The sequence below is a fragment of the Ammospiza nelsoni genome, chromosome 2 (assembly GCF_027579445.1).
Source record: "Ammospiza nelsoni isolate bAmmNel1 chromosome 2, bAmmNel1.pri, whole genome shotgun sequence".
Taxonomy (NCBI): Eukaryota; Metazoa; Chordata; class Aves; order Passeriformes; family Passerellidae; genus Ammospiza; species Ammospiza nelsoni.
In genome coordinates, this window is record NC_080634.1 from 112,210,187 (window position 1) to 112,282,275 (window position 72,089).

Here is a 72,089-nt window from a genome sequence, read left to right on the forward strand (position 1 = left end):
ACAGTACAGGACTCTGGCAGTCAAATTTAGTGTTGTTGTTGATGTCACCCAACATAAACAAAAATACATAGCTAAGTTCTTGGCATGGATACACAACATAAAGTGTTTAAAATGTTTCATACAGGGAACAAAATTGCTGGTTGCACAAAATCACAAAGGCAGTCAAATTCCACTTAATTATGCTCCAGTGCATGAATCTGTGATGACAAATTTACATGTCCTTAATCTAGTGAGCATATGCTTTTCACTAGCCAGGGACACAGAAGCAGTGACTAAGGTAAATAAATTCACAATATTTTAGCTGCTAGCTGATGGGAAGCACTGTAAAGTCACAGAGTTGAACAATTTCAGTGCTGCCAATCTGCTCACCTGATCAACCCCTCTATTTAAATACTTCTCTCCAATGGCATGGTCCAAGTACCCAGGCAATTGATATTAAAAAAAGTCTGCTGCAAGACCTGAGTGATCAGTCAGAGCATTTGGAACACTGGAGAACTAAATGGGAGCTCCAGCCATACCCTACAGCAGGTGATCAATAAAAATCTTGACTGTGGTACAGCATCAGCTTGGAAAGAAAAAAAAAATCAGCTCTTAACTATTTCTGTCACTTTTAGACTCTGCTGTAGAAAAAAAAAAAAAAAAAAGTAGGGAAAAATTAATAAAAACAGCTGTACCAATTATTTCACATGAGCCCATCCCAGCTTTTCTGCAGTCTGCAGAGCCAAGAGGCAGCCACACCCTGCTGCCAGTGCTACCCATGGCAGAGCTGCCAGCTCCAGAGCACCTCTGACTCCTTGGGGACAGATGAGCTGAACCACCTCTGCCCCACGGTGAATGTGCTGCTCTCCCCTCTGGAAATCTCCAGGGAGCTGTGTCCAAGCTGTGGTGGATTCCTTGGGAGCAGAGAGGCTCAGCTCCATGGCTGAACGGGGTCATGTTCCCCAGGGAAAGCTGGTGGCACCCAAATGGCAGCAGCTCTGGATAACCTGACAGGAAAACAGGCTAGAAATAGGAAGTGCAATCAGCTGTCAGTCATGCAGGGAAGCAGATGGGGTGAGGAGGCTTAACTGGAAAAAGCACAAACTAAGATAAGCTTTCTCTATATATGAAATGGTTTTGATCTCCTTCCTGCATGTTTGCATGCACACACATGGTGTTATATGGGTCTTTACAAATGAAACCTTGGGAGAAGCTTCCTCCCCCCCATTAAAAACAGCATTTTTAATAAAAAGTGAAAATATTGTTAAGCTATTTCCATATTTTAACGGAAATTGAAAAGGAAAAAAAGTATGCTCAATATTTTCTAAAAATGAGGATTTATAAACTCAGAAGATGAACAGGAATACATCCATCTAAAAAAAGATGTCCAGGAAAAAAAATCCGCAGGAAAACTGTGCCTATATCACTATCATCCCACAGGTGATGCTGACCAGAAGATGTCTTTGAAAAACAAAATAATCCATCAAAAATAAGCACAAGAAAAACAAAATAATCAATCAAAAATAAGCACAAGTGAATTAGGAAAATAAGCAGGACACAAATAGTGCTGTTGGACTGTAACAGCCCCAGTGCCAACCTGCAGCACAAGGGTCACTTTGATTTCACCTCTGTCCCTGAAGTGCTGCATTTTATCCAAGGGAATGGAGGAGTCAGCACTAAAGGGGAGACACAGAGAGTCAGAGGGGCTGACTCCTCACTCCCCCAGGCCCCAAACAGCAGTGAGAAACCTGAAATTTTAGAAAGCGATTTCAGGGCAGTGCTCCCTCCAGCTCTGCCTCCCCAGCCATCCCAGGGCAGAGCTGGAGTCTCCTGTGCTCCTGGTGAGGGGACAGCTGCCAGACAAGCCACTCCATCCCAGGAACATCCCTCTGGAAAGCAGCCCCTGACATGTCACAGCTGCAGTCATGATCTTGTCATGAGACCAGCTTCCTGTCTGGGACAGACCGTCCAGACTGGAGCAGCACAAACAACCACTCTGCAGTTTGCTTCCTCCTCTGCTCCCTTTCCCCCCCTTTTTTTGTTTTGTTTTGATTTTATTTTTCTTGTTCTTTTTTGTTTTGCTTTGTTTCTTTGTTTGATTTTTTTCCCATTAATCCATAGGTCCCCAGGAATTCACTAGCATAGGAATCACCTTTATTTCTACTTTCCACCCTGTGTCCAGCCACTTCCACGCCGCAAACCTGATTCTTTAAAAATTCCACAGCTGCTGAAATATTCAGATTGTTGGAAGTAGTGAAACCAGTCCCACTTGCCATCATTTCCAGCGCTTTGTGGGAGTAATTGGTTACTGTAGCCTAAATTAACTATTTGGCAGAGGGGAAAATAATCTAAAAAGCGGAAGTCTTTAAATACTGACAAATTCCTTTACGAATTTCCCTGTAATGTGCAGCTTAATCTTAGCTGGAAAATAAACACATATGCATTCTCAACACCTTTTTTTTTTTTTTCTCCTTAAGCTCTTCTTCTCTGGTGTCTGATAAAATTTGGCTTTGGCCATGTTTCTGTTATTTGAAGCATTGTAGGCTCTGCACTCCAGTCCTTCAAAAAGTCCTTTATAATCTGCACCTCTTGCCAGCGTTGGAGTAGCACAAATGGACAAGACTATTCTGATGGAATTAACTATTCCTACACAGGACATTATTGCTATTCTGATGGAATTAACTATTCCTACACAGGACATTATTCCTCAGGACATCCCTCACTCAGGAGGACACATGAATGAATTCTCCAGGGCTGACCTGTTCCTGCACAGCTCAGGTGAACTTCATTCACCTGAGCTGTGAATTCATTTCATCAGCTGTAAGCCGCCCTCTGCCACTCCCTGAACTAGGCTGAGCCTGCACCGGCAACATGGGACACCCTGGCAAAGATTTGGGATGGGATGGGATGGAGGAGTATAAAATAGAAATACTTTTATTTATTTATTTGAATGCCCATGCAATGCAGATGGGGAGGAAAATTAGGAAAAGCAAAGAGAATCAGAGTAAGACTTTGATCTCTTTAGTTAAAAATGAAGGTATGGAAAGCACTGAAGGAAAACAGTGATGCAGGAAGGATATTCTGGCTCCCTCTGAGTTGCAGGGAGGATGTGCCAGCACCAGGGCTGGGAGAGAGGCCACAGGGCAGGAGGGAAGAAGCAGCCAGGGAGGTGCTGTCCCTCTCTCCAGCCCTCTGCAGGACACTGGGCACCTCTGGGCCAGTCCCTGCTGCTCTCCTCCCTCTGCTCCCTCCACTCCTTAACTTTAACATCAGTCTTTGAAACAGCTGAGGCTGTGAGGATTTTGTTGTTGTTCTTTGTGCCAAAGAAAGAAGCAAGATGCCTCTAAAATCACAACTTTAGAGCAGCTGCCTGACTCTGCTCCTAACTCTGCCCAAAGAGACTGAAACAAGATGGGAAAAGGGCAGGTTTTTCTTGGATTCTTACAAATATCACCTCATGCTCGCAGCTTTCTCTGGCTGACTTCATCTCTGTAGTGCACCACAAAGCTCAGAGCAGTGAGGATCTCCATGAGCCTCCCTCCCTGGGGATTCAGGGAGGCCTTGGGAGTTTAGGCAAAAGCCTGTAATTAAGACACAGCCTGCCAAGTTTATAAACAGCATTTTACAGCACATTTGCCTGTAATGGATCTGGGTTTGGAGACACAGGAGGGCACTGCCAGTCCTACATTTCTTATGGAATCCAAAGCAGAACCCCTTGTTTTATTTTTCTTTTTACAGCTGTATGAGCCATGGCACCTTCTGCACTGCACACAGTGAATCTTGTGTCCCTCCCAAATCCCTTTGGCCATGAGGAAGAAGAAAATCCCTTTTCTGAGTAACACTGCAGCTCACTGAGGTCTCCAGTCCCCTGGGGAGAAGGGAAGAGCTGCAGCAGTGCCCCTGCAGGGCCATGACTGTGCTGAGCTCAGGCTCTGGCACTGCTGCCCCCAAACACCCTGCACAGTGTGGGGCTGTGTGCTGTGAAAGCAAAGAGCACTCTTGGGAAATCCTCTGGTCAGGGTCACCTCTGTGACTTTCTTGCTGATGTCTGTAGTCCCAAAAGTTCAAAGGATGGAGGACAGCTGCTGTGCTCCACCAAACTGGCCCAAAACCTTTCATCTGCCCACAAGCCAAGGAAATCTGCCCAGCAAAACCCACCAGGCTGATGGGTCACCTTGGGCCTCAGCAAGCTCTGTCTGCAGGCACTACCCACCATGAATGCCACTGGAGTTTGAAATTAAATTAAACAACCTGGAATAATCCTCTTCCAGGATGCCCAGGATGTGCTATTTGCGTGCTGCAAACAACAGTGTGTTTGAATAAAACGTTCATTCCTTCAACATTATCCCTGAAAATCTTCAGAAATCTTTCCCTGTTTGAGCAGCTGACTCTTGGGTAAGAGCTGCACACGGATGGTACCACGCTGTGCCAAGCTGTGCAGCGAGCAAGAGGCAGGAGGTGTGTGGGCAAACTCTGGGTTTTTTAAGGCACCCATCTGCAACAAAACAAAGCAGAAAAACAAATGCAAAAGTGTGTCAAGAAAAGCAACTCACAAACCTTGTTCCACAGCTACCAAGTGTGTTTTCAAATCTAAAATGAATCGAAGTTGACTATGACCAGCTATGGATGGATCTGGGCACCTAGAGCATAGAAAAGAAATAATTTATTTCTAAAGCTTGCCCCGGTCCCTGTACCATGAAAGGAAAGGCACTACCTAGTTCAACAGTTGCTCCCAAGGTAAATTCCAGCCCACAGAAATCATAAGGAATTTATTGTTTCCAAGCATCCAGAGCTACCCTGAATGTGCATCTTAGGCCTGTACATTCACCCTGGAGCTTTGTGACAGGGAGGGACTGTGCCTACACTGCAGAGTGAGAGGGACAGAGCCCAATGTGGGCCCTTGGGACAAACATCCCTGACTGACTCACACCCAAACGCTTCCACGCCCACCCTGAGCCAATTCAGCTTGCAGAGATCTCCGTGGAGCAGTCCCACACAGGGCCAGGGATCTTGCTGTCCTGCAGCTTCTGCACAGCAAATCAAACCTGATACACTTTATCCACTTTAGGAAAACACACCCAAACAGAGACCACCCTTTGGAGACTCCTGCCAAGCAGAAAACTTAACAGTGGGACCACTGCAGGGGACAAGGGTCGCCTGGCAAAAGCCAAGGTCTGAGTTTGGGTTCCCAGCCGACCCCTGCCTGGCTGCTGGAGCTCTGTGATGCTGGAGAACACAAGGGCTGTTTCTCCACGGCAGCTGTGATTTTAGAAGCATCTTGCTTCTTTCTTTAGCACAAAGAACAATAACAATAAGAGCCTCAGCTGTTTCAAAGACTGATGTTAAAGTTAAGGAGTGGAGGGAGCAGAGGGAGGAGAGCAGCAGGCAGTGGCCCAGAGGTGCCCAGTGTCCTGCAGAGGGCTGGAGAGGGGGACAGCCCCTGGCTGCTTCTTCCCTCCTGCCCTGTGGCCTCTCTCCCAGCCCTGGTGCTGGCACATCCTCCAGCTGCTGGGCTGGTGCTGCTGGGAGAGCCACTGAGCAGCTGCTGGTGTGGTGTCCTGACACCTTAATAGAGAGCTGAACTGGAAAACTTGAACTCTGAGTGCAAAGCAGGTGGAGAGGGTAGAGCTGGGTTCAAACATGGGTTAGGTTTCAGCTTGGAGTTGGCAGCTCTCCTCTGGGCACTGAGGTGACAGCCAAGCAGGACTGAGCTAGGCTTAAGCAGCTGCTTCAGTGTGGGGGGAGGATGTCTCAGTAGTATTTGGAGTTACACTTCAGTTCTCACACAGTACTGTTGTCAAAACAGCTATTTTCACATAGCTAAATCCCTAGGTATCAGTCAGCTTTACAGGCTGTCCAAGGAATTAAAGCATACATCCATTTTTCCTTCTTTTTTTTCTTCAAGATCATTGATGGCACATGTGCACAAACACCTCTTTTCTTTGCCTTGTCCTTGTCCTCCTTTTGATGGGAGGACAGAGCACAGATGTAAGTAAACAAGATGTATCTGTCCTGCCAGCTGATGTTTACACAGATCAGCAAGCCAGAGTGTAATTCCACAGCACCAGTGGGATAATCCCAGTGTCAGCTTGTGGAGTAGCTTCTGTGGGGGCACATGCATGGTGAACAATGTGGTTCCCCAGCTGGGTGTGGAAACCTTGACAAGTTCCTACAATATCCCAGCACTTCACAAACAGAGGCCTTGTAGCGGGGAGAGGAGTGGCTGGAGGCAGCTCTGCAGAAAGGGATCAGGGGGAGTCAGTGCTGCTCCAGCAGCCAGGAGTGCAGAGCCCATCCCGGGGTGCTCCAGCCATGGCACAGTGAGGTGCCAGCAGTGATTATCCCACTGGACTCTGTGCTGGGCCTGTCTGTCTCACAAGGATGTTGAAATCTTTGAATGTGCCCAGAGGATGGCAACAAAGCCGGTGTAAAGGCTGGAAGGAATGTCCTGTGGAGAGTGGCTGAGGACTCTGGGCGTGTCTCCTTTGGAGAAGAAGAGGCTGAGAGGTGCCTTCATTGCTCCCTGCAGCTTCCCGAGGAGGGGAAATGGAGAGGGAGGTGTTGAGCTCTTCTCCCTGGGATCCAGGGACAGGATGCGTGGGAATGGTTCAAACCCACACTGTCAGGAGACATTTAGACTGGACATCAGGAAGCATTTCTTTACTGAGAGGATGGTCAAACACTGGGAGAGGCTTCCTGCAAAGGTGGTCAATGCCTTGAGCCTGCCAATGTTTAAGAGGCATTTGGATTATGCCCTTAACAACGTGATTTAAATTTTGGTCAGCCCTGAATTGGTCAGGCAGTTGGACTAGAAGATCCTTGCAGGTCCTCTCCAACTGAAATAGTCCTTTCCTATCCTATCCTATCCTATCCTATCCTATCCTATCCTATCCTATCCTATCCTATCCTTCCTCTGTAACCTCTAGCAGTGAGGTGAGAGCTCATGTGCAGAGCAGCACCAGAGGCAGCAGCACAGCTCCCAGCACTGTGCCAGGCTGGATCTGTCCCTGCTTTTTGGGATCGCCATCACAGAGATCTATGCTGAAGGCACAGCAAGGCCCAGCCTGGCCTGCAGCCCCCCAGCCGTCCCGTCCCTCCTTCTGCTGCAAAATCAGCTCCAAAGGACAGGAGTGCTTTTCTCTGTCTCTTTTAAATGCTGCTTTGCCAGGTTGCCAGCTGCTTTCAGTGGTGTACCCATCACGGAGGAAGCCTCAAAAGTGAAGGTGCAGGAAGGAGTATTGTGCAGTGAGGCAGGGCCGCAGCGCCCTGGGCAGGCCGGGGGTCCCGGGGGGCTGCAGGTGAGAGATGGGGCTCCCTGCCCACACACACCAGCTCATCACAGTGGGGAGATTTGAGCTCTTCAGAGCCACGGGCAGGCTTCCCGAGGGTGGGCAGGACTCCTCGTTTGTTTCTGATCAGCTGCCATGACCCTGAGGGAGGTTGGACATCCATGAGGGAGGCACAACATCCATGAGGGAGGCACATCCCTGTGTGGGGCACAGAAGAGGGAGGGGACCCCTTCTCGCCTGAACTCCCTGAGCCCAGGGAGCTGCCTGCCCTAACACCGGGCAGGGATGTCAGCAGCCCCCTTCCCACCCTGGAGCTTTCACAGCCCCATTTTTGTAATTTCTGACGAGCTCCCCCTTCAGCCGCTGCCCTCCAAGAGTGCAGGTGCAGGTGACGCTCCCGGCGCTCTGGCAGCCTCAGTGCAGCCCTTCCACTGCCCCGTGTGGAGCTGGGACATGGCAGGAGGAGTAAAACCGGCCCATGGCAAGGCTGAGCACACGTTCCCCGCTGTGGGAGCCCTGTCCCGCCCGGCAGGGACACGTTTTCCTGCAGCATTTGTTGAGGTGTGATGTAATAGCCTGTCTCAGTTATCCCGGTTCCTTCCCCAGGTATGCCAATCACCTCTCCCTTCCCCTCCCTTGCCCCTGCTGAGTGCTGTCTGGCAATCTTGGCATTCCAAGTTGGATTGACGAAGTTCAAAAGATGCCTCTCAGCCCTGGGGGACATTGGGCCATCCAGGTGTCATTTGTCCCCTGAGACTCCCTCCCTTTACCTGGTTGGTGGGATCCCTACCCCTTCCCTCCTTCTCTCCCTGGGATTAAAAGCCAGCAATCACATGGTTGGGGAATTCTGTTGGAGCTGTTGCTGGATTCAGAGGCCTGTGGGCCAGAAATAAAGCTCTGGATCGAAACCCTCCAGCAGAACCGACTCCTTTTTCCTTCACTTCACCTAAAGTCTCTCCGCCAGAGGTAAACCTGAGCTCCTGCTTGCCTGGACTTGTCCCAAGCACCCAGCTGCAGCATCCAGCTGGCCAAAGGTGTCTGTGGGGTGAAACCACCACAGCTGCTGCCCTTGGTCAAGCAGCAAGGTGCAGACGAGCCCAGGCATGTCCTGTCCAGCTATATTGGTATTAAATTCCAATAAACATTGGCTGTGAGCCGAGCTCTCCAGCAGCCCTGCTCCAGGGGCTGTGCCTCCAGCGCTTCAGAGGCCCCTCCGAGCTCCTGTCCTAGGGCACTGTGAAAAATGCGTATTTTATGATTGGCTTTTCACAAATATTAAAATGAATATGATATGTGTTGTGTTAGAAAGTAATGCTGTATTCATTCTCTTAAGTAGTGTGTTAAATATAGTTTTAGGTTATAAAAAATGTTAAAATAGAAACTATGCTATGTAGGATACTTTTTTTAAAGAAAGGACTAGCACTGAGATAGCAGCCACAGGACACCTAAATCTTTCAATGAAAGAGAATTTATTGCCCCATTATCAGGAGAAACGAAACTTCTTCCCACCTCAAAGGCGCTGTTAGGATTCAGAGGAAGAAGTTGACGATGACCAGACAGAATCCTGTGTTTGAATGGAATTTATGCATCATGTATGAAGTATATGAATATGCAACAGGTTATTGTTTTTAAGTGTTAATCCTCTGTTAACAGATGTCCTTTTTTGGGCTCGTGCTGCCCAGAAAAAGGTACCTGGACATCCATAACTCTTTGTTTCTATTGTCTCATATTGTCCTAATTCAATTTGTCCAAATTATTATTACTCTAATTGTATTGCTATTTTTATAACCATTTTATTACTATTAAACTTTAAAAATTTTAAAACCAAGTGTTTGGCGTTTTTCACAGCAGGGAGTGAAGCTGCCCAGGCTGAAGCTGCCACATCCGTGCTGCCGTGCACAGCCTCACCCAGCCCTTCCCTCTCAGCATGCCTTATCTCCCGGAGCAGAGGCCGCACGCTTCCTGCCAGAGCCTCCACCAGGGTCATTTCCCAAAGAATTAATTCCTGCTCTGGAGGAACGTGAGGAGCTGGGAGTACAGCACGGTACGCAGTGAGGGGGCAGCTCAGCACCTGCTCCCAGAGCCAAAGTTCAGCCCTAAAAACATTCTCCTAAATAATGATCCACCCGCTGAGCAGCAAACCCCCGGCGGCTGCTGGAGCACCTCCGGAAAAGCGTGGCGTATTTGAAGTCAGCATGATTTAATCTAAATGTGAAAGTCTCAATTACATCGCTATTATGGGGTTACACAGAGTCACTGCTCGGTAATTACAGCCTCGATGCTACATATGGTTAATACATTTCAATTACAAGTTAATTTATCGAAATACATTCTTACCTTAAAAAGCTCTGAAATTCTGTGGTAGATGGAAAATTTGGGCCAGGCGAACAACTATAACCACTTGAGCTTCAGAAGTTTCAGATGAAACTTCTGAAGCGACACCTTTGACAGACTAATCAAAGATCTGATTGAAATGACCCAAATACTCTCCTAGTTGTCTATTTTTCATACAGAAAATTTTGCTTTAAAATGCCTGTGAACCACAGTAACTTCCAACTGACAGATGAAACCGAGCACATGCCTAAAGACAAACTGCATCTCGTAAAGAAAAACAGCTTCTGGTTTTATGGAGCTTTGTTTTGTCTCAGCAGTTTATCATCAGAGCTTGTTTCCCTACAGCCTTTGTAAACTCAGTTAAAAAAAAAAAAACATCTGCAGACTCAAAGGCAACCTGTGGAACACTCAAATGTGGAAAGATAACAAAAATTAAAACTTAAGTTTCAAACCAAAACCCCCATCACCTCACCTTGACTCCACTCCTTGTCTTGCAGTATTTGCAGGGCTCAAAAAAGTATCTTGTCTATTTTCTATCTTGAGGAAAACTTTAATAGGATCAGTATTTGTTATCTGGAAAGCCACAAAATCTATGGCTGCCATAGGGAATAGGCTTTCTGGACACATAAAATGTGTTTCCATCTGACACTGGCCAACATTCCTAAGCTAGAGCTCTGGATCAGCTCAGAACAACTGTTTTTCCTCTCTATAATTCCATCATTCAATAACTCATCCTTGTCCCACAGCTGGGTTGATCAGGAACTTAGAAACCTCTAGAATACTGAAGGATGTGGAGTTACTGCAGCGAAATAAATCGACAAAGAAATCCACCATAAGGAAGAAATCCACAAATAGTCCCAATGCAGCAGGTGGTCACATCATCTGGCTGCCAGAAAAAGGGACTGAACACATGGAAAATGAAACTTAAAACTGAAGTTGTAAATACACATGGAAAACAAAACTTAAAACTGCAATTGTAAATACAGTCATTGTTTTGAAAGAAACAAGTGTCTCTGGTGAGTGGGAAATGCTTCCTTTTACTAGTAGTGCTTACCTCAAGAATTTAATTTTTTAGGAGAAATGTTTAAAATGTGATGCATGTTCTGAGTGCTGTGTATAATATAAAACAAAATTCAACCTTCCCATCATCTGGAGTGCCAGTCCATAACCATCTGGCAGTAGTTACATGGTTTGTTTTCTCTGCCCTGTGGGGAGGCCTCTCCCCTCCCTTTTATTTCCAAGTGCTGAAGCTCTGCTGCCACCACACTCAACATTCCCTGTCCCTTCCCACAGGGCAGCAGGTACTGCTCATGTGTCAGGAAGCTGATTTTGGGCATGGGAATGCTCCCACCTCAAAACCAGACCAGTGACCAGAACAACAGCCAGTGTTTGTCAGACATCCTTGTGATAGCTCTCAATTTTAAAACATTAGTTTAGCTGTAAAAAAGCAAAAATATTGGCTCTTTCCAACTGAGCAGCAGCAGCATTTAAAAACTGCAGGTTTTGACTCCAGGGGATGGGTTTTGCTGTTCAGAAGCAGAAGCTGTATAACCATCTGTTAGATCCACACAGGTGAGAGCAGCAGGGACACAGAACTCACTGTCACACCACAGGTCCAAGGCTGAAATCTGAGGTGGGCACCAACCAAAAGGTGATTTCTAGCAGCAAGAGGTTCAGAGAAAGAAGCACTGTGACAGTCACAGGAGCAATGGGCAGCCTTGAAGACAGCAAGGCAGGCTGGAATACATTCACCTAAAGGTATTTAAAATTAGTTTAAAGCATCCTTCAGCTGAGCAGGGAGCTGCCAGAGCTCTGCAAGGGCAGGGAGGCAGCACAGCTGAAAGTCACTGTTGTAGGAAGTCACAAAACCACCTGCATAAAAATTTCAGAATACTGATCCAGGAGGACAAATGGTTAAATGACTTTAACTCCTAAGAATGGACATTTTATTAAATTACAAGAGCCTTCAGTTGTTACTGACAAAATTATCTACAAACATCCAATTCAGGAAGTTAAGCCTGAGGCTGTTTCTTTTTTGGATCAGCCTCTCCAATTTTGTGGCAGCAGGTCCAACTTCTACCTTACCCGCCTCTGCAATAAGACAAGAGTCTGTCAGTACAGATTACATAGAAGATGACAAAAGGTTCTTTCTTCCACTGAGCTTTACTTTTGGGACAGAAGAGATGTAGCTCCTGGTATAAGAAATGAAGCACCATTTTAAGTAGTTACTGATTATTTTTACAACCAGGAAAATGAACAAACTCTGTTCTACTCTGATTTGGAACAAATGGAACCCAGAGGATAAATACATAAAGATTTGTTTGGGTTTTTAAGTTAGCAGCCCGTGTGTGTGTGTGTATAACCAAGATCATATAAAGAGATAGTGCAGGAAGTGTGAACATAAGAGATCTGATCAGTGGCTACAGGAGAGAAGAATAAAGTTTAAGATGATACAACATCCAGTTTAAGATTTTTTAATCCAGTTTATTAAATATTGCTTTTTGGGGACATGTTTACAACAAGCCCAAATAAATTGTTTAAGGATTCAAAGCAGTCATATTAAAATACAGCTTCAATATAAAGTTTGTCACAGTTTTACAGTATTCAAAAATGACAGACCTGCCTTAAAAAAAGACTATTACACCAAAACATAAGAAAAACAGAAAAACAAACAAGTTTGGCATTTTCATAATCTTTATAGTATAAAACAGAATATTAAATCTATTACCAGCAAGCTGATACTTCAATCTATTACCTAGTCTGAAGTGTCTCCCATTAAAACACACTATACAACAGCACTATACAAAAGTCGTGGTGATACTCATGTGATGAAAGTGCATCCCTGAAAGTTTGCCAGTTTATAGTTAGCTCTTAGAAAAAAAGGTAAAATTAAAACGTCCTCTTTTAACTGAAGGCTTTATTTTATTTTTTTTAAATTTTTTTTGCTGTTTTGTCTCACTTTCAGCCTTCTTTTAAAAGTGTCTAGGGACGCCCCCCAGGGGGCAGCGTAAGATTAACCATCAAATCACGAACGGCTGCAAATATTGTGCATTCACCTGGAACAGGGAAAAGAGACAGGTTAGCACCGCGCCCCGGACAGCCCTTCCTCACTCTGGAGCAGGGAAAAGAGACAGGTTAGCCCCACACCCACAGCCCTTCCTCACTGAGCCTCCAGGGCAGAGCCCAGGGAGCAGAGGCTGCCACTCCCAAACCCCAGCAGCCTCCAGGGACGTCGGGGATTTGTGGGAGTTACCAGCTGAAGGAGCTCCAGCTTTTCCAGAACTGCTCTTGCTGCTGGTGGAATTGCAAGTAGCTCTTAACTTTTAACTGCTTTTGAATGTCAGATTGAGTCTATGCTAGAACTGATTGGACATGGACTGTGGTCGGATTTTTTCTGTATATTATTAATTAAGAGCACCTCATCTTACAAAAAAAATAACCCAACTTTTTCAAGTTTTATTTCTATTGACTACAAGCAGAAATTAAACATTTTGAAAGACTGAAGTCTGAAACAGCTGGAAGATGTTTTCTGTCCTAAGCTTAGTTTTGGAAACATTTCTAATTCCAAGACTGGGCAATCTGTTTCTTTCAACCAAATTGCTTTGGCTCTACCCTTGACATCCAAACTGCAAAATAAAATACAGAGCAGGTGGACTTTGTTTCATACAGCTGAGATTCAATAATGAGAGGAAAAACCAGCCACAGCTACCCCAAGTTTTAAATAGCACTTGTTGACAAAAACACACACGTTCTGAATAGCTTAAAGAAGTTAAAACCAATAGAAGTGAAAGGGTTAGTAAGAACAACAAAAGATGAAGCAACAGGCAGCTGTGATTTTCATCTACTATTTCCTGCTAAGAGAATACAATTAGTAGCCACTGTTGAAACCTGGTCACTGTGGGCTGAATTTTTCCTGCATATTTCAAGAAATATCAATGAGAAGACATTGAATTTTGCTGCTGAAGGAGCAACAGTGTGAGCAGAGAGATAAGAGCAGAGCCTGTTGGGATGCATTAATCTTAACTGCCAGACTAGGGATTCCCAAGATTATTTTGGACAAGTCATTATCATATCAAAGCTACAAATCTGGGCTAAATACCATCCACTGCATCACTGAAAAACAGACACTGAAAAATGTTTAGTTGTGAAGTGCTTTAAGAATCATCACAAGTCCTTTGAGCTCCTCTCTAAGGGTCACCTCCAGCATCCATAGGGACTTTAATTTCCTTACCAGATTGATGTCCACTACATACTGTAGGTTTTGGACTTACAACTCAAGTTTAAGCTTTTTATTGCGGGGCATTGATTTTCTCTCAGTTCATACAAGCATTTCCCCAAAGTAAAGTCTTTTCTCCCATGGAGGCATAGGTAAAGTGGTTTTAGACAATGTGTACTCACAATGAGTCAACACTTTACTGTTAAACACAGCAGAATGTGTTTGCCCACAGATCTGAAAAGAAAACTCTTTCAAAAGAACTTACTTTTCAGGCACTACCATTTTATTAAGAGGAAAATTAAGCTGAATACAAAATACTTTCTCACAAAGAGAGAAAGGTAAAAAAGATACAGCCAGAACAAGGCAACACTGATTCCAGGTTACAACAACAGTGCCAGTAACATCAGCTGTGCACGATGGGAGGCCCTGCTCCTTCCTGACTCAAACAGTGAAAAATTCCCTTATTAACCAAGCAGATTGCAATTAGTGCAGCAGAGAACTAACAGGTAGGAAAGTCAGGAAAATCCTGGGTACAGCACAGGAGCAGCAGAAGACAGAGGAGCATCAGACAACAAAGGACACACATCTGGGATCTCCCATGTCCTGCTGTTTTAAGAGAAGTCTCCCAGCTATCTACCTTTATCTGCTGGCTCTCCTATCACCTTTCAATGGTCAAGAAAAGAAGGTATTCTTCTTCTCTTTGATCAGCTATAATAATTTATGTTTCGACAATAAAACCAGAGGAAATTGTGTTTCAAGTATCCTCAGGGAAGATCCTACTTTTGCTGGGTGATGGTGGAAATAAATAAAATCATACACACTCATTCTTTCTTTTGGAAGTTAGAGGAAGGACTACTAGAAATTTCCTCTGCTCAGCCAGCTACATTTTCCTTTGCCTGGGCCGGTTCTGCTTGTGGCTCCAATGCTTTTCCTATGCTTTTTTCCCCCATCTATACTTTGCTCCCTGTACTGGATTCTAAAACTGCTTCAAAACTTGCACAACAAACAAAAATTGTCCATTTTGATCTATCTAGTGACCATCAGAAAACATCTCACCACACATCTCCAGAGCAGCTTTGACAGTTACTTGCTCTGCCTGTGGTATTTTATGGTATTTTGTGGAGGGTTTACTTTAAAGCACAACTCAGGGCAATAACAAACAGCAAAGCAAGAACCTACCCCTCCCCACACCAGGGGAAATCTGTAGGGAAGCACCTTCCAAAAGCAACACCTGAAGTTTAGTTAATGTATTTTGGAATAAAAGTGTCATACAAACAACAGCTCTTTTCCACATACAAAACTCCTACAGGAAACTCCACATGCTCTCAAGGTTACCTTCTCTCCTATTTACCTACACTATTACTACATGTTAAACAGAAAGTGCATATTAATTTAAATCCCATCACAAGCTTCAGAAATGTCTGCATAGCCACACCAATTTAAGGTAAACATTGCTCATGTTCTACCAATCAAAAGAATCCATCAAGCATAGTTAAAATTACTGCATAACAACGAGATGAGTAATTATACAAAAGAGAAGTAAGAGTCAACCTCTGGATTCACAACTTCAATCTATTCACTGGATTACTGGAAAAATTATGTTCTTCATCAGAACTGAAAGTTACTGTTCTTATGAGCCATCTGTGTACTAGGACCCCAAACCACTGCTAACAGACAACATGCTGCCCAAAGAACCTGCTGCTGTTCTTCCATGTTTTAGATAATAAAAGAAAAATAAAAGGTATGACAAACAAGAGGGAAAGCAAAGCACAACGCTGCTCACAGTGCACTACCTACAGGCCAATGAACACTCAGAACAACCTAGCTCAAACACTTCACAGCACATCTGGTGGACAGAACTGTATGCACCTCTGCTAGTGGGCACACTGACAAAGGAGTATACAACCACTGCAATTACTTTTAAATCATTCACAGCACGTGGACAAGTTCTGGTAACTATTTTAATATCCCTTTACATGCTACTGTTAAGCTGAGTAACTTCATAATTAACCATGAAAACTGACACTTGGCCATAGCATATTTCTTGTGACTCATTCTAGGCCCATTTGTCAAAAAGTGTGACTCTTACTGAGCAGCAAGAGTTGGGCCAACAAGAGGTGGATGCATTCTATCACTTGGGCAGAACAGCAAAACCCGGCCTGAATCATCAGTGCAACCTTCTGCTGTGTTGCCAGTACTTCCTATTAATTATGTATTGCCTGTCACATCAGGAGTTTGTAATCACTAAAGAAGTAAGATAGAAACCAAGAAGAATTCAGACTTAAGAGAAGTTTAGTTTTACACTGGAGATTTGTCACAGATGTCTGATATATCTACTGGACATGTACAGTACCTGGTCGTGGTGAATTCAGTTCAGCAAACCTCTTTAGAATATTGCTAACCATCATTGGAGCAGCAACAGAAGAGTTCTGCTGCCTGGGAATGTCAGCCTGTTGCGTTGTACCCGAAGCCATATCATAAATAATTGGGACAATAATACTAACAGCTTCCTGTGGGACTGTTGTTTTCTGTGTTAGCTGAAGCTGTGGGGAAACAACCCAAAAAGTGTGTTAAATGAAATGACCATGTACTTCAGTGCAACTTCTGATACAGATAAACACTCCAGGCCTACAGACAGCATGTACTCCCACCCCTGTTTTCAAACATCAATTCTGTAACAGAGAAATTATCAGTCAGGTGGAGACTATTGTCTTCTGAAAAGCACCCCACAGTGAGCATTGCCTCGGGCACAGCACTAATGTAGATTTGTTCTGAACATCTCATCCCTCTCTCCTCTCCCAGCACCACTAATGTGCACTTCACCCATCTAGGTGGTTCGTGCCTCGAAGAACTAAACACCCACAAGGGGAGCACTTGAAAATGCAGCCCAGAGGGAGCTGAACTTTATATACTGTCAACATCTCTCCAAGAACACGAAACACGAGGAGCTGCTGTGCTTTAGTAGGAAGGAGAGTAGGAATACAAACCGAACTCATTACAAAAGAGATCGAAGCAAATCGAGGATTCCAAACAGCACAACACTTTCAGCTATTACAGCTGTCAGATACAGTGGGTTCATGTTTTGCTATGAACTCGTGATGATCTCAGAGACATGCAGGGTTAGAATTTTAAAAGAGATAGCTCTACTTACGAAAAACAACATTTTGGATTTCAGCACAACAGCAGGCGTTCCTGGAGGCGCAATTGGTGGAGCGCTGGGAGGGATTGTTAAACAAAACTGCACGTTCCATTTCAGCTGACTTGCCTGGTCAGGGAACTGCTCAGAGAGAGAGCAGCACAGAGAAAGAACAGCAAAGTTCTCATGTCAGTGACATACACAGCTATGAAACAGGGAAGCACCACAAAGTACAATGTGCCTCTTTAGCTAAACCTGCAGATGTTGCCAGGTTTAGAGAAATCAGAGTAACTCTGAAAGAACTGAGCACAGTAACACAATCAGAAAGATTCTGGTCAGTCTATGCATGTGCCTGTTGTAACATGTCTGCAGTTCCTTAAAATCATCAGTTTAAATGAGGAAATTTTGAGCGTTTCCAGGAAAGCTAGCAGCAAAATGAAAACTTCTCCAATAACATTAAATAACTTACATATAAATATAGAGTAATTTGTGTATTTGTAGATAAAGATACATCAGCTTTTTTTCAAAAATATAACAACCAAAGTTGGGTGAATTAAATAAATAGAACAGATGACTTACCAGCTCCAGTTTCATGATGTGTACACAGTCCCTGAGGATGTGTGTGGGAGCCCCTAGTAACTTTGTGAAGGCTATCAGGGTGTTTGCTTTAAAAGGTGGTCCTGCAACCTAAAGAAAGACACTATTTAGTAGTACCTATTTAGATAATAAATATGCAAGCAGCATGCACAGCTGTTAGTTTTATCTTTTGCAGCTCTTACACATGCCAGTGAAACTCAACAGGACTACTCAAAACAACACCAGAGATTAAAAGCAAAACATGAAAACATCAACATGCTTGATTTGAGTACATACCCTTGTTTCAAAGAACTTCTCCAAAACTTGTAACTCCTCTGATTTCCACTGTCCTGTATTTTCAGGCGTTACTTTCAGCTGCAGGGTCTGGTTGGTTTTGGGATTGAGAGCAACCCTGCATTTCAGTGCCTCCGTCTTAAACATTATGACACCTGGTTCATTGGAGTTTATTAACTGTAGCTGAATAAAAAGGAGATAGACCGTCAATTAGTCATTCATTAAATGGCATAAACTCACACACACAGACAGACACACACACACACAGACAGACACACTCTCTCACTCCCTCCCCAAATTGTAGTGATCAACCTCCCTTTCCAGAAAGAAACATGTGATATTTTAATACAGGTAAATTTGTCTTGAGAATTAAGCTTATGCCAGATTTGGCTTCTTTCTCTGTCACTGAATCCACACCACAGAAGTGAAGAGGCACATTTGTCTGTTCCAAACCCTAAAGCAACATTCTCAACTGAGTATTAACATTAACTAGTAACTCACTTCTCTGGAAATCCTGCCAAGGAGTGCTATCCACAGTAACCCCGTGGCTTTTCTAGTAAACTCCCAATGGACATGCTAAACCCAAAAAACCCACAGCATCTGAAACTTAGATCATATACTTGGTCATAGACTTAGATCTGAAACTTGGTCATAGACTTGCTATTTTAACAATTACCAAATTTCACCTGACCAAATCTAATTCGTGTGGAAAAGAAGTGGAAATAAAAGATTTCTCTAAATTTTGACGCTTTAGATGGCAAAAATCAGAAAAGTACAGCACAAGTCTAACAGCAAACAGTTATTTTATTGGAAGCATTTCAGTTTGTGTGTGATTTGAAGGACACAGAGCAGTCACATACCCACAGGTCCATTCAAACTGAAACCATACCGTTTCCTGCTGAATGATCCTCTGAAGATGCCTCCTCATGATCACTGACCCAAGGAATCGCTCAAGAGGGGAGCACAGATAGCTGCCAGCTAGTCCTGGCACAAGCCCAGGGGTAGGAGAGGGCAAGAGCAGAATATTCAAGGCACTGTGGGTGAGGATTGTAGGAATGGATGCAGCCCAAGAGCGCTGAGGTAGTTTCCGAGGGGGAGGCATGCTTGTTGGCATGATTTGGGAACCTGGGGGGACACAAGGACTTGCAGTAAGGGAGGATTTAAGCTGAAACATTAGATATATGTTCACTTCAATTATCTCTATTCATAAACCCTCTGGACCAAAGCCCAATCCTTCTTATTTTAGAATTTGCCTGCCTAGTGATAGGCATCAGACAGACAAGGAATTAGTTTTGACCCTGACCCCATGCAAAGAGTCTCAGTAACATTAAAACCCTCCTCCCTTTTCCTCTTTCTGCAGCATGCCAGCAGACAGCAAGTTTGCACAACAAACTCAATGGGATGTAAAGATGGCTAAATCAGTCGTGCAAGAGCAGCATCACAAATCTATGATGTGAAAAGTTAGTATTTGGGTTGGCAAATGTGCCTATCATTGCTCTCACTCTGAAGACTTTTCTCTTAGTCATGGAGTTCAATAGTTTCAGACTGATTTCTGCACTGCAAGAAAAGCTATCATCAATCCTGCTGACATTTATGCTGTATGCTTTAGGTCACTTTTCCAATTTGTTATTGAAGATTTGAAGTAGGACAGAATCAAGGCTTAATTTCCTTAGACATTTTACTGCACAAGGACAGTAAGGACTGTTAGACTTACATAAGAACTACCAAAAAGAACACAACTAGAAATATTTAACATGAGTGTTTCACAGTTATAACACTGATAAAGAAGCCTACTTGTTCCAGCTCGTGGGGAATGAGAGGCATCAGGGATAGGTGAATGAAGGGAAGGGTTGGCTGGTGACATTCCAGGCATCCGTGCTGCTGGTGATGGACCAGAGACCTGCGGAGATCCCGGCCAGTTCCCTGCACGCTGACTGGGTGACATCATGGTGTAGGGTGAGCTTGGGTCTATGGTACCTACAGATGTTACAAGACCATTATTATTTCTTTAAAAAGTAAAAGGCTTTCTAATAGAAACATCTAAAAGAGGCTTACCAAAATCTGTAAGGCATGAAAGTGCCTGCAAGCTTTCAGACTACTTTTTACAACCACACAAAACACACGAGTGGGGGCAGAGAGTAAAAATCAAGATACAGACTTCAAGGGTTTCCAGGCTGTGTTTTTTAAAAAGTAGAATATTAAGGAAAATAGTCACGTTCAACAAGTAATGGGTTCTAAACCAAAAGGAGCTCTTGCCTACAGACTTGGACTTCTACTGCTCCTTAGCAAAGGAAGGCTCAGCCTGACAGTTCCTTATTTATTCAGTATCTTACAGTTATTGCTGCAAAGGTATCTCTGCTCTACAGACTGATCAGAACCTTAAACCTACCCTGTGGTACATCTCTCTCACTTTGTTCATCTCAACAGTCAAACTGTTGATGTGTGGAAATTACCATCTGAACTGCTCATTTGTTGTGATCTATAGAACAGTTTCCAATGCACTGTGATTACACAAAGGATTGTTTTGGCAGCTTTCCAAAAAAACCAACCAAATTAATAAAGGAAACAACCAAAAGGCATGTTGCTCACGTACAGATATGTCAAACCAGCCAGACTTTGACAACATTTTCACATTGCAAATATATGGATTTCTAACCTGTTCCAATTATTTTTCCAGGAAATGTAAGTAGGGAAAATCCACTAACTAATCTAACAAAAGAAAATGCTCATTAAAAGCTGCAGCCACTGTTCTACAAGACAGCTACAAGACCACACTGAATTTCCCTACATTAGTAAGCAGAAAGGAGTGACTGAGAGCCCATTTTTAACATGTTAGGAACACCTCAACATGCCATGCAGCTACTTTTGACTACTGTTAACAATTAACACTCACATATATGAAAACAGCTACTTGAGCCAATGACTTTTTCTCAATTAACGAGATCGGCTCTGGAAGACTTAATTTTAAGAAGCAAATCTGCCCTCCCTGTCAGTACATTTACATTTGCCAGTAAAGAACTCACCATGTGGGCTTGCAAAGTTAGCTGTTTGTCCCATTGTGATTCCAAGAGAGGAAGGTGAAGGAGTTGGACCAAAGGATGCTGGTGATGGTGCTCTTAAAGCCCCACTAGGAGAGCTTGCAGCATGCAAATTTCCTGATCAAAGACATCACATCATTTAACATACACCTTTCCCATCTTTCTGTTCTAATTTTTTTCTATCAACTGCTCCCTCATTTTTAGGGAGACAGCAAACAAGATTCAGGAGAACTCGTTTTTGCACTCAATGACTTTATTTTGTACATGCATGACTGTTATATTTTTCAGATTGATTTACCACACAAAGGAAACTTCCCATTATATCTGGCTTGAAGAATGGCATTTCCCCCCTGCCCAGCCCTTCCTCAAATTTAAATATTTTCAGCTGTTGTTCTACAACAGCTGGGAGCAGAAAGCAGAACTTTGGTGATGAAAAGCTTTTCTGAAAAAGCAGGTATTGAAAATTAACAGGTTTATGTCTTAGCAAGTTATAAACAGTAATGATGAAATGACCCCATTATTACACAACTAAAGACAGCAGTTTTACTTAATGGGATTTTTTAGCTTCAAAATATACTTTCTAAAACACGCATGGCAGGACCCTGCTTTTTTTCCCCACACTGTAAGGTGCATTCTCTTGGCTAATCTGGGGCTAAACACAGCTCAAATAATAGAAAAAACATGCAAGCACAAAGACTTATTTTTCTAGGACAGGACCCAGCCATCCTACCTGGTGACTGTGTGTGCATCATGGACGGGGAGGGTGTCACGGTGTTGTGGTAGGAGGTGGGTGGTGAGGTGAGAGGATATGCTCCAGAGGCTCCTGCCTGTTTTGCAAATGGCTGAAATTGTCAACACAGGATAATAAAAACTTTTGATCATTTTGTACCAAAACAAAAATTAAGTATATGCAGGAGAATAGTAATGAGGCTTTGGTCTTACAGGTTCATCCACACAGTTGTGTGATTTTCTAGACTATCTTGTTTAGTGCTCACTGTTCTTTTCAGTTTCTTCTAAAGACATAATACCTCTGTACCTCTCTCCTTTTATCTGTCACCCTGCAACAGCAAAGCCTCCTGACTCTCCCTCCCATCTTTTATCTTAAACAGTTGTTTTCCCTCCCTCAGTCCTTTGCTTCTAGGCAGCAAGTCTCATGTGACCTTCCAAAGCTGCTGTTCATATGCTATGGGCTGTTTACACTGGAATGAGAAATGCAAAATAAATTAATACATTTTGCCCGAAGGGGAATTCTACAGCAGAGTGGGTTTATAGTCTCCCTTTCCATTTTGTTATTGCTAATCCCTTTAGAACATGAAGTTCTTAGAAATCTACTGTTGTGGAAGACAATAAGCATTTATTTTGCCTGAAGGGTACCTGTTGTTGTGGCTGCTGTGGTGGCTGCTGGGGTTGGAGCTGTGATATCAAAGAATCCATCATGTCTCCTCCAATGGGAGAGGGTGGATTGTCATCTTCATTTACAGATCGTCTCCGTGCATCCTGGTTGCTGTCAACAAACATGTTCAGGAATGTCTGTGGGAAAAGCACTTTTGTTAGCAGTTTGCCCATTTAAATTTTACTATACAAATGAAGGCAGTATTTGCTAAGCTTTAAAACTACCTTTATCAGCTACAGCACATAGGAGACAGGCAAGTCTCTGGAACTAAAGTGGGCATTCATTAATTACAGTGTAATTAGTCTGCAAAATATATCAATTAATAAACAGACACCTGGCTCTGTAACAAGAAATATTTCCAGTAAATTGAAATACCAACATTTTTATTCTCTCCTTAAAGATAAGGAAAAGTCTACACTTAAAAATACCTGTTCCAGAACAACTCCTGAGTATCCAGAACCTACAGGGCTGTTGTATCACACCTGCAACTGCCCTGTTTGGTTAAGAACATCTAAGTCACCTGCTCCACAGCATTCTCTTCTACCCAGAGTAATCTGCCAACTTTATTTAATTAGTTCCTCCTCTACCTTCCCATTTACATTCTCTTCTACCACTTTACACTGGTATCTACAATCTCCTTCTTTCCCTTAGCCTTTCATTTGGCATTTGTTAAAGAGGCAGATGTTAAGGATCAGTTAAATGCAATATAAGAAAATCAATATTCAGTTGCAACTGTCAGGAAAAAAAAATTAGCAAATTAATCTGTTTTTTAAAGGGTGCCATTTTCCAGTATTTCAGTATAACTAGCACTGGTACAGGTATAATACCTGGTACAGGTATTCTGTCAGTGTGCACAGATTCCTTTTTAAGGAAGAGTGAATCAGCACTGCATTTAGAAGGAAAGACACAGGCTCCTGCCACATGCTGATGGGAACTGTTTTAAAAGAGAAGTTTCTGTCTAGAATCATCTGACATGGAGTATTGTCCCACCTGCAACTTATGAGCACTGTACTGCCACACAGAACAGTCTGTGAGGAGCAGCTGCTGCTAATCCTGGACCACACACCTAGCCTAGACATAAGTTTCAACAAAAGGATGCCTGAATACACAGATAAGAAGAAAAAAAAAAGCCTAGCACTTGATGCTATTTTTTAAAAAGGAAATGTTTTAATTCAAACTAATTAACAGATCTACAAATCAAAAACTTCCTTCTACACTCAGAATTTTGGAAGGACCGCAGACCTCCACAAAGAAAACCTTCACCAAGCTCTTCACCTCACATTCACACTTCCAAGTGAGAATTCATTTTATTCATTTCTTTACAAGCTGCCAGAGAACAGAGGGGTGCTCACCTTTAGCCCAGGGGCGGGGTAAAACCCTTCCACAATTTTGCTGTTGTCGAAGAGGCTGTAGGCGCCGTCGCGGATGGCCACCACGCCGCGGCTGCGGCAGTAGATGTCGATGCAGTACATGTTCCTGAAGGCCAGCCTGATGTGCGTGGGGGACTGGGGCAGGATGGAGAAGCACTGGTAGGCAGTGTTGGTGCGCTGTGTCAGCCCCAGCATGGGCACGGTTGGGAGCTTGTTGATGGCGTTTAGTGGAGCCTGAGTGTCAAACAAAACCTGGGAGAGAGCGGAGAGTGAGAGGTCAGGTAGCTCATCTAAAAGGAAAGGTCAGGGAAAATGAGGCATAGCAGGGAAAATTGCTTTCTGGCAATGAGATTCATAAACAATCATAACACCCTTGAAGAGAACAGTTTAATCTGAATTCAGCTCCCTAGTGTATTGCAATTGTCTTGATAGAAGATTTTAGAACATTACCTGTAACAACTGCACCACGTTTGGCGTCTTATTAAACATCTCCTGGAGCTGGTGCAGAATTGTGTTGTGACAGTTACTGCAACCTGAGTTTGGGCCAACTGTTCCCAGTGAAATATGGAACTTCTGGAGGATGGAGTTCCACTGAATGCTGATCTGCAATGCCACAAACATAAAATGGTCTTGGAAGCTAGAACAAGTAGGTTGTAATAACGAGGTTATAGTAAGAGATTATAGCAAGAAAGTTGGTCAGATTTAATCTTCCCCTCATTTTCTATCAAACCTCAACAGATTCATAATTCACCTTCTTCAAAAGCTGCTGAGGCTGTGAAGAAAAAAAAAAAGGCACCCTCAGGTTTAACACCCATTTAGCTGCCTGGATTGTTAGCAACCAAAGAACTGGGTGCTTATATCAGCAACTCAACCAAAAAGCAAAAGAATCTTTTCTGCCAAAGTGAGAGAGAGAAAACTGAACTTTGAGAGATTTGTGGTGTGGAAAATTGATTAGTGAGTTGTTGGAGCTGGACTGGTTTTCCTAAGTTACATTACACAAAAATGAGTACTAGATAATATGTAAGGAAGTTAAATGCAAAGTCCATACTGCTGCTCTGGCTACTTACATACATATAACATACATATGTATGTATTTATGTATACATATATATATATATATATTTATTTACACACACTTCCCACAAAAATGCACATAAAAATACTCTTATAAAATTCAGCATAGAAAATGAACACACAAAGGTCCCGGGAAGCAAATTGCAAGTGTATCAAGCTACTTCACATCAGTTACAGACAAAACTATATTCTTAATCTGAAACAAATGTGCACTTACTTCCTCCTCTACCTTGTACTTAACACAAAGACGTGAGCAAGTACTCAGTTATTTAAGTAATTAAAAGTTGAAAATTCAAATACTACAGAAGAAGCTAGAGTTCTGAACAAGAGAACAGCACTGCTACAAAATAATCAATAAACACCATATTGAAAGCACACATTTAAAACTTTGTTAGAGTCCTCTCTTTTAAGGCATAATTAGGCATTCAGCTTACACATATCCATCCATATATCCCAGTACAGCAGTGAGCAGTAACAACATTACAAAAAGTTTTTCAGAAAAAGGATGCCACACCAGCCTTTGTCAGTCAGAAGCACACAACTGTCCTTCCCACAATATAAAGCATCTAATAGAAATTCTCAAAAACACTGAACTTCTAGCAACCCAGCAAATCAGCAATGTGGCACCCTCTGTCTTTTCTACATTCATCTATATTAATTCCACTACAAAGAAAAATTGTACAGCAAAATTCTGCGAAGTCTAAGCCTACCCATTTTGTTTTCAGTCATACATTTGAAATGCATTTAGGAGTTACTCACTGAGCTCCCCTTGGTAGTTCCATAACAAAGGATAAGCTTTCGGTAGTTGTAGATCCGAACTTCTGAGAAAATGTTTAAGTGGTTGGGGATGTCTGCGGAAAGAGGAGGGAAGGGAGTTAGAGTGAGAAAATCACAAGTCATCTGTGAGCCCATCACTTTGACAAAAAGGAGGTGATTCTGTACCTGGTAAGGACCGTGCAAACTCCAGGACACACTCGTACAGCCGAGCAATACTGCTCCAGTCATTGAGGAACATCTCGACCACCTTGCGCCCTCCAACTGGCTCAGACAACTGGTTCTCATACGTCAGGTAAACATGGCGGGTTGGTCCTGCAGTGTGAGGAGATGGGAAATACTAAGCAACCCCATGGTTCCTGAGCTGTGGTTTACAGACTGTGAGTGAAATGTGGCAAATGACCAGGAAGCACACTGAAATAATAAAAATGCACTAACTCAGCAGTCAGAATTTTGATTAAAGTACACTGCTGTCTATTTGAAATCTTAGGAGCAGACAGCTGTCCAGTTACACCAAGACACTAAAACTACCGGACCAGACAACGTAAACTACAAAGAAACAAAATTTACCAGTGTTCCTCAGTGAAACTTGCCTTGTTCCCTGGATGAAGTGCTGTTCAGAGGGCAGTTTGCAAACACCAGCTCAGCCACCCACGTGCGATTATTTCTACCTTGTAGTCGGAAAGTGCAATCAAGAAGAGATCGGTCCAGAGCCTTCTGCGTTTCCTCATTTACACCTTTACAGGGAGGAATTCTATACATGACAAAAACAAAATCTCCATTAGACACAGTGCAGTTCCACAAGTAACAACACTGCCTTTTAATATTTCCTGAAGGACTCCCAAGTCTGCACATGAAAGAATGAACAAGTCAACAGCAGAGACAGCTGGACTGCGCAGTGAGATAACCTGTTCCTCTTCAAGGACTGTAATAAGTGTGTCACAAAAACACTCTGAGCTAAGACCACTTTTTATATGGATTCAACACCTGCAAATTACAGACTGTTAAAAGATCTGCTGAATTGCCCTTATCTCCTGGTGAACTAAGAGCTCTCCAATATAACGCTCTTATACAGAGGAATAAGCCAAAAAAGATGAAAATAACTAAGTTCTGTGGCAATATGAATTCATTTGCCTTGTAGAACAAGCTTGCTCTACATGCAATGAACAACCTGGCAGTTCCCTTAGTACTCACTAATTTATTCGTATCCCAATGTGTGAATTGAGCTCAGGGGACAGACTAAATAAAGCTTAAGTAAAAACATGCCAAACTCTTTTTCAAATTCCTTGAGGATCTAGCCAGAAATCTCATGTTCTACCCTTAACTTCAGCTCACAAGTTCTCTGCTCATATGCCAAGTTAAAAAGGTAGGGCCTGATGCATTTGGACACTGCTGCCTTGATGTCACGGTAGATTTCTGCAGCAGAAAAGGAATTATGAAGGTTTTACTCTAGGAGGTGTCTTTGGGGTTTGTGGTTTTCTGCTTTAAACTTTATTTGTTGCAGATCCAGTTAGTGGCTGCTTGTGGCTGGATTCCTCAGGGTTAACACAGAGGCAGATACTATTGGCCTGCTATTAAGAATTTCAATTTAACTATTTCAGTACCTATATGATACAGAAGAATAGTAAATTTGCAGATGATGACAAACTGAAGGGAGCACTTAACATGGTGGAGGTCAGGGCTGCCCTTCAGAGAGATCACAGATGGCTGGAGGAACAAGTTAACAGGAATCTTAGGAATTCCATGAAAACAAATACCAAGTCCTGCACTTGGGCCTAAATAACCTATTAAATTACTGTATGATTCTCAGATATTTCCTCTACAACCTCTTTACCATGCAATTGTCTTTTCTGGGATTCCTGGCATTTTCCTCTGCAGTTTCACATAATTGTCAAATAGCATATGGAGTATATAGGCCTCTGATCTGATCTAAAATTGCATGAAGCATGAATCATCACCACTTCTTCCTTAGCACTGCCTGGATTTAAGGATGGAGGACTGTCAAACTGTTTTCAGAGTCCCTCAGTTTAGGCTAATGAAGTGAAAAATCTGTAGTTGGCTCTTAGTCTACTCTAATTTTCCCCTTTCTCTAGCAGTGCTTCACATGCAAGTAGAAGACAGACAGTATTAACATCCCTCCAAAAAATAAAAGGAAAAAAAAAACCCAAACAAAAATCCTGTCCCTGTCCTGATATTCTTATTGTTATCTCCAAACAAGTCTTTTTTTTTTTTCTCTCAAGTGTATCTACAGGAATAAAATGAAACACAGAGAATATCCTCTTACTTTAATAAACGTATTGCATGGCTGAAGCCATCTCCTTCTACTTGTACTCCCTGGTGAGGAATGTCCATATTGGATAACTAGGAGTGAACAAGAAAAATGTTATTCCAAGTAAAAAGGCAAGCAAAGAACTTGCAACATTTTCAAGGACTTTTTTATTCCCCCCTGAGGGTGACAGATGTTTCACATCCTCAAGCACTGGAAAGCCAAAAAACAGTCTGTGCAAATCTGGTATAAAGTTGTTTCCCAACCCTTCCCACAAGTGCATCTTTCATCCTCATTTTCCCTTTTCCCTCAACTTTTCAAGCTTTTTGCAGTGCTTGGTACTAAGAGAAGCAGCTCTAACAAGTCAGACTAGAGCAACACAGTGCAGAAGACTGAGTCACCAGGGCTCAGCTGGCAGGGGAACTCCAGAGTGAGCACATGACCACAAGAGTCACATCTAGACACCAGAATCAGCAGCAGGGGAGGGGAAGAAGGAAAAAAATATTTTTTAATACCTACCTCTATCCGAAGCCCTATAAAGGGCATATTTGTATCACACATGGCTACAATATGAGCTAGCACTTTATTGAAGGCACACATTTCTCCTGACCGTTTTGGCTTCTTGGGCTCTATGGAACATGGATCTCCAGATAACTAGAATTAAAATAAAAACCAATGTACTTGCATATTTGGAGTAAACACTTTGAAGAGATGTCACAGAATGACCTCATTCATCTAAGTGTTAAATGAATCACACCCTGAGCACAAACTCCTGGAAGGATCCACTTCAGGACTGAAACAATTCAGTTAAAGCCTGTCCTTAAAACAGTATTTAAGAGATCACTAAGCCATGTCAGCCTGGCCCCAAGAAATAACTCTTATCAGCCCCTGCAAGTCCTTCAAAATCCACACATGGCCCAAAGTGTATCACACAGATAGCAGCACTCTACAATATTTACACACTCCTCTGCACAGAGCTCTGCCTTGGCTCTGAGAGCAGCAGAGCAGGCCTGGCATGAACTGAAGGACAACTGTTACTAAACACTTTCCCAGCACCTCCCTAGGGAAGCAGTCCAAAGTAAGATGTCAGCCATATAAACACTGGAAACATGGCTACTGGAGCTGGAATTGATGCTCAGAACCTGTGCTGAGCTTTCATGCTCTGTAACCACCCCCGTGGCTTTTGGAACACGTACCTTGCGCTTGACACCACTTTTCATTTGTTTGCCACTTTTTGTGTCCAGTACCAACTCTTCAATGTTTGGTTTGAACTGCTGTAGTAAAACTGCAGTGGCAGGGCTGTCATCTCCTTCAGCATAGCTCACAGACAGAAAATGGTACTTGTACTCTAGTTCTGTGGGGTTGCCAGGAACATCAAACATTTCTACAACCTGTATTTAAACAAAACAAATCGAGAAGGTTCTCAGGCTACGAGTAAGTCTAATTCAGTTCCCATCCTTTCCTCTTCAAAGAACAGACATTAGTTTTTTCAATGTATTATTACTATGGCTAGGAAAGGTAACCAAGAAGAGAAGAAAGACCAAACCTTCCAGGAAACACAGAGAATGGGAAGGTTGCTGAGTAATAAATCTGTATTTGCCTTCTTCTCTGTGAACCCGAGTGCTTAACAAACCCACAGGAGAAGAGAGGGAGAGGAGGGAATTAAACATTACATCAACCACTTGGCTGCTAATGTTAAGAGCTAACAGTACAACAGACTGCCTGGGATATCCATGACAGGAAGCAAAAGACAGAAGCACTTTTCAGTTACTTACAATGTAGTACTGGGGAAGGCGAGTGAGTTTGATGAACAGTTTGTGTTTGGAAAGGTTTCCCACTGGGTGGCTGGCATAATTAGCTAGCTGAAGAGTTTCATTGCTCACTGTAGGCAGATGTTTTATAGACTGTTTGCAGCGCTGCTGTCCAAGCCAGAACCTTGCATGGAAATAAAGGTATTAGTACCCTGAGATGGTTTCATGATTCTAATACACTGCAGTGTATTAGAGCATTAGTGTCAAATTAGGAGCTAGTCATATTCTAAGCCAACATCTATCACTGAAGCACAAGTTAAATAATGAAAAATCACATTGAAAATGTCATTACTTTATATTTCCTTATCACTAGCTTTACATCTTGTCTTCAGCTTAACAGACAGCTGTTAGTTCAAGAAGAAAAGCCCTGAAATAATTTGCTGAATAAATTTTTATATACTACAATATGAAATTACAAACATTATAAAACATAGAAGGAAAACATTAAAAAATATGCAGATTGCAGTCACTTGACAATCTGGAATCTTCAATTACATTTTGGTATAGAAAGGAAAATCTTTGCTCACATATGCTGTTAAACAATACAGTAAAAGAAAGTCACTGAAGCTGGATGTCACTCTGAGCTATGTTATAAACAAACTCATTCACCTGAATAAGTTTGGAGATGAAGACACCAAATTTAGTCTCATGTTTAGAATTTAACTTTGTCCTACTCCAATGGATTTTGCCTATAGTGGCAAGGCCAGGGAGACCAGCTAGGCTTGAAAGGGCTCACAAATGCATGGCTTGGGTATTCATTAAACTTCCACTGACAACAGCAGTGGGAAGTGGGGGTGCTCAGCACCTCTCCATCACAACACTACATGTCAGATACAGCAGTCCTAAAAGACATTCTGTGGACTGCTGAGCTTGCTCAGAAACTGCAGCACTACCCAAGCCATTATCTCAAGTACATTATTTATAACAAAGGGAGGTTGATTAGTTTCTCCAGGGTGCCAGTGCTTCATGCATCATCAAGCTTCTTTTAGAAGCAGAATTCCTCAAATAGAGATTTCACCCTGCAATTAACTCAGAGCACTGGGAATTTCCAAAATGACAGAGCAGGTGGAACTCAGTTCTCATGCAGATGCAAACTGTGTTTGTATTATTTGCTACAACCTCTTATGGGAGCCAAATGTATCTTGTGCTTATATCTCAGGGCTTTATGGAAGGAAGATTAGAGACTTAAACCAGCAAGGGCTGAAGTGCAAGAAGATAAACAGGTATTATTTAAATCATCCTAGGCCACTTCCTGGTTTTTCCTCTGTATTGTGAGAAGTGAGATCATTCTTGTTGAGAAACAAGCAGAGCTCAGCTGTAGAAACAGAGTGCAATAAAGGACATAGAAGATGAACAGAAAAAGAGATTCTCAGGAAGCAAGTGGTCTGCTACTTCAAAGTGAAAAGAGTTCAAGCAAAGTGTGCATATGGCAATGCATGAGGCTACCTGTAAGGAAGAAAATTAAAGCAGGGCTATGGAATCAATTCCAAATAAAACCAGACTTTCCTTCACTGCTTAGAAGAGATGACAAATACTCAAGGTTGCTTACAATAGTGAGAAAGTATAACCCCTGGTGTGGTACAACCCAAAGCCATGCAAGTGTCCTCATCCAGAATACAAATGTGGTGATTCATTCCATACAAACAAAGTGAATTGTACAAGTCACTCACTTGAGCTGCTGAAGCCAAGGAATGATTCGCTTCATATCATCATTAACAGACTTCTCTATGTCATCAAGAGTCAGCTGATCTGCAAGAACATCAGGTGGGAGAATGGTCTTAGCATCAGTCCTTCAAACAAAACTTCAAATTCTCACTGAAAGTGTCTCATCTAACTGATCTCATAATCATATAACAGCCCAGGTTCAGGCTTCAAAGGGGACCTTCTGGTCCAACCTTTTGTGGGGAAGGGAGCAGAGATGAGATGATCTAACTGCATCTTCAACACCTCCCAGTGATACAGACTCCACCAAAACTCTCAGAGTGTTGTCTGATTTTTCTGTAAAGAATTGCTTTCTCATATTGAGATTAAACTTCTGATGCAACTTGTAACTGTTGTCCCTTGTACCAGCAGATGATCCATAATGCTTTTAAGACCACAGCAGGATGTTATTAACCAAATAAACTAAAATAACTTCCTTTCTTTTCTTAAGCAAGGGGAAACCTGAAGCTAAGACTTGAACAAAAGTAACTCAAAGTGTATAAGGTCACATCATACAATTCTCAGGTCCACATGAAATGACCCCATCCATTAACAGCACAAGCCAGGAATCATGAGTCATAAAGAATATAAAGTGCATTGACCCCCAGCAATAATTATCTGTTGTCCTCTTAAAGTAATCTTAACTGAACTGTGACACTTAAGCACTAAGATCCTCTTTTCTATTCCTCAAACTCCAATACCTAGATTTTGACCCAAGTGTGGGGTTCATTTGCTCACAAAACTTTGCAGATCTCACAGAATTGCTCCCACAAAATTACCTCATAGCACAGGATTCTTGCAAGATATGAAATATCTCCTGGTTTTGGGCCTACTTACCAACACCATACAGCATCAGCTGGAACATTCCAGAGTGGAGATCAACAAATACATGCAGACACTCTGATCGACCACATGGCTCCAAAATTGGAATTACAAGAGTGGGAAGAGCTGTCTCAATGAACGCTAAAAAAAAATTGGTGTTAATAATTTCACTCAAAATTCAAACTTGTATTAAAACTTAGCCAATTATAATCAAAAACCCTGTTTGTTTTTAGAGAAACAAACTTTACTTGCACATTATTATAGTGTTGACATAGAGAGGAATCTGAATATAAGAATTTCTCAGTGACAAACCAATGAGAAAAGGCAGACCAAAACTGAAGATTATTAATCCTCAAATATCCTTTAACTCACTGCTTCACAATTATCAATCTAAATTCCAAAAGTTTCAACAGCATTTAAAGAAAGTCTCAACCAAAAGTAGTTTAAAAGATTTGCTTTCAATTCTGAACACAAACAACTTTTACAGTAGGCAAATTTTAACCCTTCAAGCCAGACTACAATATTCTACCAGCTTCATTTATTATACTGCATTTAGATGTATGGCTATTTTACAATTATCAATGCAGAATAATTCAAAGCTAAGTTTTGTTATTTTTGAACACATTTCTCTTGATTTTTTTAAATCTAAATTAATGAAAACAAGAAACATCAAGAGAAAAGGAAACCATCCCTAGACACAACTGGAAATGAACTAGAAAACTTCATCAGAAAACACGTACAATTGTCATTAACATTGTAGCTCTTAAGAATGGCTTTCAGCTCCTGGAGTTTTTGATGAGATCTTGCATGGACACTGTCTATTAGGAGTTTTTCTATTGATAGGTGGTCAATCTGTAAAAAAGAAAAATACTTGAGTAAGCTCATATTTGATGTGTAGACTTTCTGCATTAGCACACTGGAACAAAGGTACTTAATGGAACAATCACTTCAGAAATAATTTGCTTAGAACTGTGGTGAGCCACGTTGACTATTAACTCGAGGATTTGGAGCACTATAAAATACAACAAGCTACCATGAGATTCTGTCTGTGCAGGCAGTGGGAGGAGTTTTGAGCTAAGATTAACAGAAGGTATAAAAGACAGTTTACAAATTATGCTGTTGCCACTCCCTGTGCAGACCTACTTGTTCTGGATCAAGGTTGGTCCATTTTCAGCTTAAGTTTTTTTTCTCAGCCATTGGTAACTAGCTTAAGCTAAAGAAAAAATATACCAAACACAAAACACCCCAAAGCAACAATTCATTAGGATATGGTTGCCTCTACACAAACACAAATGCAGCTGTAACATGAAATCCAACAAATTTAACAGGGTAACAGTGCAGTGACAGACACTGAGTATGGCCAACTCTACTGAACACAGAAGGATCTAGGGGCATGCATCTACATTCTGTTGCACTGCCAGTGCTGAAGCTCATGCCACCACTTATATTCACTGTAACTTACTTGTACAATCTAAATTAAAGCATTTGCAATCACATTCATTCACATTCCAGTCACATTATTCACATATTTTGCATAAGCAAAGCTCCAGATTACAGCAAAACCTTTTTTCTAGGTAACATCACATTGCTTTCAAAGCCGTTCAAGGTGAATTAAACTCAAATTTTATTCTAGCACAGGAGATAAATGCAGAAGAGAATTATATATGTGGTGCAAGCTTTTGCATACCAGAATGACCTTCCCCTAAAGACAAGCTTTGCAAGACAAGGCCTTAAAAATGGATGTCTTTATCCACTACAACATTTCACCTTAGCAGCTGCAATGGGTTAAATCTTCCCCTCTAAGTGACTACATGTTCTTTAGCTCCATCCAATTTTCAGTAGGTTAATGCAGAACAACCTGCTCAGATAAACATGTTTGTTTGTGCCACTGTTTTATACAGTATCTTAAACAAACAGAAACCCAGTGTGCCATCTACGTCATTACAGCTGAGATCATTCCTCAAACACTACAACAGCACTGTATTTACCACAGCTGATAATTTTGCTAAGCAAGTCCTCATAAAGGGGGACAGCATTAACTTTGATACATCTCAAATTTACAGTGACCTCATATCTTAATTTACAGGCTGCAGACTTGATTCAGTGAGCTTAGACTGTGTCAGCTCCAGGGGATCTTCAGCAGATGCTGAAAATAAAGAGTATGTTCTTAGATTTACACATAAATACAGCACCTTCACTAAATCAACTCTATATTTAGTAGCTAAATTAGTAAATGTAGTATATATTTACTAGACTAACAGTAGAATTCCTACTCTAGAAGGAGAGTAGAAGGCTACCATGCTTCACTAGGTTTCCCACACCCCCCTGTAGCTGAAACCTTGGTAGTTCTTGACATTCACCATGCAGACTTGTCTGTCAGCACTGGTAACACGATGGGCCAAGAGGCTGAAACACAAAGTATGTGCAGGAGGGGGAGGATACCATCAGGAGGTAGAGACAGGTGAAAGATCTGAGCTGGGGAGCTTCTCCCTGGGGAAAAACTGTACTGAAAGTGTGAAGACTACACCATTCACTCCAGTTTATTAACTCTCCTAAACCCAAAGAAATAATGACAAACAGACATCCTGATGTATCACAGCCACATCTGCTGAGGGACTTACAGAGGATTTATTATAATACCCAGAATGCAGCTTTTCTTAATAATCTTTAACCAACATCTAGAATTATCCCCAGAGAAGCATGATCCAAGTAGGAAGTTAACTGCAGTTACTCATTCTGGATCATTGCAACAATCCCACCTTTAAAATACAGGAATTTGAACATTGAGATAAGCCACATGATATAATCTGGTTAGTTATAATGTAAAACCAAGTTTCACCTAACACTTGTAACAAACAAACCACATGAGCTCTTCAGCACAAGATTTCCAAATCATAATGCAAGATTTTCTAAAGTGCACAGCACTGCTAGGTAGCCAATTCCAGTGATAAGGAGAAGCTGATTTTCAGAGGAGCTCCAAGACAGGAAAGGGAAGAACTGTGTCTCTATAAAGCATTTCAGGCCAAATCCTAATAATAACTAATATGTTGCTGTTGTTTCCCCCTAGCTTCAGCATTCCATCTCACAAGTGGTACAATGCATTGTGAAGTAGGTGCAATTTCTAAGATTAAGTCAAGGCAAATAAATTGTAATAACAATTGGAAGTCCTCACATAAACATTACATAACCCAAAGTAACTGCTTACTAGAAATCTTAGAAACAGCTCCTTTAAAGGAATCAAAGTTGAACAAATTGACAGTGTAAAGCACTTGAATTTTTGATTCACAATATTAGATGTCTCCTGCAAAGCAAACCTTTACCTTCATGGCTCTTTCCATCAGTTTGGAATCACAGGCTGGCAGTGGAGGCTCATGAGATATTTGTAAGGGTTTTGAGACATCAGTTTCATCAATTTTTATAGTGACCTTATGGACAGATGCAGTCCCTGTTTTCCTGCCAAGTACCTGTTGACTTAAAATAAATAGAATAATTAAACCATGCAACTGGAAGAACAGAAAATATGTTTTTTTGCTAAACCTTGATTCTGTGTGCTCTGGTTAAAAACAACATTATGCCAGCTGAACTGAAAAAGGCATTTGTTTCAGATGACATTTTAAAGCTGAACTGTTGGTAAACTGTAACTACATGAAGAATTTTAGATTACTGCAAATTTAACACAATCAGAAGTGTACTCGGATTGCTTTTTAAAATTTTATCTAGTGCAAGTCAAGCAATAAATACAGTAGAAGTCTGACAGAGATCTAATCAATTTTTAGATATCCGTGTAAATACAAACTCATTTATAACTGCATCTACTGCTCTTCTGTACATTAATTTGCAAATCATGTAACACATGTAAGTACTTAAATACAAGAATTTAGGAGTCTCACATCAAAAAGAAAGTACAATTCTGAAAATTATGCCCCAAGCTTGGTAAACATAATCCCTCCTGTTATTTCATTAATTGTTTGTTAACAATCCCTTTGAAATGAACTTACTTCCAAACAGAGAGTGAGAGACATTTCCCTGCATGGTAGCGCTCCACTTGCACGAGGTCACCCCAGCGCTCTCGGATCAGCATTAGTGTTTGGGAATGCAGCACTTCCAGCTGCAGAGCCAGGCAGAAGGAGTCTAATGCATGGAGCTAAGGAAATATAAGATGCCCAGGAAGTCTCTGTACTACACAAAGCTGTTTCTGTATACTGCATTAACCCTTTTGTCATCTAAGTCACATAAGATGCTGTCTGAAAACATGCAAATGTACTAATCCAGAGATACAGATAGATAAACAGCACCAAGTATTTCTCAAAGGGGTTTATTTCTGTGGTTTTCTAAACTCTAACCTAGCACAGGTTGATAGACAAGAAAGTCACAGCCCAATTTTACAGATTTCTGGTTGTCACTACCTTTTACTGAAAAGATGATTACTAACAAAGAAATTCCACCCACCCTATAGTTACCACTAACCCAAACTCCCATGGTGACCCTAAAAAAACATGACTCTTTTTGCAGACAGACTTTCACTGAAATCCATTTCACACTGTCGATCAATCTGCCCTTTCCAAGTGGAAAATCACTGCACATCCTGTATCTCCTCTCATTATTCACACAGATACAACAGAGTTAACATACCCTCATCAACTGCACTTTACTGCTGTTCTTGGTAGCAAGAACTGCTAGCTCCCAGAACTTCCAAGTCAGCTCTGTATTTCATCTCCAAAATTACCTGCTGCTGCTGCACTGACTTACCAGACAGCCTGCTGCCTTGAATACCTCACCCTCACCTTTGCTGATTTAGTGTGTAAAATTAAATTTGACATGCACCTGAGAATTACTGCTTCCAAGGCCATCCTTTACTTCAAGGCCACCATAACTTCATGCCCAGACATTTCCCCCAAGCTTAGCAGGGAATTCATCTTTCCTCACTTCCAGCTAACAAGAGCAAGGCTGCATTAGACCCCTAACCCAGAAGCCCCTTTCAGAAGGATACGTAGGCAGTTGTACATGTCCTGGAGGGGCTTCTCATCAGCAAACAGCCTGGACTGGACCAGCTGATGGATGAAGTTGATCTGCATGCTGTGAACCAAGGCTCGACCATCTTTAGCAAATGAAAAATAAGGCACATTAACCATCAGGAAAGTAGGTATTCAAATTAATTCAGTAAATTGATAAATTAAAAATAAAAAAGATACAACTGTACCAAGGAATTTCCATACTAGGTATTATAACAAAACAACAAAATTCTTGGTTTATTCTGGAAATTATTGGTTTACTCTTGGTTTACTCAGTCATTTTACTACACAGTCACTGTACAGCTTTATTAAGGTATTAAGTGCCTATAAAGCAAGGTCAAAACAAGACAAGTACATCTAACTTCATTCTCTTAAGTGGTGATATGCAGAAAACCCAGCATAAACAAGACTTATACAGTGTCAGAGATTAATATCATGTTAAAAACAAAGTGTAAAGGTTGAATTTTTTCTTTACCACCAGTTTCTTTGTCTTCAACCAAAATTTCCAGCTTGAGAAGGCGCCAGGGGATGTCAGGGTCATCACCCATCACTGTCAAGGTGGCCTCAAACTCACCCTCAACTCGGAACTTCACACGGCCATTGGCTGAGGAAGACAAGAATGTTTTATTTCACTCAGCCTCCTAAGATGCCTGAAAAATAACAGTGTGGTAGCTCCTGGTAGTCATAATGGATTACTTCCCAATCATTTCTGTTCTGTTGCTTATGTTTCTGTGCAACTGTGAACATTTTACAGTCTGCAACAGACCCAATGTCAATAAGCAGCACAGAGAGATGTACAAACTGTCCTGAGGTTAACTTGTTAAATCTGATCACTTGTTAACACTTGTGCTTCTCTAATACAGAGTAACACTGAGCTGACTACCAGCCTGACAAACAAAACATCTGGCTGAAATATTCCTATTCTTTGCTACTATCAACAATGGATGCTTTCAGCAATACTCAAATGACATTCAGAACATGGATCTCAGCCCAGGCTGAAATCCAGCCCTGAAAACACATCTCACTGCAAAGTATTATTTAATATTAGAATATTTTAAATCCATTTTCATGAGAGGAAGATAATATTTTCCATAATTTAAATATACACAACAAGCAAAGTTTATGCACATTATTTATCTAATTGACATGTGCATCCTCACACCTGTGAACACTGCTATCTGTTTCACAAATTGGGAGCAAGGACTTTAAAACTGCAAGCAAGGTCATAAAAAGAATGAGAGGCAAAGCAAACAAGTAAGTACAAGTCTTTACTCTGACATTCACGTCAACCTCAATCATTTAACAAACTATGTTATATACCTTTACAATTAAAGACATTTAGCAATATTCCTGCAAAACATTTAACCATTTAACTCAGGAAATTTCATTTTCAAGAGCACCCCAGGCACGCTCTTAAAACAAACCACACTCTAAACCAGAAAATAACAGTTATTGAAATGTTTAGTTGACTGAAAACTCTTAAGAGCTCAGACATATTATTCATATATCATTCATATATACTTCCATTAGACAAAAATACCTCTGATACTGATACTGCAAGCACTCACACAGGGACTAGAGAAAACTAGCACTAAGATTCTTCAGGAACATCTTTGATCTAGGTCTGTGGGGAATGGTTTACAAATGGCTAACCTTGTCTTGGTTAAAAGCATGGACTAGGTCCATTCCCACCCTGTTCTCTGTGAATCTGCAATAACCTAGTCCAGTTTATAGCCATCCTTCCTATACAAAAGTTTGTCTTAATGTTTGGGCTAAATGAAAACAGATCCCAAAACAGTTTAAGAGATCTGTACTGTGGTGAGCCACTGAACAAAAGGCATGCATAAATATGAATAAATTCTGTGCCTGAACATGAATATAAAAACAGCTTAAAAAAGCAACACTGAGTGACTTGTTTAAACTCAAGTTCAAAGAGTTTCTGCAGAAAGACCTAACAGTTTAATTATAAAATTTAATTAAGATGAAGTAGCCCAAAGACTTTCACAGAACATTTACTGAAAGAGCAAGACAACGTCTAAAACTTTTTGGCACTACCTGCACAGGATTTCTTCCTGAAAATAAATAATATTTCAGCAATTTTATCAGTGCTCTCATTTTTCAAACAGGGGGAAAACCACATGTTTTGATGTCATACAAAGACCGGATCCCAGTATTAATAGATGAAGCTCCTTAATGATCTCAATTAAGCTATCATTTAGCTTTGCTTTAGTGTTAAAACAGCACTTTTATATCAGCCTGCAATAATGTATCCTTCAAGAAATAATTGCAGTTCTTACCTACTGTAAGATTTGCCAGCTGTGGAGGGAGATCTGTAGTCACGAGTCGATGGCGAAGGATCTGGTTTAGCTGATGAAGTGTAGTTTGCTTCTCACTCTTTGTTATTGGGTCAGGAGGGATTATTTTATCCTGTTGCAATAAACACAAGCAAGTCTATGTACCTCAGACATGTATAACAGATTGATAGCAGCAATTGTGAAAACCAGCCAGACCAGAACTCTGAAAATATAAATACTACAGGCCATTGCCCAGTGAAGTTTATATCTTACACTCAGATTTGCTTTCTACCTCATTACATTTTACCCAAGACTGACCACTGCATAAAATCACTAAATTTGGCGGAACTAAATAAATGGAGGGAATGCTTTACTGGGAAAGCACAACTTGCTCAAACAGGAAGTGTTCTGCATGAGAAACTGACACTGCAGAGCCTTGGCACTGGGCCTGTATTGAGCTACAGCTCCATCTGCACACGGACAATTAGTTTGATTACTGTGCATTTGATACCATGCAGGGGATTCCCACACCCCCCAGGCAGGGCAGCTCCTCACCCTAATGCAGGTGGGCAGCCGAGGGTAGGATCCAGTTGTCAGAACATCAATTGCATACGGGATGGCAAAGCTGGGCAGCCGGGCATGAACCAAAGCATCTCGAGCCAGAGATGCCAGACGATCAGCAGTGTCCACAAACAGGATGGCTTGCTGATCTAAGAAACTGGATATCATCTGTAGACGACAAGGAATTAAAAAAGAAAAAGAAGCAAATTTTAAAAATGCACAAATCAATGGCCCTTTATATTTAGTTTATCTGTTACTTCCTATTCAAGTAACTGCATTTACAAAACAAAGAAAGAATGAATATTCTGGCCAAGGCTTACATTCACATGCAAGGACACTTAAAATCCACATGCCTTTCCTGCTGCTGTGGGGGATCTGTACAGCACCCAGTTCTTTATCTGCTGATTGCTACTGGAATGCAACCATACTTGTTTGTAATCAGTAGGGGCTTGTTTTTCTGCAACATTCTGGACTTTATTCTTATTTATCCAACATCAGGATGAAAGTGATAATAAGAACTAACACACTCAGATCACCATCTTCCCTGTCCTGTTATCTTAACCCAAATCATTTCTGACACTATGTGCAGACATGCCTTTCATTTGATGCCACTGATGACTTTTTGGGAACACGACCTGTAAATAACAAGATTATACAATTTCTAAACAGGAATATTTTTTAAATTTCTGTAGTTGTAGTAAGAAGTCAGGGTGCAGCAATATCCCTCAGAGCCTTTTTCATGCCAGACTGTGTCTAACTTACCGCACACTTTTCCACCTTCCCAGCATTATTAGCCCACTTGACCAAGGCTAACAAACGAACAAACAGCTGGCGAGTGCGACTTGCAAACTGCACTATCTCTATTTTTCTGGAAAAAAATAAATGGCACATTAAGCCAGTGTTCAGATACATAATAAAGCTGTAATTTAACTGTATGACAATTAAAAAAAAAAAGCTATAACGATAACTTTTAATTGTGTTAATGCAGGCATCAGTAATATGCAGTGGGGCTTGTTTGATTAACAGCATAGAGGGAAAAAAGTCTCTGTTTTGAATACTTAACAACATACATGGATTCTAACAAATCATGACTGTCTGGTGAAACAAAAAGCATATTAATAGGAATTAATTACTGACTGTAAGAGAAACAATTCCATAGTGAGCTCAACTGAATTATCTTTACAGCTTTTATAGGATTTCCCCAAGGCTTAAGGTTAAGTTTGAAGTAGGCAACATACCCAAGGATTACAGGACCTGACAGTAACAATACACTTATGTACACTAGAAATAGATAGATAGATAGATAGATAGATAGATAGATAGATAGATAGATAGATAGATAATACACTAAACAAAATTCTAGCATTTTTACAACATCTTTACACAGTATGCTACAATATGGAAATAGGGTGGTGGTGGGGAAGACCACAAAAACCCCATCCTTTACCTTTGCTTTCCATTCCTGCCTTGCAAAGAAATTAAGGTAAGAACTTACTGACTCTCAGTATTCCTCCCACCATTTTTGTAGAAGACAGTCAAAATGAAGGAGTGTATGTCTGCATGCCTTCAGAGCTATTTTTTGTAAAAGAGAATGCAATAGGGGCACATGCAGATTTTCATGCTTTATTACAGATCTACATGGGAGATGCATCAGACAAGACACAGATCTACTGTGTAGACCTGTAATACCATACACTCCAAAATACAACCTCATCAACAATTTATAGAGGTTTTCCTCCCCTTCTATGTGTTCAATTTACTAATTTCACCATGGTTTTCTACTTAGTTTGGAAAAAATCCCAAACCCAAGCTGTTTTCCTGATATGGGTTTCCTTCTGATCCCAATCTGTAAAACACAAACTCATGACACAAAAAGAGCCTGATTCTGCTGAGAGGGCTGGTTGTAATGAGGTTAACTCTTCTGTGCAAGCATTATCTGCATGTAGCAGATGAACATGTAAGGCCAGAAGCACAACTAATACCATCTGGTCCTGTTTCTTCCATTACATACTGTGTACCTCATCCAAGAACTTAGGCATTAAGCCAGTAATGCCTCTGTGTTCTAGAGCACATGTTTTGGAATGGCATTCAGCCTGATATTAAGATTTCAGGTGGTGGTCAAACTGCTACACATACACAGTGCTCTAACAGTAACCACACTATGAAAACGACATGTTGAGAATTTTGAAAGATTCAGGAAAACTTTATGAGATTTGAAAGATGACTACAATGAGACTTTAGAAAGCCAGCAATCTAATCTCTCAGATGAACTCCACATAGACATTGGTACAAGTTATGTCAAACATCTACAGTGAAAGCAGCACGATAGCAGGAAAAATTCAAATTGATGTTCTGTGACTGAGAAGAAATTTAAAAAACCAGCTCCCAAAAAGCACAACAATTTAATAATGAAAATGATTGACAAATCTAGACAGAGAATTCTGGTAACTGTTCCATTAATGAAGTTAGAGAAGACTTCACTTAAATGAAGTTAGAGAAGACTTGTTACTTTGATTTGACAGAATCCTGCTTCCAGAACCACCTCCATCATCCCTGACTGACAACTGCATGGGGAAGCTACTTCTCTAATAAAACATAAAGGCCTTCAAATTTGCTACATTGCCTTTCATTATAGGTACATAACCTCCTGCTGGGCTACACAAAATTTTACATTCAAGGAAGATGAAACTTAAGGAAAGAAGAACAAGAAACAAAGATTAAAAATCTTTCTAACAACCATGTTGCTCACTGCATTTTTTACCCTTGGTCTTCACTGCTAAATTTGGATCTCAGGTTTAAGATCCTTCAGACTAATGGCTGAGTCTGGGGAGTAAAGCATTAGCTACAGTAGAATTAAATCAAGTTAAGGACCACTTAAGCAAGCTTGACAAAAAAAAGTCCACTGGATAGATGGGCTGCATTCAAGGATTCTGAGGGAGCTGATCCATGCCACTGTAAAGATGCTCTCTATCATTTTCAAAACCCACAGTGATCAAAGGTCTTGATGACAGCAAAAAGGCAAGCACCATGTCCTTCTTCAAGAGGGCAAAGGAGGATCTTGGGATCTATAGGTCACTTGGCCTAAGTTCAGTTCAGAAAAAAATCTCATAGGACAAATCTTTCTCTAAGCTATGTCCTGATAAACACCAAGCATGTAATTAACCTGGAAACAATCACCAAAATCTGCTGAGGGCAAACCACCCCTGATCAACAGATTGCCTTCTACAGGATGAACTGCTCTGTGGTCAATGGGAGATCAAAAGATGGATTTACATTTCCAGAAAACATGTGGAATACAAGGATGGGCTGAGGAAGCTGAATTTGCTTCTGCTTGGGAAGAACAGGCTGTGTGGCAAGATCCTACTGACATCTTCAAGTACCTACAGGGGTATTGTAGAGAAGATGGAATCAGACACTTTTCAGAAGTGCAAAAGGCCAAGGTACAACAGCTACAAACTAAACCAGTGAAAAACTAGTTAGATGTGAGGAAAAGAAACAAACACAGTGATGTGGTCAAAGACTGAAGTAGGTCATCCATAGAAAGATAACAATAGTCCATTACCCAGAAGAAAGCCCCTGGATTTCCCCCACAACTCAGCACTATTAATTTTCCACCACAGTACTAATGCTTTTTTAATCCAACCACGTTCATGTAAGACTTATTTATTCCTATAATTGATAACTAATAAATGACCCTGAAAAAAAGCATCATGACATATAATTTCTCATCAGTTTTTCTTATCCCAGCATCTTTTAAATAGGTGTTGTAGTACAGAATTTATATTTTATGTGAACTTTATTAGAGGATAACACCATCACATATTCACCAAAGTATATGTGCCATGTGACCAGGCTCTAGCTGCAAGAAACAGCTTGAAGCCCAATTAGAGAATCCATCAGAGTCTCAAAGCTAGAGAAAATATGGATAATTAAGCCACATTCCTACAGATGAGCTCCTCCAAGAGCAGGAAATCCATTCCACCAAGAGAAGTTCTGAGTTAAAGTCAACAAGGATGTGAACATTTAATTTCCAGACAATTTCAGTCGAAGGACATTTTTTGTACATTGAAAGTTGTCTTATTTTATTTTCTCTAATCCAGTAGGATTTAAGTTGTTGCCCCACACCCTTTGTTGTTGCCCAACAAAGTAGAATCCAACTTTACCTAGAAATGCTAAATATCTAGATGGGAAAAGCCTTCCCATGAGTACAAGGGAGCTCTGGACCCAGGTCAGAAGTAATTTCTTCAGTAAATACTGTGATAATTAAAAATTCACACTAAACCAAATCAAAACCCACACTGTTTCTCTTAATAAAACACTAAGCAGAAGGAAAATAGGTACAAGTAATCATTCCAGGTTATGACTCCATGAAAATGGGATTAATTCCACATTTTATGAGAGTTTGGGAAGGTTTGAGATAACAATTAATGATCACCCTGGTACACAGAATTTCTTATTAAGATTCTTAGAAATATCATAGCTCCTATATCTCTGTGAAGAAATTTAGGTCAGTTAACATGTCAAATAAAGGGAACAATATTCTGACAAGTTTCATAACATTTATTATGAGAAACAGAAAAGTAAATGGATTCTTTTCATCTCAGCAGGATGCTGTTCTGGTCTCTTACATTTGCTCTCTAATAATTTTCAAACTTCAAAACCACATAGAATAGGAGCAGAAAACTGTTCATGATAAGAAAGACCAGGTAACCATGGAAAAATGCAGAAAAGAGGTTTTTACCTTGTTGTCATTGTTGAACTCTTTCTTCTGAACAAAACGTTTCTTTATTACACTAACTAGAATCTGTATAAATTCTAAAGTTCCCTTTCATGTCAGCTTTACTGTCAATTCATTGCTTCAAGATTCATGAAGAGAAAAACACCCTTAACAGTTCACCTACTTTAACAGCAACAAAACAAAACCCCAAAAATCTATAAATCCAAACACCAACAAACCCCAATATTGTCAGGATGCTGAGTAAAATCTTGAAACTATGTAGGGACAGCAAGACAGACAAAGCTTATTTTCTTGCATAAAATCTAAAATTACGTGAAAAAGATTTCATTTAAACAACAGTATATCAATATTAAAATCCTAAAGAAGTTCTATATTTTAATATGTATTACAGATTCTCTTATCATAACTCACCTTTCCATATCAGTCTTTCTTGGTAATCTATATGAAAGAGAGGGGGAAAAAAGAAGACATATTATATATCATTCTATTACATTCCAGAAATTTTGTTGGACACTTTCAGTTACAGGAAATTCTACACAACTACAAAGTACCTAAAAAAATAACACCATGGGTCACCTGTAACTAAAACACTGGAACTATTCAAATTAACTGAAAAGTTTGATGGAGGCTGCTGAGATCAGTTACTCTACATGTGCCATAAACATACAGGAAGGACTTCTTGACTGATATATTGGAAGTTTTTTCAAAGCAAACTAAAACTCTAAAATTCCTTATCCTTTCCAGAGTTTGAACATTCTTTAACTCACACCAGGCAAAATTCTGTTTGCACCCTCACCAGACATGGTACTGTACAACAGCTATACCTATCTGTTCCCATTTGTTCTGTATGTCACTTCTTGAAACACACAGCTTCCCCACAAAGTAAGAGGGGAAACAGGTTTATTCAGAGTCCAAATGTTTTAAGTGAAGTTTTTCTTGGCCCAAAACCATCCCTTTGTTTTGCCAGTTCAAACGCAACAACACCAACATAGCAAATCATTAAGTAAATGAAAATAACTTATTTCCCAAAAATAATCAAATGATATTTTAAAAACTACAGAGGTAAGTCAAGGAGTTGCAGCATCTGAAAATATCTCGGTTTTAGACATTCCAGTTTCACATATTGATATCAGTACCAGTACTCCACTTGGGGTTTTTTGGCAGTAACTTGGGGACAGACTTAAGCATTTAAGCAGCCAATCTGCAGCTGCTCTCAGTTCTCAGAGTCATTTTCTCTGTTTATGACAGAGCACTCAGCAGCTTTCACTGTGCTCTGGACAGCCTGATGCAGAGACCAGCGTGCCTGCACAGGCATCTGCCCGGGTGGGAGGATGGACAAGGGTATTTATGAGAGCAGGACAACGGGGAATGGGTTTAAATGGAAAAACAATAAGTTTAGGTTAGATATAGAAAAAAAATTCTTCCCTGTTCGGCTGGTGAGGCCCTGGCACAGGCTGCCCAGAGAAGCTGTGGATGCCCCATCCCTGGCATGTGCAAGGGCAGAATGGATGGGACTCTGAGCAACCTGGGCTAGGGGAAAGTGTCCCTGCCCATGCAGGGGGCTGGAACTGGGTGACCTATATGGTCCCTTCAAAACCAAACCATTTTATGAATGGGAAATCGCGGCCACCTCCCCCCACTCCAGCCCCGGATGAGCTCCGGGACGGATCCCGGCCAGGCCTCCGCATCCTCCCGGGATGCTGCGAGGCGGCACGGCCAGCCGGGCACGGAGCGATCCGCGGCACTCACAGGTCGGCCAGCACGGTGAGCTCGGCGTAGGTGCGGTGCAGGAGGAACTCGATGAGGGTGCTGAGGCGGTAGCCGGGGCTGGCGGCGGCTGTCACGGCACCGGGGGCCGGCGGGGCCGGGGCTGACGCGGGGCCGGCCGGCACCAGCTGGGCGCTCTCCAGCTGCACCGGCGCCATGGCGGCGGCGGCGCCTCGGCCCCGGGCAGGAGCCGCGCGGCAGCCCGGGAACGGCTCCCGGTGGTGCCGGCACCGCGCCCGGCTCGCCCCGCACGGACGGAGCGGGGAAGGGGCGGCGGGAGCGGGGCGGCTCCGCAGCGCTCAGAGCCCGCCGGGCGCAGGGGCCGCCGCCATGATGGGGCACGGAACCGGAAGCGAACGGGGAACTTTTCCGGGAAGAGCGGGCGGGGCGGGGGCAGCGGGACGGGGGGACGGAGGCGGGACACACGGACACAGGGATACGCATGGACAGAGGGACACACAGACGGGACGTGTGGATGGCGCTGCCCGTGCGCCACGGGACCGTTCGGTCCCAGGATGGGTCAGGCTGGAAGGGACCACAGTGAGCCGTCTGGTCCCACCTCCCTGGTCAAGCGGGGCCATCCCACAGCACATGGCCAGGATTGTGTCCGGACCGTTCTGGAATATCTCCAGTGAGGGAGACTCCAGACCCTCTCTGGGCAGTCTGTCCCAGTGCTCGGTCACTGCACAGTGAAGGAATTCTTCCTCATGTTCAGATGGAACTTCTATGCATCAATCTGCCTGTTCCTCCTGTCCCATTGTTGGACCCCACGGAGCAGAGCCTGGTCAATGCCCTGAGCCTCCCTGCAGACACTGACAGGGATCAGGGCCCCTCTCTGCCCTCCCTTCTCGGGGCTGGACAGGCCCAGCTCCCTCAGCCTGTCCTCAGTGAGATGCTCCAGTCCCTCCATCATCTTTGTCACCCTTCACTGGATCAGCTCCAGGAGCTCCATGTCTGTCCTGTCCTGAGGAGCCCAGAACTGGGCACAGCACTCCAGGCGATCCCCACCAGGGCTGAGCAGAGGCACAGGATCCCCTCCCTGCCCCTGTATCTGCTGATGTTACTGAAATCCAGGGTGAAGGAGAACCCGATTATAGACTCAAAAGTGCTGTGGTATATGGTAGTGATAATTCATGCAATTAATGTATGGCATAAAATATTGTAAAATCCAAACCATGTCTTTTCGACTACCCTGGCCGGGAGCAGCTGTCTTATTCATATACATCTAGTTCCCGGACCGCAGGTGAAGATAAACATCGACGCTTTAAGGTAAGAATAGAAGCTTCCAGGGTGATAATCGTTGGTTTCTCCGAGTTGTCGGGTACCACCCGAAAGCTATTATCGCCCTGCCGATTGCATCTGTAGAGATAGCGCCACCCTGATACACCTGAATACACGGCTTCTCCGGAGTCGACTGACACCAACGACACACCTAGACGAGGCTTTTGTCCACCTTTGCACATGGAAAGCAACAGCGATGCATGTGAAGAGACACAAAGAACATTCGGTCATCTTTTCCTGGGCAGAATAAACTGTGCAAAACCTCGCTGCGCCAAGCCGCGAGCGTGAACGGGGCAGACTCTGACACTTGGAGGTCAGATCCGTGTTCACCCGGCGCCGATCCCGGGCTCGACGCTGACTCTTTGGCTGTGGTGGTTTCGATGACCAAACTTGGGTCTCACAGACAAATTAATAAATCTTTGCTAAGTTTTTGAAAATTTTGGCTCAAGATTTGGTCATTTATAACAGTGCCTTTGATGCAGCTCTTGGGGCTGTCAAGGAGCAGTGGGCTCTGCTGGACTCCAGGTTGGCCAGTCCCTTCCTGATGATGCATTCGTGAGGGGTATCCAGTGAGAAGCACTCACCATCCTTTGAGATCATTGTTAAAGAGAGAAAAGGGAGCCATGAGCAGCAGAACATCCAGTGGGATTCGGGGATAAACACAAACCGTTGGGAACTTCTTCATATTTCTGCCTTACAGATCAACTGGCACTACTGAAGGGAGGGAGAGGGGAGGTCTGCAAACAGCTGAAGATTGATGTGTTGTGTACTGGTTACCAAAGGGAACTGTGTAAGGAAACTATAAATCCTGGGTGGTTTGTGTCATGATTCAGTCAAGTGTTAAATCATAAATGCTTGCCTTATGATTACAAAGAAACCCCTGAAATGAGCATAATAAATACCCAAACTCCTCCAGGTTTACTAAAAAGTAGGAGAGGTCCTATTTGTTTTATATGAAGTGCAGATTTTAAAAACCTCTCCTCTTACACATATTTTTCCAGGAAAGTTAAATATTAAAGGAAACATTTTTCAACCTGAGAAGTGTGTAATCAGTTTAACAATAATAACAATAGCAATAACCCATCCAGGGAGGAAGGGCAGTACTGCTGCAGCTGTGAGCCATGCAAGGTTTGTGGGCTGCCTCAGTCACAGCAAGATGAACCTTTGAGCTGGGGCTGGATGATGATTGTTGGCTGGGAATTTTTTACTCCTAAAATCATTAAAATGTATTTATACCTAACCTTTGTTGGTTTTTTGTTTTGATTGTGGTGTTTTTTATCAGGTTTTTTTTGGGGGGGGTTGGATTAGTTGAGAGGGTTTGTTTTTGTTTTCAATACAGATGAAAGAAATATTCGTTCTGTTTATATAAATTAATCTCTAAAGGATAGAATGATAAATACTTTCTGGATCATATTATGATCAAGGTTATTGACTTAATGTATTTTAAGTTCTTGTCTGCCCATTTAAAGATTTTTCTTTCCAAATGTATGAAAATCTTTTATTTTTTTCACTCTACATGCATGAATAAATGCAGTGTACTCCTTTTTACAGCCAGCTAGCTGCACATGAAGAAAATACTGACTTACACAGGAATCTCATTAGGCTCTTTATAAGAACTGTAACATAGAAATACAGGATTTTTAATTGTTTTCCCTCCTTATTCCCATCTCTTCTCTTCTGATTTAGTCTGTAATAAAGTTCCCATTGATTTCAGTGGCACAAGCTCAGACTTTGTTAATGAAAAAGCAGGTGGGAAATACTGATGCAGCTTAACTTTGCTGCTGAATCCTTCCTGGTCTTGGTGAAGTTTTCAGCATTGGTTGGAGGGATGGATGTCCTCTGTGTCTGCCTTGCTCCATTCCTCTTGGAGAGAAGTTAATCAGTGCTGTGGCACAGATTGTGCTGAGCTCTCCTCTCACATGGCTGCATAGTAGAGAAGCTCTTGATACTGTTTTCAAAGAAAGGAAGAATAGCTACAGAGAAATTTCAGGAGGTCAAGGATTACAGTTTTGTGCCCACAACAATTGTGCTGTTGGGAGACTTGGCAAGATCAGTTTTTTTAACTGATGGAGATGAGCATTAGGACTTCAAAACCAATTGTTTGGCCTACATAACAGTAGTGAAAAAGAAATATTTCAGTTTCCTGCTTCTTGTTGCCTTTCTGAGGTTGGCAGTGCTACCATTCTTTGACACAAGTACTTTGAGGAAGGATGAACATTGTGCCTAAATTCAAAACTTCAGCTTGAAGGAACTGGAAGTAGGTTCCAGAAATCTGTTGGGGTGGGAAAAAGCAAAACTACATGAAGGAGAAAGCTGGGCCAGTGGGGTTGCTGGAAAGAGTAGCAAGACTTCTGGGTAGAGAGAGCTCCTTGCAAAGGCTACTGTATTTTCATGTGTGTTTATTCTCTTCATTCATCAGATTCCAACTTCTGCCATTTAAACCTGGTGACAAATGTTCTCATAGCAATGGGAAGATAACAGGCCTGGTAAGTCTCACACAAGCATTGGCTCTGACTTGAGGCTTTCCTGCAGACAAACAGCCCCTCACACAGACACTCAGAGTGGCACTGGGTCCTGCCCAGTGACCTGATGTGCAGGCTTGGCTGGCCCATACGTGCAATGAATGTACATTTCTCCACCCCAAGAGATTTCTAGAAGGTACTTCCAATTCGTTCAAGCTGAAGTTGTGAATTTAGGCACAATCCTCAACCCATCATAGAATGGCTTGGGTTGGAAGGGACCTTAAAAATCATCTTGTTCCAATCCCCCTGCCATGGGCAGGGACATCCTTCAATCACTACAGCACGTTGCTCAGAATTCCATCCAGCCTGGTTTTGAACGCTTCCAGGGATGGGGCATCCACGGTTTCTCTGGTCACCCTGTGGCAGGGCCTCACAGAAAAGCAGCCATCTTGATGAGCAGCTCTGCCTGGCTCTGTCATGGAGCACAGACAGAGCCTTAGAGCTGTAGGGGAAGGAGTGGATTGCCTGGCAGGAGGGTGTGGTAGGGACACAGGGAGATGGCCCAGCATTGCAGCCAGCCTCTGGATCAGCCTGGCCAGCTCCTGTGTGTGCCCCACTGTGTGGCATCAGGATGGTGAGGGGTCTGGAGGGGAAGCCGTGTGAGGAGCAGCTGAGGACATTTGGTCTGTTCAGCCTGGAGGAGAGGAGACTGAGGGGAGACCTCACTGCAGTTACAGCTTCCTCATGAGGGGCAGAGATGCAGGTACAGATCTCTTCTCTCTCATGACCAGTGACAGGACCCAAGGGAATGGCCTGAAGCTGTGTTAGGGGAGGTTAAGGCTGGGTATTAGAAAAAGGTTCTTCCCCCAGAGGGTGGCAGGGCCCTGGAACAGACTCCCCAGGGCAGTGGTCACAGCACCAAACCTGACAGAGCTCCAGAAGTGTTTGGGCAATGCTGTCAGGCACATGGTGTGACTCTCGGGGTGTCCTGTGCTGGGCCAGGAGTTGGACTTGATGATCCTGGTGGGTCTCTTCCAGCTTGACTTATTCTGTGATTCCATGATTCTAGTCACTGCACCCCTCTGTATGTAAAAAGCCCTACTGAGGAGCCCAGAAGCCTGACATCAGATGGGGATTTGTTGGTTGATCAGAACCTGTTGCTATTAACTGTGGAGCTGACAGGGTTACAGAGTTAATGGGAAGCACAGCAGGTGACTTTCTGTTTCCAGGGAAGTTAAACATTTACTGTTCTTGGAGCCCTGGGGCGAATGTTCAGTGTGAGGGAGCCCAGACCTTTTTGTGCTCTACAAGGCAGCTCTGAGCTGTCCTGTGTTTGTGCGGCTCAGAGCGTGGGCATTCCATTTCTCTGTCAGGCTTTTAAATAAGAGAAATGTTTAATGACACAGGCACCTCCTGGACTTGACATTTAAGTATTTTTTAAAATAATAAAAAATAATACTATGCAAATATACTGCAAAGATTTCTTGTTAATCATTTAATTAATACAGTGTTGGGATGTTATATCCAAATGCCCATATAAATTATGAGTAATAAGAGTCTCATATCTTTCATTCATTTTAGAAGACATGAGAGAATCAGATATAGTGTGGGAGAGCTCCCACATACTGTATCAGTAATTGCAGTGCTACATATTATAAACTTACAGAGCTTATGATTCAATAAAAGTGAAGATATATATTTAAATTCTAATGAGATTTCATGTGTCACTATTAAATCAAACACCAATACTGAAAAAATATTAGATTTTTCTATTATAACACTTGCATGAATGTAAGACTTTTTCTATAATGTTATGCTGAAAGTCCAGTAGAAAAATATCAGTGACCTTTTAAACACAAATTATTGTATGTCCTGTATCTTTATTAGCTATTATTTTTTAATTAAAAGTACTTTTAAAATTAATTAATTTTTTGACAGTCCTGTACCTCAAGCCACAAATCACTGTTTTGTGATTTGTGCAGGGCTTGCTGCACCAAAAATAAAGCATTCTTTGCAAAATTTTGTGTGTGTGTGTTAAAGGAAGAGGGTTTGTAGCTGGTTATTGCAGGTGCTCTGCTTTTTTTCTGTTTATTAAAAGGGTCACAAAGGGAACCAACTAAAAAAATAAAAAGCCTCCAATTTATTGCATTGAAATTATAATTTTATGTCTCTTTTTTTATCTGCTTTGTCTGTGGGATTAAGTTTGACAACTATTTTTTTTGAATGATGAGACCTATAGTAACAGATTGAGAGTTCTCCATCAGTCACTCTGGTTAGTGAGACAGAGAATCTCTTGTGTGGTGTGTAGTAAAGTACACCCCAGTTCTAATTATGTGTTGTGAACAACTTAAGAAAAGCAACATTCTCCAAGCCATAAAATAGAATCTTTGATTTTACTTCAATTTACAAAAGTCCTCTTTCTTATTATAAGGCAAAATGGATGATTTTTTTTTAATACTGAACATAGCTGTATTACTTTGAGCTTCTTTTGAGGCTTTTTTACTAACAATGTTGATATCCAGTGTAAATTTTAATTTGATTTATTTCTGTCAGGCTGGAACTAAAGCCAGCTAAAGACCTTGCTATCCTCAAAAGACTGTATTTTCATTATTATTGCCATTAAGTTAATTACAACTCAATTTACTATTTTAACCATAGAAGATGGATTTTTTTTCTGTGTATAAAAAAAATGCTTTGTTCACAAGTAATTCTGAAACAGGAGCAAAACAGTGACATCCTTTCTGAACCCCACATATTTGAAAAGAAGAAAGAGCCCCTGATCTGGCAATCTGGCACAAGGGGGTAAAGTGATGAATTGCACTCTTCAGTCATGGACTTGGACAATTTGACAATACCTTCCAAACCCTGTGATTCCTCCCCGTCTGACCATCCCTGGGTGTTACTCAGTATTTGAAAAAGATACATGTGTGCTGAAAAAATACAAAGTGAGCCCTTATTTCAACATGAAAGCACTTTGGGGCAGAAAGAATTTATCTGTGCAAACACCTAAAAGAGATGGAGAGAATGTCAGGGAAGTGGATGTGATTAGTCATACCCAGTGGGAGCAGGCCTGCAGCTGTGAAGGATTCTGCCCTGACCTTAGGAGTAGACAGCTCGATTGTGTTTAACTGCTGCTGCCTGATACATTCAGACAGTGCAAACTCTCACGCTCCTCTAAAGACAAAGGTGGGTACCAGAACATGCTTAATTGCAAATTCTTTGTAGATCTCAGCTGTGCTCAGATGAGGTTTAAATGCTGACCCTCCCTCTCAGGAGTAAGGACATGCAGGATTGTGTCTGAGCTGCCATCCTCCACTGAGACTTTGGATGTGAAGGAAGTTTCTGGGCTAAGATGCTGTCCAAGAAATTTCCTTCTTGCACAGCTTCTAGACTGGGATATTTTTTTCCCCAGAAGGGATACACCAGCATTTTTTGTAGCAGTTAGAATCTTATCTAAGCACTGCCTGTGTCACAAAGCTCCAAGATGCCAGCTCTGACAACGGGGAATGCCAGAACAGGTTTGGCTCCAGGCTCAAGAGCTGATTATGTGTTTAACTGTGACTGAAAACTTGGTTGACTCAGTGAACTCCAGCAACAATTCACTGTCCCTTAAAATTGAAGAGTACAGTAAAAAGGCAAACTCATATCTGCAGCAGTGCAGGAATAATGGTTCTCTAGTAGGTTATAGGTGCAGGTTGCTCTCAGATGCTATAGGGGCTTCCACGCAGGCAGCAATTTTGGCCAGTGCCAGTTTTGGAAGATCAGAAATTGTAGGTTGAGGGTGGAATCGGCTCTCTTCAAGGATTGTATTTCACCTGGAAGCACCAACTTCTCAACCTACCCAAACACAGCCTGTTGTGGCAGAGGGACAGGAAATGCTTTGCGTGGGGCCAGGCAGCACCTGGCTGAGAGATGGTTCAGAGATTTTTGTGGAGCACAGACCACATCCTGAGAACTGCATGTAGCCCACAGTTCATGCTGCTTACAGTTGAGCCTGGAAGATTCCCTGCCCTACTGATTGCAGAAGTAATTAATAGCCTGTGGCTAGTTGCAGCGCTGTGCAAAATGCTACAAACTGTAACCTTTCTGCACAGCTGTAGAATGCAGAAGACACCGTAGAATCTCAGTAAATCCTGGCAATGTTTTATTTTCAGTTGGGGTTCAGCCAGGAGAACTGTAGCCCCTTCTATCCCCCTTTCTATATTTTGTTTGTTTGGCTTATAGGAAATTATTTGATCCTGAAAGTGGGCACTTTTTGTGAATATGTGCTTTCACCAGAAAGCACAGCACTGCCCAATGGCATCATAGTGCAAACAAAACAAATTGTGTGGGGAAATGACTGTGCTTCACCTCAGAATGTCACTTACTGGAACTGATTCCTTCAGGCCTGAGAGCAAGATTGGAAAGAAGAGCAACAGAGCAATATCTCTCCCTCTAGTGCCTACAGACCCAGACTTCCAGAGTATGACAGCTCAAAGGAAGACTGAAAGAGAAGAAAAAAAACATCTGTCTTTGTGCAATGCATTTAGGACAAGCAAAAGCACATTCACAGCTAATTTTGAGCAGCCTTCAGAATGCAACACCTTATTAACTCTCTTGTACCTAATCCTTGCATTCTGGTATTTTTAGAAGGCATCATGCAATTCAGCTGTAGTTCCAGCCCAAGTCTCCTTTGTAATAGGTGACACCACTCTATTTCTCATTTTATAAGAATTAGCTTTCTGACAATAAGCCTTGCTCACATAACACATACTGATTTAACTAAATGAATTTAGAAATTATATTAGACACTCTTATTTCTCCCCACCTCTAAGGTGGCATTCATAGTTTGGTTTAAGGGAGCCCTATGTCGAGTCTAGGTGGAACTGGTTGAGACCTGCCTCCACCACTTGCCTGTCTCATCCTCTGCAGCAGGAGGAGAGTTTGGTCTAATTTCCTATCTGAAACTGTAGGAGGGTAAAGTCACCTCCATAGGCTAAGGGTGCTTTTCTTGGCCACCTTTATAGTGCAAGAACCCCCACCAGTACAGGACTGCAGCAATTGAGTGCATGGATTTTGAGGCTTTTGAAGACAGTGCCTCTTCCTTTGGTGGCTTATTATTTTTTGGTTTTGTGGGAACTCAGGGTACAGCTGTATCAAGTGTAAACAGTGCTATTTTGTCTGTGCCTGGTTTTATCCTGATCCAGTATCTCCCAGCCAGGAGGCTTAGGTTAGCTCTGGGCTGCCTCTAATGAGCTGCAAATGAAAACAAAGTCCTCTAGCCCGTGGTTTCTCTCTGTTATGTGTTATCTAATCAGGGCTCTCTGGAACAGGACTTTGGAAACCTGTTCCCTGCACAAGCATATGAACAGGACTTATCAGTGGTTTGTGTTAAGGCTGCTTTGGAGCAGACAGAAATACAGAGCGGTCTTTTTGATGATTTTTTTTTTCATAAATGTATAATATGTTTTCTTACAAAGACAGATATAAAAAAATCCCCCTTCTCTTTAGCATCTTGTAGAGCCCTACTCAGAGGTACAGTACATAAAATACCAGTACATCAGGAGATAAAAACTGACATTTTCTGGAATAAAAGAAGGAATGAAAACTAAAACCAATTCCTGTTCCTTTGACTTGCTAGAATGTAGATAAGAAACCTAACATTTCTAGGGATGGGTTTGTGTACATGGGAAAGCTGCTGAAAATCAGTGAAATATGTACTTAAAAGCTGATTATTCTGCACCTTTCCCTGGATAGATCCTTTAATACTGTACAAACAGTGTCCTTCTGCAGTGGAGGTTAATCTGTTTCTAATAGGTAAAAAGAGACCACGTTGTTCTGTAGTGCAAAATGTCTGCAGCCAGAATAGCTGGGCAGAGCCTTTTCTCCATGCAAAGAAAGTCTATCTTAATTGCAGTTAATCCAGCCAGAAAAGAGCAACAAATCTCTATGCACAAGAGGTATTTATCAGTCTGAAATGTGACAGGAAAACAATGAAGGCTTCCCCAGGGAGTGCTGAGTCTGAGCTCTTATCAAGCTGTCCCTTCATTTCACCCCAAAGTTTCCCTGTTGAAGAGGTTCCCACCTTAGGTATCGCATCACCTCCATGTTTGTAACATTACAGTGCATGAGGAAATTGTGTCCAGGGCCTCACTGTGCTGGCAAAATGTATCCCCACATCTTGGAGAGGGGTGAGCAGGGACAAGTGAAGGACAGGGCAGGAGTTTATCAGCTCTGGGTGTTTTACCTGGGAGGACTGGGACTCTTGCCATGCTGTGAGCTGCATCCAAAGGGGCAGAGGTGACAGGAGCCCCTGTGCACACACTCGGGCATTGGAGGTGTCCATCTGTGTGCACAGCACAGCAGCAGGCAGGGATCAACCTGGCCAGGGCATTAATCTCTCCTGTGATAAGAGCCATAAATCACAGTATTGAGAACATGCAGGAGGAGTGGCAAAGAGCACTGAAGATGGGGGATGTCATCCTCCCTGCCCACACCGAAGTAGAAAAGCCTGTCTTGTAGCCCACAACAATTTCACCCATTAGTCTGTTTAGTACTTCCTGTCAGAGCACTGTTTCATTTTCAAACACAAAAATTCTCTAACTATCTTGAAATAATAATTAATTTAATTCTCCTAAGCAGAGCAACCTGCAAATGGTATTTCTCCCATCTGCCTCCAGTATCTCAGTATATCAGAAGGCTTTCCCTACTCTCCTATTTTTTTAAGGACTCACCTGAGCCCTTTGTCTCAATCTTCTACAGCCTAAAAATAACTGTTCTTAAAATGGGTCAGTGTCTGAACAGATGTGGTTTCCTCAGTGTGGGTGATGTTGCAACAGGAAACCAACTTGCTACAGAACAGAGTCACTATTTACACTAGTCCTGGGCCATGGGTAGGAACCTGTCACAAATTTTAACTCAGAAAAACAAATGTTAGTCATAGGAAAAAGGGAGAAGGTTAGAGAAATGAAGGAACCGTAGGAAGCCAGACTAGTTTTAAATAGAGGCAGGAGAAATGCAATCCATAACTTGTCATGATGGGGATGAAAGCTAACTAGGATACTGGTTAGACCACTGGAGGACTCTGATTCAAGGAGTCTTACAGAAAGACTCCTTAAAAAAAGCCTTACAGATTATTGCCAGGGCAGGCACCCACCTGTTTAATGTCTGTAGTTCAGACTGGATTTGTCTGCATGCGTTCTGAATGTAAAAAATGATAATGAAGATAGGAAATGAAAATATTTCTCCTTAACCCATGAAGAGAGGCTGAGAGCCCTGTTGAAATAAAATATCTTCTGCAGATTTTGCATTCAGAATAGAGATTACATTTTCAGGGCCTTGAAGGTCTCCACGTGGTATTTAACCCTTTGATGCATGTTCTGCTTTGTGCTTCTATCACAGCCTGAGCAGGAAAGTCTGGGGCAGAGCACATAATTTCTTACACCGTGGGAGAAGTAGAAGTGACAAAAGCATTTCCAGAACATTGCTAGGAGAATGCTGAGATGCCCCATGTGCATTCAAAAATTACTTTTCTAAAAACAGAGAAGACACCTGCAATTGCTGTAATTGCTGGTTTGGTGCTCATGTCCACAGATCAAAAGAAAAGGAGCTCTCCTCCTGTTAGATAAGGATTACTAATCCAAATTGAAGGACATAGGGAGAAATCCTCTTTGTTTTGGAAGAACAATGGGAGTTGGTTGTGCTCATTAAGTAAAAAGTCTTGCTTTGGTGTATTTTTTTTCCCCATTGTGTAATCATTGCTTTACAGATTTATGGAATATAAGATTATTTTCTTTGACCTTCAATATATCACAGAACCTTCAGTTTCAATGAACTGACATTGTTGCTGAGAGGAACATGTTATGTTCCTTATGCTTGGCACAGTGTGCCATGAAGAAAGTGCCCAGTCTGGGTGTGAAGGTGTGACCGTGTTCACAGGGGTCTGAGGATGAGGGAAGTGATGAGGATCTGACTCCATGTTTCAGAAGGATGATTTGTTATTTTATTATATATATTATATTAAAACTATACTAAAAGAATAGAAGAAAGGATTTCTTCAGAAGGCTAGCTAAGAATAGAAAAAGAAGGAATGATAACAAAGGCTTGTGACTCAGAGAGTCCGAGCCAGCTGACTGTGATTGGCCATTAATTAGAAACAACTACATGAGACCAATCACAGATGCACCTGTTGCATTCCACAGCAGCAGATAATCATTGTTTACATTTTGTTCCTGAGGCCTCTCAGCTTCTCAGCAGAAAAAATCCTAAGGAAAGGGATTTTTCAGAAAACATGTCTGTGACATGAAGGTATCAAAAAATGGAGCAGCCAAGGTTTCATTTCATTGCCACAGTTTGACTTTCACAGTCTGACAGCTGTGCTGCTTTGAGCTCCCCTTATGTGGTTCTCCACTAGATTCCATAACAGGGCAGGTCATAGTTGACACCTAATGTTTTCCAGTGCTTCTTGTATTTGTGAAGCATCTGAGAGACAGATTTTCTTAGCAGTGTAGAGATGCGGTGCTTGAAGGGGGTCTCTAACACTCTCAGGCTATGAATTGTGGTAGAACATGCCAGATGAGCATAGAAAGGAAAGAAAATGAAATATAAATTCATTACTGCAGAGACAGAACAGAATGGATAAATTCTGTCTGTTTCCAGGCATCTACTTTATATTCCCACATAAGGATACCATTAGTGGAGACAAACTGAGCTCTTTTGATCACTTTCCACTGTGAAAAGGGTCAATCTTCCTTGCTCTTCACACTCCCTCCTACATGATCCTGACTCACCCTTGGGCTGGCTTTCATATTCATTGAGCTGATGCAGCTCATTAACCCATCAGAAAACTGGCCTTTTTTTTTTTTTTTTTTCTTTTTACGTCTCTGGATTTATTTTCTGTCAGTTCAATGAGCTGAATCTGCTCAGCCAGGGGTCAGGGAAGTGTCAAAATTAAGGAAGCATGGGTGGGAAACAGGTAGAATTAGGGGAAGGAAGAGGAGGAAGACAGGAAAAAGCACACAAGGTGAAGGAACAAGACTGCTTCTTTCAGGGACAGAAAGCCTTAAAATCAGCTTACCATGGCTGATTATATCCTTAGGAAGGTGATTTCCCTGGAATTCCTGTGGGTTCAGTGTAGAAAAGGGAGTTTCTTTTGAGGCTGGATAAAAAGGAAATAAAGGGAAATAATCTAATTTAGGCACACAGGTTAGGCAATATAAATAGGCCTGTTCTTTACTGCAAAGACCCCTGTGAGCAAAGCTTTAAAACACAGTTAGTGACTAAATGCCTGGAAAAATGAAACAGTTGTCTCTACATGGAGAAGTGCCTTCAGAGAGCTCCAGAAGGCCTCAAGTGCAGTCAGAAGGACCCTGCAGGGCCAGGGAGCAGGGCATGAGCCCAGGTGGGTTGGCTGTGGCAGTCAGAGTGCAGCAAAGGCTGGTGAAGCTGGTGTCGCTTGGAATTTGCTCAGGCTCTGCCTGAGGAGGAAATCAGGAGCGCTCCTTGGCACACACCTTGTTTTCAGCACAGCAGAGCCCCCCACCCCCGCCATCCCCTGCCTGCCACCAGCTCTCTCCTTAACTTTGTTTCTCTCTTGCTCTCTTTTCACTTCTTGCCATTGTTTGTAAAACTACTACTGAAAATGACCTACATAAATAAATAAATTGAATGAATAAATCATGAGGGAGAGAATGAATGTGTGGGTGTGTAGGTGGATGACACAGAGAGCCAGGCTGGTGGGAGCAGCAGGAGCTATCAGTTCATTTGCTGTCAGCAGCAGAGCCCCAGGGAGGGTAGGGACATTAAGTACCTGATTGTGCAAGGTGCTGAGTGCCTTCATCTTCTTCATTTTTGGAGATAATCAAAAGCATTTCCAGACCATGCCAGTAGAGGCTTCCAGGAAGGATGAAGAAGGCAGAAGACTAAACCTGTAGCTTTTATCCTTTGTTTTTTTCAGTTTTCAGATCCCTAAGGATTTTTTCCCCATAATGAATCTTTTGGTAATTGCCTTTCATGGAGCCTTTTAAAACAATCAATGGACCCTCAAGGCCCTGTGCAGCTGAGTTTCTGGGATTCAGATAATGTAAGGCAGGAAAAACTTCCCTTTTGCAAGAGCAAGTCTGGAAGGGTAATTTCAGAGTTTATATTGGTTGGATCCTCTCAGGTATGACTTTTAGCTCCATGGAAGACACTTGCTGAGCCACTGGCCCCTTGCCACACCACTGAGCCCTGGGACTTTTCTGTATGGGATCATGAGGTGAACTCTGCAGTTGAGGAGGGATTTTGATGCTCCTTTGAGATTTGCCACATCTCACCCCAGGGATGAAATGTGCCCATTATGCTGATAGCTTTGCTCTTCACAATGAGGCATTTACAGCTGGAATTCAACTGATTGCAGAAAGGCAAGGTATTATTAAATGGACAAATTCTGACCAAAAAAAAAAAGTGTTTTAATTATCAGTGGTGTCTGCAGTAAGTACTCAGTGCTCCTGACCTTGCAGCAATCCTCCCTTTTTGTTTCTGAGGAGTTCAGACCTCTGTGTGATATGTCCAGAGGATAAGGTTGTATTATGGTATGAGGTAGGAAGAGCAGCATTTTAAAGAATGCTTGGAAATGTGTGTCCATGCCTGTGGGTTTTGTATATGTACATTTTCCTCTCACCTTTTTAAAATATGTGTCTCTTTAGCACTCATCACAGGAGTCTAGGTATCCCTCCTAAATGATAAGTAGCTGTATTAGAACTAAAGAAATTGTCTTGAATTTCTCTTCAAGTAAAGTGTGGCTTGTTCCTGTTCTCTTCTAAAAGTTTGCTGTGCCACAAACTCTACAGCTGAGCACTCGAGGTGTTGTGGGAGATCCAAATGACACGCAGTGCAGCCAGCCCTTGGGGACATTTTGCACTCCCCTGAAGAGCCCAGGAAAGGAACACAGGATTTTTCAGTTTCTTTTTCAGTATTCAGGGTAGCAGCAGAATTGAGAATAGGGTATAGAGGATGAGGTATTGTTGGTTGCACGCTGTGCTTTTGGGAAGATGTGATGTTCTAAATCGATTTCCTCTTTAAACTTGGCAATTGTATATGCAGGACTAGGGAATTACAATAACAAAGTTTGGAATTCATAAATACACTTATAACTTTGGTCAAGTGCAAATCCCTCGGGTGGTGAGGAAGGCACAGTGAGCCCATCAGCCACAGGTAGAACAGTCTCCACAGATTTCTACAGAGATTGCTCAGCATCAGCCATTTATTCAGCTGTGAGATGCTGCTCACATACAAAGTAGGCCAGGATGTCACCTGACTGTGGCTGACAGCCAGTCCACTGACTGAGGCTGGAGCTTGTTCCATATGTGTAAGCCCAAGGTTACCTAAGTTAACTCAACAAGAAGGAGAAAATTCAAAGGGAAATGTGATCAGCTGCACCAGAAACCTCATTATTGTGAATCTGGGAGCCTCCAGAATGAACATCCCTGTCAGGTCAAGCATTATTGCCCCCCATTCCTCCACATAATACTGCTCCCTGTAGGACCTGATGGGTCAGCATCACTGGCAAACTGCATGAGCTTGCTTTGTGCCAGGGCTGGGCAGGACAAGTCCAGCCCTTCCAAGTGGTTTGGAGCCTGTGACAGGAGTGATGCAGGAGCTGTGCTCCTTGTCACCCTGGGAATGCCACCACCTTTCTGGATCCTTCCTGGCCTTGGACATCTTCTGTCCATCCTCACAGTGTAAAGTCCTAAAGCAATGGATGAGGAAGGGAGTTGTGGCCATAGGCTGATGTGGGCAGCCAGACAAGGGCTGCCCTGTTAGAGATTCTGTGCCTTATCTTCTATTTGATTTCTTTTTCACGTGGCTGAAAACAATAGAAATTGAAAGTTATCTACATGATGCAGAAGCCTCCATTCCATCTTCAGGGGGAACTGAGACACAAAGGTACATAAAGCCTCAGTGACAGTCAGTGGGCTGGATCCTATAGAATGGAAAGGGGAAGACAAAACACCACACTTGGTGGGATTTCCAGAAGGATTTCGTTACTGAAGGTTCACACTGATTTGAGAGCAGGTGTCTAACTACATAAGCACATTTGTAAAACTATCAAGTGTGCATTTGTATGCAGAGATGTCTAAATATTTACCTTTGTACAGCATTTAGTAACTCTGAAGTAAGTGTTCCTGTCCAGCTGCAGTGCAGGAGCCTGTACAATCATGCAAACATGGCCCTGCCTCTCAGCAGGGGATGGTAAGTCTGGCACTACATGGATTTAACTCAGACATTTGGCTTCTCAACCAGAACTGCACTTGAATGCTTTTTCAAATGCTCCCTTATTCAGCAAAAGAAGTGGTGTTAGCACAGCACCCTGCCAGTGCCCTGCACTCCTTTGGGTAAGGATTGTCCCTTGGTGAAGACAGCATCCATGGAAACTACAGAGGTGGCTGCTCTCCACCCTTTTCCAGGCATACCCTTGTCAGCTTCCTTGTATGTTTCTCAGCATTTGAATCTAAAAAAGCTATTAAAAATCTTAAAAGGATCAGAGATAACATTTGCTTGCTATTTACACACCTATTCCCAGTCAGATAACTCAGTGCCTCAGCCAGCTTGCCTGATAATCAGGACAGCATATGGAATAGTGTGTGCTTCTCCCTTTCACCTCCACTCTCTCCATCACTGCTGCAATCCAGTACCAAGAGCACTGTCCTGAATACAGATTTCCTTCTTCCTGCTCTGCTTATTTCCTTTAAGGCATTTTTTCTCCTCTTGTGGATTGACAGATTTATCAACACCAGCTAAGATTCATTTAATATGCCCAGCATAAGCCAAACAGGATCCTGGCCTGTCTCTCCATATTCTTTTCTCACAAAGAAATGGTTTTAGCTGCAATTATTTGCATTGTCTGCTGAAATATTTAGCAAATGCAATAGTTTGGTAGTCAGGTGTTGCTGTAACCTATCCTGAATGTTAAGTCTATAAGCCAATTCTGCAGATGCCTGCTTGGATTTCTGTTTTGTTTTTCTTCCTGGTTGTGATGAGACAATATCCCCAGGGAGCAGGGACACAGCAGCACCCTGGGCTGGATGCTGCACTCCGTGTCTCTATGCTGGACATGTGCAGGGGCATCCACACACAGCAAGCCTGCAGAATTAATCCCAGATGCCAAATGTGGAGATGAGTATCACGTGGCAAAGCTTTGAATTTTTCATTTTTCATTCATTAAAAGGCAGTCAAACAGAAAAAAGCTTCGTTCTCATCCTCCTGAGTGCTGTCACACTCACTCATATGCACACATACACTGCTGCCTTTCCAGTTAATACCAAGGGATGTAATGCCACAGTAAGCAGAGAACTGTGGCAGATTTCCATGGATTATGGAGTATATTTTTATGGATCCAATTGCAAAAGAATCATTGCTATTTTTTTTTTTTTTTGAGGTTTTAGTATCTCGCAAAAATATTTCTCTTTTTTTTCCCCTCTCTGTCCAATTTAAAATCTCCTCTGGCATTAGGCAAAATGTTTTTCTTATTAATCCCCATCAGTGTAGTCCTAGTTTGCTGCAGATGCTCTGCTGCATGTCAGAGCATGCAGCACCTGAATATGCTTATCTACCTGTAGGAATTCTCTCCTTGGCTCCCACAGCCTTCCTGCAGGCATGGAGCAGCCATCCATGGGCAGCAGCATGCACAGGCACTCAGAGGCATCCTTTAATCTAAGGTTACAGCCCACTGTCAAGTGCTGGTGGACAGAGTGCAGGCCAGACTGTCAGAGGTGCCAGCTGAATGCAGAGCAGGCACATGGATATCACCTCTTGGTGATAACAACAGAAGAAAAAATGCCTTTATTCACTGTAAAGAACATTGGCAAGGCATGCCCAACTCACCCACAGCCCTGAAATTGAATAGAGAAAAGGAAAGACTTGCATCTCTGTCTCTCTTTATGAACCTGTCTGTAACACACTCCAGGGCTCCTTTTCTGATAGAGGTGCAAAGCCTGCAGATTGTAACCCTGTCCAGCTTCCAGGCCAACACAGGGCCATATCTGGGACATCCTGGGGGTTATGCTCTTGATGATGGCACATCAGAGTCTGTGGCATCAGAGGATTTCCTGCCTGCAGCTTCCCAAAATTACTGGAAAGGCTTTTATGGAAGATTGTGCCTTTTTACAGTGTGTCACTGATAGACAGTGGTGATGCTGTCACTCTTAGGGAAGTGACAATATTCCTGCCTCCACAGCATGTTCACCTTGGTGCATGTGTTCTGATTTAAGAATTTATAAAACCATCTTAAAACAATTCTCTCAGTGTGTGACTGATATTGACACATCAAGGACACAATTATCATTCTGCTCACATGGAAGGAAAATGTTGAAAAGTAACCCTTCAGCCCATTCCTAGTATTCTCTATTTATCATTCACCAAATGTACACTTTTGAAATTGTAATATTTGACTAAAATTTTTTTAAAATGTTGACTTTTGGTGTTTTTTTCTCCATTAGCCCTCTCTCTGTCATCAGGCAAATGGCTTGGGGAAGTCCCCACAAATCACTTGGGAGCACTTGTTGAACACTTGGAGTTACAGAGCAGCATTCACCTTTGGCAAGAGCTGTCTCTGATCCTCAGGACAGCATGGGAAAGTGATACAGGGCATTCTAATCCTTGCAGGCAGATATTTGTCCTTGTAAAAAAATGAATCCTCATGGCACAGGAAATCTGTCCCAGGAATCTTTGTACAGGCAAGTCCTTGAGCTATGGACTTCTAGAAGCAGGGAAATTAAGGAAAATACTTGCCCTCTGCTTCTAAACTCTTCTAGGCATCTGGGTTTGGCCCCTATTGGATAAAGAGTTGTTGAGCTAGATAGACTACAGGTCTAACTGAGTGGGATATTTGTTATTAGGAGTGGTGATATTTGTTATTTTGGGATATTTTTTATAAGAAGTGGTTAATGCTAATCAGGAAACCATTTTTCATGCATTTTTTTCACCTCCATTGGCTTCAGCCACAGTGACAGGTCCCAGATGAGAATCATGCCAGTAGCTGAGAAGTGTTTTTTTTCAGTACAAGCAAGAATTTCCTGTTCTGTTCAAGTTGGTTGGGTCCACTGAATGGCCTCTGTGATCTATTTCAGCTCTAAGAAGCAAGTGTAAGCCACATCTTGGGGATGACATGTTCTGTCATGGTCAAAGGGCAGCAGATGGAAATGAAAGTTGGTGAAGTAAACAGTTAGGAGAAAGTGCTTGTCATATAACAAACAGAAGTGACTCATGCAGTGTCCCCTTCCCCCTCCAGTCCTTACATGAATCACCTCACCTGTGTCCAAGGAAAGGTCAAACCAATTTCCCAGTTCTTGGAAGAGTTTTCAATTTAAAAGTACCGCAGGATCGTGACATTATTTAGTGTGAAGAGTTGTATGAGCTCTGATTCAGTTTAACATGGGATTACTGTACAATTCTATTAGAACTGTCTCTATTACAAAATGTGATTAATGCACATCTTGACTGGCTCTCACTGCCAACACAGATTTTCCTTTTCCAAACTCCTTTAGTGCTCTCTCTAGCTCTCCCTTGTTATTTTTAATTGTTTGGCTTAGAAATAAAAAGTGAAGAGATGGAGGAAACTATACTTTCACTGGGGGAAGAAGCAGAGACTCATTTTAAGAGGGTCAGGAATTGGGATTAAAAAATAATTACTCTTCATGGTTTCAACTACAACCCATCCCAGTTATGCTAAGGAGTATTATGCTAACACTCTTTTTTTGCTTCTCCCTCACATTTGGGCTCTTTGTATTATTCAGAACCTAAAGGGAGGGTAAGTGCTGCTCTGGAAAATTTCAGCTTGTCAGAAGTGACACAGTGTTGGTAGCAGGAAGGGTTCTTTCAACCCTGGCTTTTCCATGGCTCTCCTCCTGCTGCCAGCCCCATTTGTTTCCATATTACATGCTTCTTACCAGGAAGAATACAGGAAGAAATTAATCCCAGTATGGATTTCTTTCAAGGCATATTTCTCTCATTTGCATTTTGGCTTGATCCTCTGTTAACTGCCATAAGATAAAATCAGGCAGCTTGACATTTTTATTTTGTTCTCCACACAACAGGTTGGGTTAACCTATGTGGGATTCCCATATGTAATTTACCCAGCTAATTTATGTGGAAAATACCAGCACTCTTGAATTTGAGTTTGACTGAGTTTTCTCAGCATAAAAGCAAACCTCATTTCCAAATGAAGACATGTTTTTTCCCCTTGTGAAGTAGTTTGCCCTCCTGCATAGATGTGATATAAAGGAACATATATTCTGTTCTTCTGCCATTTCATTTTCCTCTTTTCAATTGTACACTCCAAAAGCAGGGGGTGAATGGGAAGGAGATGTCTTGGCAAATCTGGTCACTGCCATTACCATACCTGTAAATTAATTAGGGGGCAGTGAACCTTTTAAAATAAGATATTTTAATTCTGTACATAGGATCATGCTTGATTTTTATAACAAAATCCACCTATTTCTGTCTGCATCTCACGCAAGACTGCACCCATCCTGGAAAAATCAATTGAAGTGTTTCTGTGTTATGAAACATGGGCACTTATTTTTTAATTATTGCACTCAGCTTAAGGCTATGCTTCTCTGTGACTGGCTAACATGGATCTGTTATAACTCAATTACAACTCAAAATTCAACAGCATTAGCAGTTTTCATCACACTAAATTGTTATTGGAAATGCTTGTGGTGAGTTTGACTCCAAATATAACAAAAGCAACTAAAATGTTTGTTCTTCCTATAGATTACTTAGCCTAAATAGAAATTAATAAGGATGCAATACTCCATTTTTTATGTTTTGAAATAATTTATTTGCTTGGTTGTAGGAGCCAGAAAGTAAGTTGAGGTGAATGAAGTGGAAAGGGCACTTTTGCTCAGTGAACTATAGGCTTGAGATTGAATAAAATCATTGACAGTTTTACCAGGGAGGGTTTGCAGATGCCCATCAAAATGTCTGCACACAGACTGGCCCTGCAGCATGGGAGCAGCAGAACGCACTGCCACAAGGGACATCTGGCTGGGTATTTATACCCTGCTCATTGCCATGGAAACAGAAAGCCTTATGAAATGCAGACATCACATACAGAGGTGTTTGTGCTTTCCTGCCTCTCTCACACTCACTCTTTCCTTCCCCCCAGCCCTGGGGCTTTTATGGATGGTTGAATAGTGAGGAGGCCCAGAGTCAGCCAACAGCTTGAACAGATCCCAAAGCCTTGGGCCTGGGGCTATGCCTGCTGCAGGGTGCCCTCAGCCCTGGATCCCAAAGCCTTGGGCCTGGGGCTGTGCCTGCTGCAGGGTGCCCTCAGCCCTGGATCCCAAAGCCTTGGGCCTGGGGCTGTGCCTGCTGCAGGGTGCCCTCAGCCTGGATGCTCAGCCCTGGGATGCCCGGGGCAGTGCCTGCTGCAGGGTGCCCTCAGCCTGGATCCTCAGCCCCGCAGAGATTCTCCCACCTGTCACAGGAGCTCCTGTGAGTGTCTGGCCATTCCAGGCAGGGGTGGGGAGTCCTTCAGCAATACCTGAAGGTCACAGCTGTGGAGAAGGAGCACCAAGAGCTAACTCATCATGCCTTCAGCCTCCCCAGGGATGCAGGGAGTTACAGCCATGGAGTGGGGGGTCCTGAGCTCAGAGTTTGGTGGTGGGCTCTCTGACAGGAGCTGGGGGGGGGGTTTCCAAGCTCTGGACCAGCACACATCCCCTGCTTCTTTGCACAAAACATTTCCTCTTTAAGCAGCCTCATGCCACATCCAAGATGGGAGCTCTTCCTCCTGTGGTCACATCTGGCACTGACTGTGAATTTTAGGTAGGTATTAATCATGGTTTTGCACCTCCATACCTCACTGGCATGTTGTGCCACTTTTTTTTCATCAATATCACTGTAATGTACCTTGGAGCTTATCAAATGAAGCCAATATCAATAAAAGTATCCTAGCTGACTTAAAAAATAAATTAGTCTTTTTTCTGCCTCTGTCTATAAAAGAAATCTACCCTAAGAGCTGGGTAATTGGTAACCTCTGGCCCTCTTAGCCCACATCTATATAATTTTCAAAGCTGTGTTTAACATGATGCTTCAAGTTAATATGCTGACACAATCTAATTTTCTAAAGAAAAAGGCTGACTACAGGTCTTCAGAAATTCTTAAAAATGTTCTGCTTAGTCTTATGGCAGTATGTTGTGCCAGCCAAGAAAAATGCAAAACCAGGTTTTGGGTGTCTTGGAGCAGTTAAGAGTCAGGAGTGCTGTGGAAGGAAAGGGAAGTTACCTCTTGTTTCCTGTGAACATCTTCTCCATTCTATAAAATATTGCTCACTCTCCTTGGCCAGATAAGGAATTTATAAATGGTAGAGAAATCAAGAATCCAGAACACTCTGGAACTGGGAATTTTGATGTCTAAAGCAAATAAAAAAATGCATTTCAATGACAGCATATTGCTGTTTTTATGAATTTGTTAGTCTTTTGATTTAGAAAGGGTTGTATTGTTAACATAGTACTTCTTTTGCTGTAGCTGCACACTTAAGTAGGCATGGTACAACACCCAAAATTGCTACCTAGAGATACAGTATTTTGTACACAGTAGGATTTCTAATTGCTTGAATAATACTACACAATGGAATCATTTCTTACGCAGTGAGAGCTGTTTCTCACTGCTTGAGCTATAATAACCTCTTGGGAAGTCACGGAGCTGCAAACTGTGATGATCTATGTAGAGCATTTTTGCTCAGTCTCTACTCTTAAAATGCTCAGCATTCACTAAAAAATGAATCAGGAGAAACTGGTAAAAATAAGTTGCAGAAACAGAATGAGATGGCTCTTCAGAATTATATATAGAAGGCTTTTCAGACGCCCACATCCCCTATATTAAAAACAGTGATTCAGAAAATCAGCCAGCGGATTTCTGAACCAAAGCATTGTGTGTGATTTTTGCAGTCCACATTTACAGAGATGCATTGTTTACAAGAATGAAATGGGCATTACAAGGCACTTTTGCAATACAGCTGCCCTGTGGTGTAGTCTCTTTACTTGGATGAGATGATGCTAGTTTTAATTTACCAGTTTAGTTTGCTATATGCATCTATGCATTATAAAAACAAACTTTCTTCTCAGAAATAAATATTAAACAATTCACCCAGAAATGTATGTGGTAATATTAAAAACCAAAACAGAGTGAGCCTGAAAAGAGTAGCAAAGTCATATATCTGATGCCTGCAGCAAAGAACTGGAGTTGGGAAGATATTGTGGTTAAACCTGCCTGAAGTCAAGTATTTGCCATCCAAATCCAGAATCCTCTTTTTGAAAGGACAGAAGGAGCTGCCTACAACCCAAACTCTCTACATCACTCTTCCAATCCTCCTTAAAGGTGAGGGGCCACTGGAAACACTTCGGTTTGCTGGTCAAACCACAGTGGCAAATGTTAATTAAACTTCCTGCCACAACCTGTGGAATTGAGATAAGGGGGAGGTTTCCAGAATTATGCCACCTACTCCCCTGGCATGGCATGTCCAAGGCCAGGGAGGTGCCCTGGGACCTCAGTGCCAAGGATCCAGCTGGCAGCAGGACCTGGCGGAGGGGCAGCAGCTGCCCTGGACCCACCTCCCAGACTGGAACTTCCACAGACTGGAACCTAAGGCAGTGCCAAATGCAGGATGACACATTTTGAATGGTCATGTGCCCCCCAAAAAATTATATTGGTGTGTACTGATGAGCCTAGGCCTAGTTTTTAATAAAGTTCTTCATGTTATTCACCCACCTATCCAGGAGTGTGAGCCCAGACTGCAAAACTCCAAGCAGACTGACAGCCTGGCACCAAGAGTGGGGGCTCTGCTTTCCCAGATGGAGAAGCTGCTGTGCAAGAGCTGCCAGCCCTGCCAGAGAATGCCCCAGATGGACAGACGGATCCTTGCTCACACCCTGCTCAAAAGACACCAAAGAGACGAATCACATACTGCACAAACCCTCCTTCCCCACCAGAGAAGACAGCCGAGGACCTTGTTAAATGCCCTTGCTCAGCTGAGTGCTTGATTTTTGTCCTGAATTATATTCTAGACTCAGTATGGAGCAGCACTGATGGTGGCTGGGCATGTTATATAGGCATGTGAGTAGACTGAAATCTGATAATTTTAATTTAAATATCTAATAATTTTAAAAAATATACATCCCAAGGACTTTTTAGGCATTAGGGGTACCTAGTGAGACTCAAGAACTTTAGTTATTCAGTTTAGTTATTTAGTTATTTAGAATTTTAGCCCTTCCTGGCTCCTCTGCTAGAAGAGCAGCGGACAAACTTTTTAAAATATCAGTCAGTGTTTCACCTACTGTCATGTATGATCGCTTTCTGGACGGAATTAATGTTGGAAGGGCTTTTCTGGATGGAAATTAAGAGTAGGTCTAGTATTCCAGAGAAACAACAAGCCTTTGTTTGCCTTTGGGTGTTACAAGAAGAGAGGTTTGCTGTGCAGGGTATGACATAACTAAAAGTAGCTGTCACAGACCGTGAAAGTTAAGAATAAGGTACATATTCAGAGTACCTCTGTGTGCTCTTTCAGACTAGAAATCAGTGCTGTGCCATCTTCTGGGTTGATGTGGAGATCATGCTTTGCTGGATGCTACACAAAGGGAGCAATCACTGGCAGAACTCCATGGGCTCTAAGGAAAGGCAGGACTCACACCGAAGGAATTTGAAGCAGCCAGTTCCATTCTGAGGGTGGCCTCTCGTGTGCTATTTCTCCTCTGCTTTTCAAAACCAAGCTGGTGATCACAGAAAGCCTTGTCCTGCATGCCTTCATTCCAGAGGAATTGATTCCAGAGTAAAGTCACCCCCCATGCATTAGCAAGACAAGGCTTCCTGCTCAGTGCTCCTCTATCCTGTGCTGGAGCAGTTGCTTTTAAAGGATGTGAGACCCAGCTGGGGTTGACTTCTGCCAGCAAATGGAACAGCAGCTCAGCCAGCATGGCCAGTGGAAGCAGCTCAGGTAGGATCTGAGATGGTCATTTGTGTTTGGACAGTCCAGGGCAGTTTCAGGAAGCAATGGGCTAAGTCCACACTGGTGACAAAGATGGTGACAGACACAGGGTGAGTTTTGTTCTGTTGCTGTCACTTGGGGAATTAGAGCCCTTGGAGGTAGCACCAGGAAGAAGCGAGGGATCAGCCCTCAAAGAAAGCTGTGTTTGAGGTAAAGGAGATTCCCCTAATAAATCTCTCACTCCCTTTCTCTCAGGTTGAGACAGCCTGTCACAAGTCTGCCACACTTTTGTCTGAAACTCCACATAACCCAGAGCTAGAAAAACAGAATTTCACAAAAGGCACGAGGTCCTGCAAGTGATGGGTGCCTGATCTGTCCTAGGGGAATCCACCAGAGGGATCCTGCAGGGTGGGATTTCTGGGAAGGGTTGCCTTTAACTCTGGGCTTGGCTGTGGGAGCTGCCCCTGTGGGGCATTGTGCAGGGTTGTATAATCCCAGTGAAAGACCTCATTGTGATGGGTGCTGCTCATGGCATAGGAAATTGTTGTGAGAGTCTCAGGCTGAAGTCTCCTGTTAACTCTATCCCAGCACTGTGCTGTTTGTGCAGAGATTGTGCCATGCTCTCATAAAGAGCTTTTGGAAGACAAACCAAGTGAAAGATGAGTATGCTGGAAAGGAAAAAAAAGAAAAGAAAACCAGTGTATGGGTTGCAAAAGTAGAGGTATGCTGGAAATCCCACCATGTTCTACTGTAGCCTTTCTACAGTGAAGCATTGCATCCATTGAGCATAGCATTTTTCTTTCTTCTTACCCTGCAATTTTGTATTTAATGAAGAATATTAATGCACATTTAAATTAGGATAAAACCACAAAGCTGATAAAGCCCCATGTGGACAGACTGGAGCATTAGAGAAGAATCCAGGAGACTAAACATAAAAGATCAAGACTTCAATAGGAC

At 42.3% G+C, this 72,089-nt stretch overlaps 1 protein-coding gene across 1 annotated transcript; it reads right to left on the reverse strand.

The window, feature by feature from the left end:
- Positions 1–12,060: 12,060 nt before the first annotated feature.
- Positions 12,061–46,616, reverse strand: MED14 (mediator complex subunit 14). The gene is made up of 31 exons (XM_059466398.1): positions 46,428–46,616; positions 45,090–45,116; positions 40,703–40,808; positions 39,935–40,108; positions 39,383–39,512; positions 37,561–37,689; positions 37,064–37,171; positions 36,072–36,204; positions 35,394–35,544; positions 32,814–32,925; positions 32,089–32,214; positions 31,221–31,299; positions 29,515–29,674; positions 28,936–29,130; positions 28,259–28,393; positions 27,758–27,834; positions 26,067–26,227; positions 25,642–25,788; positions 25,459–25,550; positions 24,076–24,228; positions 23,608–23,877; positions 22,237–22,392; positions 21,593–21,704; positions 20,848–20,979; positions 19,619–19,801; positions 18,714–18,949; positions 17,828–18,007; positions 17,534–17,641; positions 16,970–17,095; positions 16,172–16,361; positions 12,061–12,658 (listed from the first exon to the last, which is right to left on the reverse strand). The coding sequence occupies exons 1-31, from the start codon at positions 46,601–46,603 to the stop codon at positions 12,585–12,587; spliced, it is 4,338 nt and encodes a 1,445-aa protein (XP_059322381.1). The 5' UTR covers positions 46,604–46,616; the 3' UTR covers positions 12,061–12,584.
- Between the last annotated feature and the right edge of the window lie 25,473 nt (positions 46,617–72,089).

Bases quoted from the DNA above. Each gene is read 5' to 3' on its own strand.
- MED14 (XM_059466398.1), bottom strand. From the start codon at position 46,603: ATGGCGCCGGTGCAGCTGGAGAGCGCCCAGCTGGTGCCGGCCGGCCCC. The intron at 40,109-40,702 runs GTAAGTTAGACA...TGTCGTCTACAG, and splicing joins GGAAGGTGGAAAAGTGTGCG to ATGATATCCAGTTTCTTAGA. The intron at 24,229-25,458 runs GTGAGTAACTCC...GTGGCATTGCAG, and splicing joins GAACTACCAAGGGGAGCTCA to ATCAGCATTCAGTGGAACTC.